Raw genomic sequence first — 72,089 nt, 5'->3', positions numbered from 1 at the left:
TGATAATTTTTTTTTTGTTTGAAAGGTAGTGCTTCCCGTGGGGTCCCATTTTTTTTTTATTTTTTTTCGATGATGGTATCCATATGAAAACGACATAAGTCTTAAATTTGCATTATGTATATGCGCGACAAATAGGTGAATAACTGAAAATCACGTTAACCAATTTTGATAATTCTTTTTTTATTATAAAATATATACTTCAAGGGTAATTTGGTGAAAGTTTGGTAAGGTTCTGAGCACAGGATCCATGACAAAGTAACGGAATGGAAGGGAACGGAACAATTCTGAGGAGCACGTTAGCGATACTCAGTCGAATCTTTTATTTATAGGTTATTTGGATATTTGAGTCACCTTCCGTAATGTGGTTATGTTTATGTAATTATCATAGTCGAATATTATAATCAACTAGCTACCCACCCCGGCTTCGCACGGGTGCAATACTGATACTAAATATACTACAGAATTTGTTTATTTACGACATCACATCGCAAACTTCTAAAATTATCAGTGTTTCTTCACTATATTGTTCATGTATTATATACACAAACCTTCCCCTTGAATCATACTATCTTTTAAAAAAAACCGCATCAAAATCCGTTGCGTAGATTTAAAGATATAGGGACAGAGAAAGCGACTTTGTTTTATACTATGTAGTGATGGAACTCCTATACGGCACGCAGTTAGGGTGCGATATGGGGCAGAATTTCTTACTATCTTTAATCAAATTTTGTGTATGTGATGTGATGTCATATGATGTACGAAATATAGTTAGTCTTTTTCAAAATTTTTTTGCTGAGTTCGATTACAGCTCTTTCGAAGGATCCTTGTAGTTTACGCCGCGTGACGTATTAAATCCGCATTTTCGAAAGTCTATTTTTTTTATTCGCAAGTTTCCTTTGAAATTGTCCTCGAAGTAGTTTCTGACTCATATAAACGGAACGCTTAATCTATCCATATTAAAAAAAATTAGTTAGTCAACATCAGCTTCACTTAAAATCAAAAAATAAATAAAAATTTTAACAAAAAGAAAAACCGACTTCAAACAAAACACTATTTTAAAACAAATGAATATGCACGAAAAAGTAATAAAAATAATTGCGTATTCAACATATTTTTTAGAGTCTTCCTAAGTTAAATGAAATGAAAAATATTAGACTACTTAAAAGTCGATTTACGATTATATAATGTAGTTATAGTTATTGTTATATTTGGAGTCGGTGTCATATTCATTTGTTTTAAAATAGTGTTTTGATTGAAGTCGGTTTTTCTTTTTGTTAAAATTTTTATTTATTTAACATTTAAAAAATAAATAGTCATGTTAGTTAAATACAATTATTTAAATTAATATATCCTGTTTGGAGGTCAACAGGCATTAACTTCACGCTTTTTTATCATCTATAAAATCTTGTATCGAATAATATGCTTTTTCTACCAATGTATTTTTTACAAACGATTTGAATTACCGAAACGGCAAAGTTAAAAATGTCTGCGGAATTTTATTATAGAAACGGATACCCAAGATGGTTTTATTGACTTTCATGCATTGTAATGATTCAATGTGTCACATGGTATTGCATTTCGTTTGATTTTTGAAAATCATTACGCAAGTGTTACACTTCCACTGACTTTGACTCAACTGTAATGAAAAATGGCTACGGTATTGAAGGATTAACGAAATATAAATATTTAATATAGTAAGACCACATCCCTTGCATCTTATCTCTAAAATATTAGTCAAAGACTTAAATTCAAATGATAACATTAAAAACTCCTTTGTTTCAAAACTACTTTAACAAAAGGAAGGTCCGGTCCAGCTTATGTACCACAATTTTATGCAATCTAATAACGATTTTAAAAAAGAATATCAGAAATGAGCGTTTACAGAGCAGAATGTACAATAGGACGAAATTACCCGATCTAATTAACCGTTCTCATTTCAAAGTGGTAGTTAAATGTAGTTAAAATGACATTAAAACTAGCAACTAACGTAATAGGTACAGTTAGCCTCAAAATATGCATACATTACATTACAATATTAAAATACAATTTACTGAACATTACTTGTACACATAGGTGTGCATCATAGATGCAAAGTGATTTTAACTTAAATTTTATTTTAAGATTTCATGTATGTTTAAAGAATCATTTACATTGGAAGGCAGTTACATTATGAACAGCATGTTTTATACGGCTCAGTCGGTAATAGAGTTTGTGCAAGTCCGTCTTGGTAGGTACCACCCACTAATCAGGTAGTCTACTGTAAAACAACAATAATTGTTTAAGTATTAAACCATTAATTAAATTAAACCATTAATTTTGACGTTTCACATTTACCGGGCGTATATTTTCATGTAGGTACCCGTAATTTTAGTTTCGTTTGACACTTGATAAACGTATCCATATTTCTGAAGCTGACTGTACCTGTGGAATCAGTAGAGGTGAGATTTCATTATTCGTATTTCACTGTGCATCAAAGTGTTCCTCAGACGTGCAAGCTATCTAGATCGAAGACACGTACGAAAACTTTTGAAATGATCTTTGCTTTGGATGCCATGAAATATATTGAAGTGACTGGCTGGAACGACACACTATACAAGTTGTTTTATTTTCAGTTTCCACGTTCGAAATTCAAATCTACACATTCTTAGGGCTCAATAGCTATGATTTCAGATTTACATTTTCTAAGGAAATACTTTAATTTACATCAAATATTTTTATTCGGATATATGACAATAAAAATTACAATAACTCTGTATTATTGTTATTGTTAGTTCGACCTATTACCGCCAGAAGGTAATAGGTGACTATTTTGATAATTGTGTCACCATTTTGGAGATATAGAGCTGAGATGGCCCAGTGGTTTGAACGTATGCATCTTTACCGATGATTTCGGGTTCAAATCCAGGCAAGCACCACTATACATATATATGTGCTTAATTTGTGTTTATAATTCATCTCGTGCTCGGCGGTGAAGGAAAACATCGTGTGGAAACCTGCTTGTGTCTAATTTCATCGAAATTCTGCCACATATGCATTCCACCAACACGCATTGGAACAGTGACTATGTTCCAAACCCTCTCCTTAATGGAAGAGGGGGCCTTAGCCCAGCTGTGGGAAATTTATAGGCTGTTTCTTTACTTTGGAGATATCACGTTTTTTTTATTTTACAAAGTAAGTCAAATGTTCAACTTCATGAATGTTTTTAAAAAAAAAGTATCATCAGAGATCACGTATTTACTTAGGCTTTTCCTTGTTTTACTGTATTATAAGGCTAGACGTAATTTCTCACTAAAAAATATGATAACGATTAATGAAATTTCGCTAAAAATTCAAGAGATGGTAATTTGTCGCCCAAACGTACAAGACAACGTATTAATTTTATTAATTATCAAAATGCCTCGGCTCGTGTTACGGTGACAGGTGTTTGTGATGACATAACCTTTTGTTTGGCCATTAGCACGATTAAGAGTTTAGGTAATGTGATTATATCAATTACATTTTAATATTACAATAACGTGACAAAATTATCGTTTATGTGGTGTGAATTATCGTTAGGGCTCTTTCTTGGAAGATTACAATTAATCAATCAAAATATTATTTACTAGCTGTTAAACGCGGATTTACTCGCGTAGAATGTCATGATATGATATTTGTGTTAGTGTTTTATGCTCTAGAAATGATAATACTTTCATACAACCTTTCATCCCCCTTTTCCACTCTTTTTTTAATGATTTTGAGTTATTCACCTATTTATCGCGCACATACACATAACACATACATAATGCAAATTTAAGACTTATGTCGTTTTCATATGGATACCATCATCAGAACTCGACCAAATTATTGGTACCAAATGGGAAACACTACCATTCAAACAAAAAAAAAACCAAAATCGGTCCACCCAGTGAAAAGTGATGAGGTAACAAATATAAAAAAATACAGACGAATTGATAACCTCCTCCTTTTTGAAGTCGGTTGAAAAGTAGCCTATTTCCTTTGCCAGACTTCAGACTGTTTAAGTACCAATTTTCATTTAAATCGGGTCAGTAGTTTGGACGTAAAATCGAGACAAACAGAGTTACTTTCACATTTATAATATTACTATGGAAGTATGCATTAAAGTAGGTTCATAAAAACATTATCTTTATGGAATAGGTTGGCAAACGAGCATATAGGCCACCTGATGGTATGGTCACCATCACCCATAGACAATTACGTTGTAAGAAATATTAACTATTCCTTACATCGTCAATGCGCCACCAACCTTGGGAACTAAGATGTTATGTCCCTCTTGCCTGCAGTTACACTGGCTCACTCACCCTTCAAATCCGAACACAACAATACTGTCTCTGTTCGCAATAAATTCCAAAATTACTGAACGGATTCTCATGCGGTTTTCACTAATAGATAGAAGGATTCACAAGGAAGGTTCAAGTATATAATTCATTAAGGTTTTTGTTGAAATAAGTTGAACCAGAGCGAAAATTGTCAAACATGTCGAAAAAAACAACAAAAAAATATATAAATATAAGCTAAAAATATATAAAGGTCCAATCGCGCAAAGCCGGGACGGACCACGGCTAGTTATAAATAAAACGGGTTTTTTAGAACTTATTTCTATTAAGGAGTCCCCACTTGTGGCAGAGGCACCGTCACACGCTTCCCTTGAGTCCAGTTCAGTTAGAATAACAGTAGAACAAGGTTACACAAAAAAGTAAAGAATTCAAGTGACTGATACGAAAAAGTAATTCGAAAAAACAATTATATTGACTTTTGACTTTTCCAGAATTTTTAGTTATATGTTTCCTTAAACATATAAAATGTAGCATGAAATGTAACTCATCATAAGATACTTTTCTAAGAAGCTATGAGTAACTTGGGATTATTTTCCAAGGTTCGTTTAAATTTGAAGTTCCCATTGTTACAGAATGTATATTCTACCGAGAAGAACCGCAAAGAAAAACAGTTACTCATTTCCGACAGTTAAAATTCATAGATAACAAAATTAAATGGAATTTAATTAATCTTCATGGAACACAACGAAAACTAATTCCACGCGTTATTGTCGACATGTTGCACATCGCCTTGTTTTATATTTTTCAAAGACTTTTAAATAAAAGTTTTATTATTCGCAATAAATTCCAAAATTAGTAAACGAATTCTCATGCGATTTTCACTAATAGATAGAAGGATACATAAGGAAGGAAAAAAAGAGTATCTTATAATACGAGGATCTGTTTATTTAGATTGAACTAGAAACATAAGTTAAGAAGGACACAACTGGATGACCCAAAAAACAAATCGAAATCTATGAACTTAATCAAATCTATTTTATTATAGTACAAAAGTAAAATTGTTTAAAGTTAAACTAATTAATATTAAAGTGCATAATGCAACGTGATGTTAAAGCTGAAGCAAAAAAAAAGAACTAAATATTCGTGTATTACATCTAATTACTTTTTTGTTGCTTTTGCTGTCGAAACGCTTGGCCCTTGGAGTAATGGTGCAAAAAGCTTCACAAAATATAACACCTCGCCTCATTGTCTCCACTGGTAACAGGAGAGCTGGTTTGTTTTTCATTCATGGTTTGGTTGCATTCCACGCGGTCAAGATTTATACAGTAAATAGTTTTAGGTCATATTTGTATATATTTAAGCATTTAATGTTATTAATTCTAATGTTAATCATCATTTATTACATAGCATCAAATAAAGTCAGTTACCACTGTTTGTATGTATGCCTAAATCTTTCAAATTACACAACTGATTTTGATGCAGTTTTTTAATTATTATTTATTTTTGAATAGGTTAGCGGAAGATCATATGGGCCACCTGATGGTAAGTAGACAGCATCATCCATAGACAATGACGCTGTTAGAAATATTAACTATTATTTACATCGTCAAAGCGCCACCAAACTTAAGAACGAAGAGATGCTATGTCCCTTGTGCATGTAGTTACACTGGCTCACTCACCCTTCAAACTAGAACACAACAATACTGCGTACTGTTGTTTAGCTGTAAAATATCTGATGAGTGGGTGGTAGCTACCCGGGCTGGCTTGCACAAAGGCCTTCCACCAAGGAGTTAAGTTGCAAACGCTGACTGAACCCGACGAGACAGATCAAAATATTACATTCTATATTGTACACCTTAAAAAGGTTTTCCAAAAAGTCGCATACCGTAACAAGCGTGACATAATTCTTCAAATACTTAATCAATCTCAATAGCAAGGACACGAAATTTTATACGTAAAAATGATCTTATACTATTAAACTTGAGGTATAATTGTAATTGACAACGCTATATTACGTATATGCACGGCTCATTAGGCTTGGTGCTTCCCGCTAATTAGACATTATGTTGTTGATATACCGAGCGTAATATTCTTGTGCTCTGATGTGATCATTGATTATCAACATTCCCTGTGTTGATGCTGTCATTACAGACAGCTGAGTCTAATGTGGTCTTAGCGGTCGGTAGCATATTGACAATGTGTGTCTCGCAACTAATTGAGATATTTCATCTTAAGCTGGACATCTCAACTGGACACAATATTTAAACAAGAAAAAAATCATGTGCAGTAATTGAAAATGTCTAACTTTTTTTAAAAGTTTTAACTTAAAATATGTTCGGATTTCTTTGCTGCATTCTCATATGTATTTACATATATAATAAAATTGGGATGTTTTGTTCGTAATATTGAAAAATAAGAGCTTTATACTAAATGCATGTATATGTATGTATACAATTTTAGTTGTCTGTCTGGCTAATCTCTGGAACAGCTGGATCAATTTTGACGGGATTTTGACTGGCAAACAGTTGATGCAATATACAATAACTTATATAGGCTACAACAATAACTTCATTGTTAAATAAAATGCGCACAAAGTCTCATTTTTTTTAACAGACTTCGTGAATTCTTAAAATTCGCCTTATTTTTGATAAGCTTTTTAAATATATTACGAAACGGAATCTCTCAGCTTGATTTTATTAATTTTCAAGACGCTTAATCAAGTTGTAAATATTCACTAATGAACGACGACAATGATGTAACTTAATAATTTTCTCTTACTATAGTTGAGCTCGTCAGGATAATAAAATCAAAACAAAAAACAAATATTAAAGATTCATATCGTTCTGCTAATGTAAGTAAATATTATTCTTTTCGTGTTGTTTTAGTTTATTCAAACTGTTATATCCATTTATTTACTTATCTTTACTATTGCAAAGAGGAAAAATTTTTAATTTTTCGTGTGTATTTGTAATGAATAAACTCAAAAACTACTGTGCCAATTTCAAAAACTATTTCACAATTGGAAAGCTGAATTTACCTTGAGTTCAATAACAACAGTCTGTAAATTTTCCACTGCTGGGCAAAGGCCTACTCTCCCTTAGAGGAGATGGTTCGGAACATATTCCACCACGCTGTTTCAACGCTGGTTGTTGGAATACAAATGTGGTAAAATTTCTATGAAATTAGACACATGCAGGTTTCATAATTAAATAACAATAAATTTTAAATCGTTGCAATTTTTTTCTCCAAATCGATTTTTAAATAAAATATTAATTTAGCGTATCTTTTTTCTGAGACATGATATCTCTTAAGCTGCAGTGTGTTGGATAAGAACTCATACAATTGTAACAAAATATATACATCACACAGATGGTCTTATGTGTTCTTTGAATTGTCAATTTACAAGTTTGCTACCGGTCCACAGTAGATGAAGTCTTTGCAAGGCTTTTCACAACTTTGTTTCTGTACCGTAAATCACTTTATCAAATACCAATATCTCTCAAAAGAGCATGATTGGTCCCCAAAGCCTGTAGATATAGGTAGTGTACGTAATATTGATCATGCCGTACATTGTTAATGCGCCTTGGGAACGAAGATGTTATGTGTAATCACACTAACTCAATTATCCTTCAAATTAGTACACAACAATACGATTTACAACTGTTTCATTTTAGAATAGAAGTGATTAATTCAAAAATTGACTTGGTGGTAGGGCTTTGTGCAAGCCCGTCTGGGTAGGTACCACCCACTTATCAGTTATTCTACCGCCAAACAACAGTACTTTCGTATCAGTCACTTTTTTTCGACATGTTTGACAATTTTCGCTCTGGTTCAACTTATTTCAACAAAAACCTTAATGAATTATATACTTGAACCTTCCTTGTGAATCCTTCTATCTATTAGTGAAAACCGCATGAGAATCCGTTCAGTAATTTTGGAATTTATTGCGAACAGAGACAGACAGTCGCGGTGGGGGTCTCTATTTTATATTAACAACATGCAGCGATAGTGATTATTTTTATTTATTGCTTCTTATATTATACTCGCAAATTTCTTGAACGTTTATTTATTATATTTATATATAATTTAAAAAGTAACATGAAAGAGTTAAAAGAATTTGGACAATAATTAGAGATCCTTTGTTGCTAGGGCCTCAAGGCCTCAAAATCAAGTCCTACTCATTATGTAATGAATATTTAGGTAATTAATAATTAGGTAACAAGTACCAAGACGGCACAGTAGCTAGAAATCTGAATCTAACCAGTTAATTTTTATTCATAATTCATTCTCTATTTAAATATGTAACTCAGAAATATACTGACATTCTTTAAATATGATGATTAAAGTCTTGCATCTATTTTAAAATCTAATGCATAATTTCCAGCATTAATTAGAGCTAGCCACGTTGCAGTACGTGGGCATTTGGCACGGAACAGTTCTCACTCGCCGACCTCATTTGGTTCAACGGTAATCGTGACAGGACCATTTCGATTCTAAATTTGTTACTGCAAATTAAGTATTAGTTGGATAATTGTCATTTACGTTTGTAACCTGATTTTACCTTCACTTCAGATTTGTTCTGGGAATTTGCTGCGTGAACGTTAAAGTTCACGTTCATCGTTACTACATACTACTTCTGTGTCCAAAATTTCATAACAGTGCGATTTTTAAGACATTTTGTTCCTCGTACAACCACTCTGTGGAACCAGCATTCGCCGGCGGTTTTTCACCTTCAGTAACCACAGGCATAAGAGATATACCATTTCGTTTTAGCATCAGGTGGCTCATATGCTCATCCGCAAATCTATAAATAAAAGCGTGAACATCTAAATTACGTAGATTGGCGTTTATAATATTAGCGGGAATTAATTGAAAATACGTTCATAGCATAACACAATTAGTGCATCATCGTTAATAATTAATTATCTCAAATACAGTTAACCTGATGGTATGATAGCTTTCAATTACTTGTCTAAGCAAGGTTGGTGTAAATTTACTCCAAATCGTACACCGTTATGTGTTATGGTAACCTTAAGTACTTATGACTTATAAAGATGGGTATGCTTACGTAGGTAAGGTATTTCCCTATTATTTTATTTAACATATGATGTTAATTAAAACAACAATTTTAAAACTTTCAAAACCCAGTCTCTCACAATTTATATTAATTAATATATACTACGAATCTAGAGAAAATACTTTTCTTATAAAAACTAATGTTAGCCAATTACAAAAACAAAACATGCTATAGAAGGATTTTACAAGTACGTTTAATTGTTATTTTACAGGAATAAATAAAATCATACACCATTTTCTTATGGGTACTAAATACCTACTAAGATTTTTTTTATGGTATAGGTCGGCGGACGAGCATGTAGGCCACCCGATGGTAAGTGGTCACCATCACCCATAGACAATGACGCTGTAAGAAATATTAACTATTCCTTAGATCGTCAATGTGCCACCAACTTTGGGAACTAAGATGTTATGTCCCTTGTGCCAGTAAGTTACACTGGCTCCCTCACCCTCAAACCGAAACACAACAATACTGAGTACCGTTATTTGGCGGTAGAATAACGTGCTAAATTGAATGTATACCAATCATATATAACAATCTTCTCTAATAACCAAATGTAGCTTCAAAAGTATTTTTTTAAAAGAGAACGTCGCCTACTCCGTATTCAAATATTTATCATCGCTTTATTAAGTCAATCGGTATTTTGTACATGAAAGAATATTCTATCATCCAAAGCTTGTAGCCACAGAAATCGCTAACGCCGCATAAACACGCGATTGTAGGATGCATGAATCAAGCAAAATTGCGATGTACTATTTCTGCATTTGACATATTGCGGCTACGAGCGAAACGCTCTAAGACGCTGTGAATCATAAAATTGGGAATGCATCTAAATGGTTCCCTTTGAATCTAAAGAGCAACTTTTTCAAAGGCCTCGCAATATTACATCAACTTTTATTCATTTATATCGTATAGTTTCACAGATAATATTGCAGCTCTAAAATCGCTTATTAAATCCTCCTTGCATCGAAATTTTAATTAAATTCTAAAGTGGTTTTATTTGAATACTGCTCGTTTTCCATAATAACTAATTATAATATAAATTATACGCTCTATCCTTTGAAGAGTACGGCTTACTCTGAAAATATTATTGATGTAATAAGCAGTCCCCTATAATTTAAAATAAAAAGGTATGGTTTTCGTTATTGTCGTTTTAGAAATTAGGGTTGCGATTCTGATTTTGTGTGGACGAGAAGTGCTGCGTATTTTTATGGATTTTATGCATATTTTGTTACATGCAGAAAATAAAGTTGATGTATATGCATAGCTGGCGTACTCATATATGGCTTTTACAAATGTTTGAATCTTAATATCTTAACAACAGTGGCTCGTAGGAAGAAAGTATTGATACATTTTTGAGGATAATTTTATAATCTACTATTTTTTTACCTTTGACCTCGAATAATTTTTCTTCCATACACAGGAATGAAAACTTAACATTTTGTTTTTAATTATATTTTGAACAATTTTATCAATTATCAGCTTGTAAATTTAATGAATCGCTATATGTCTAGGTTGACCGGAGTATAATATATCTAGTGTCTGTAAATCCACATATTCTTGATCCATGCTTTTTTATTATTAAATTATATTTAATCTGTAATATAATTCTTTTTTTTTGTTTATACATTAAATAAAAAAAAAACAATTGAATAATTTAATTATCTATTGTTATTTTTACCTTACTAGTGAATTAATTATTCCTCAGATGCAGACATGCTTCCTCACAATGTCACTCAAAACTAACCACGAGATAGGTTGTGACCACATATAAGTCATATTCGAAAACGCTATATCCGGACTCGATCTCTCTTATACAATCCTTTGTCTTAAATATTGAAAAGTGAAGTAAAAGTAAAGAAACAGCCTGTAAATTTCCCACTGCTGAGATTAGGAGAGGAGGCTCTTCCATTAAGGAGAGGGATTGAAACATATTCCACCACGCTGTTCCAATGCGGGTTGGTGAAATGCACATGTGGCAGAATGTCGATGACATTAGACACATGCAGGTTTCCTCACGATGTTTTCCTTCACCACCCAGATAAACACAAATTAAGCACATATATATAGTGGTGCTTGCCTGGGTTTGAAACCGCAATCATCAGTTAAGATGCACGCGTTCTAACCACTGGGCCATCTCAGCTCCTTAAACATTGAAATGACATTTATGATAACAATTTTAATATCATCATTGAGGAAGTATCGAAACGTTATTTGAAACACATTTAAAGATTACTCATAATTACGAAGTTTTTATTATGGATGAGCAATAATGTTCAAGATTGTTTTAAGTGATTCGATCGCTATGGAATAAAAAGTTTCGAATCGTTAATTTTAACTTCGGTCATAAAGGAGGGAAAGAAGTTAGGAGTCAATAATGAAGATAACGAGGACAATACAACTGTTAATGTGTATTTAAAAGCATTATTTACTTGAGTGCTCAGAAGTTAGTCATGCCTGAATGTAACACTAAGATTGCAGGTTCAACATTACTGAATTTTATTTTTAAGTTAAAATCATTACGAAATGCTGAATACTGTGGTGCTTTGGAGCTCGGAATAATCAAACTTCTATTAGTATATGGAATCAAAAGCTATGACCATTTATTTCGTATTTTCCATACATTCGCAAAGGAAATTAAAACCTAGAATCTAGAATCGTGAAACTTGGCTAGAAGCAATATCTTGGAGCATATTTACAGGAAGAAATCGAGACACCGGTAACTTTTTTAGAGTTGTTTGGAAGTACGGAAATCTCATCGTTTTTTTTTAATAGATTGACTGAAGTGAAATTTTACACATCCGTAAATAGATTTTTTTGAAAAAATACTAGCAATGCCCCAAATTGATTAAGAAATTACTAATATTACTATTGACACATATTTTTAAGCTTAACAGTTAAGTGTGTTAAGAGTGGGCACGACAATCGCTCAAGGAATCAGGATTGATCAGGAACAGATTACCATGCTAAAAAATTTCCAAAACTGTTTAAAATTGTGTTAAAAAATTTGACACACCTGTTATTTTACGATGTTTATGTTAAATGTATGCTCTTGTCCGGATTTGAACTTGTGACCTTCGGTTAACATCCAATGTATCGTCTCAATATTAATATTACGGCATATGCAAGGAATGTGAAATATTTGATTACCTATTTAACCGTTCATTACTCAGCATTATGTTTCCGTTGTTTTGACAATCGCGCTGTTGTAAATTAAAAGTTTAACTACTACAATTCTCGAGTCTATGTCTATACTATCATAAAAAAAAAACTTGCGTGATTTTTTTTTATTAGACCAGTGACTTTGATTCAATCCAGATGTGATTTTGAATTTGGAAACAAATTTTAATTTAAATTTCGTTTTAATTTAATTAAATTAATATACCTACTACATAAAAACCATTTTATTAATCAAAATAAATATTTTAATCTAAATGAAAAGAATAAATTGAAATACTACAATATTTTAGAATATAGTTTTTACTTAATTGAAGTATTGTATTTTAGCGTAATGTAAATATATAAAGTCTGTTACAAGTCAAAAATTGAAAAAAAATTCATAACTCTAAAGATTGGTAAAATAAACATATATATACTTTTATATCAAGAGGTTTTGCGGTGTGGCAATCCAGTAAAAAAAATTGAGACACCCTAATATATCACATATATATATTTATTTCTATACCAATTGGTACGTGACTTTGCAGAGGTCTGCTGGACACCTTAATTAATCCAATTTATCCGTTTGGTAATGTATCCGATAATGTGTCTGACGTCGTTGACCATCGATGTACAATTATAGGCGGCGTGGGATTCGGATAAATGTCTAATCACACATTACTCTGTATTTTCTTCATAAAAGACATATTCTTTCCATTTGATTAGTTCAAATATTTCATAGAAACTAAAGACTAAAATTTTTAGTTAGCATAGTCCATTTTATAGTTTTTGTAGTAGTCTTGAGCCTAATGTCATAAAAAACTTCTCTCAACAAATAAAAATTATTATTTTATTATAAAAAATAACTGTATTAGCTTTAATTTTGTATTTATATCAAGTTATTAATGTAATATATAAAAAGTATATTAATATACTGAGTGTCGTTCGTTAATGTGCAGTGTTTTCTTGTGTTGTGTTCGTCAGCTGACATTACGCAGGTAACGAACTCAATTTTAAAAAGTTTTCTTGTTCAACTTCTTGTTATCCCTCTAACTTACTATAGAAACCCTATTTCACAATTTATAAGTCAAATATTATAGCAACTGTTTGATCACACTGACGCCGTCTGTATTATTTTATCTAATAACTTCTATTTTTATAAAACATGATGACTCGTAGCACCAAGGCGCGTCAGGCCGAGGAACAACTCCAGCTGACGCTCCAGGAACTAAAAGCATCCAGGACTCAGTGTGATCTACTGTTAAAAGAAAGGGATGATAATGAACAAGAATTCTTGCAAATTCTTAATAAAAACAACGCATTAAAATCTGAGCTTTCGCAGTTACATTTACGATATTATGTAGAAATGGAAGAACAAAATAATAATTTGCAAGAAATAGTCAGTGGGTTTGATAATTGCAGAGATGAGTATGAGCAAGCTCTTATGCTCACCAATGACTTAAAAGCTAAATTACATAAGGCCCAACTATATATATCAGAATTAGAAAACAATAACCTCAACTTGAAGGCCTCTCAAACCCAGTGTCTATATGATGAACTGGTTGGATATAAAGCCACATTAGTGTCCCCACTCACCAGTAACAATGACATTTCGACAATTGATTTGACTGGTGATGACATGAGTTCTTCCAGTCTAGTATTAAGTAATAATAAATTCAAGAAATATATTAAAATTAATAATATAATAATAATATTAAGAAAACACAAAAATTGATAAAATCTAGAAATAATTGCCTTAATTATGAAAAAATCTGTAAGGAAAGAAATACACTCAAATTAAAAATGATTGAGTATAATAAGAATGTGAAAGATATGAGACAAGGTTATGAGGCTGATGTGACTGCTCTTCAGGCTGAGATATCATATTTAAAAAGCTCCTTAGACACCATATCAAAAAAATATGAATTGTCCCAAAATGAAATTACTGGTCATATCGCAGCCATGAACAATCTACTAGACTTAAGTAAGTATAATTCGGAGCGCTTTGACTCTCTCATAAACCACTATGCTTGTGATTGTCGGGGCGCTTCTGACTCTGGGGATCGTTCTGGGCTGTGCTCTGGTATGGTGCCTCCATCTCAGTCAACAGCTCATGTCAACGCCATACCAAGCAAAACACATCATGTTCCTCCCAAAAAATGTACTAAAATTTATAGTGATGGAATGGGAAGAGATATGGGTGTTTTGCTCAATGACATGTGTAGGGGACAATTAGTAACAAATTATTGTATGCCAGGTGCAAGTTACTCACATATAATGAATAGTATTTTGAATTGTACTCATTGTCCTTCTACTACACTAATCATACTAGTTGGGAGAAGGGGAAATGTGTACAAAAAAATTCTTGATAATTATTACACTAAATTATTAAATTTAAATGTAGAAAGAATATTAATGTTCACATTTCCTCATATTAAAGATATGCCACAGGAAAAATACAGACGAATTGATAACCTCCTCCTTTTGGAAGTCGGTTGAAAATGCAATTAGGTTTAAATTAAATAATAGGTTACATATAATGACAAATAGTTATTATGTATCAAAAAATGACATCAATAATAAAATTGAATTAATTGATATTAATAATATAATTAATAATAGTTCATGTTTATTGACATGTGATAGGTGTCACCTATCAAATTTTTATAAGAGACAGATAGCAAGCACGCTATGTTAGATGACGAATGAAAGTACTATTGATCCAGGAAACTCAAATTTTATTTGGAACATTGCTTTACATATTGTAACAAAAAGAAAACATCTATAGCGCGATTTAAAATCCTACTAATGCCATCTATTAATGACAACTAATAAAATAAGTTGATAAATTTAAACATGAACATGCTATCATATTTTATTGTTACAAAATCAACCAACTGTTTGGTTGACCAGACAACTGCTTCTATTGAGCAGTATCATAATACAAGACCATATATTTTGGAACATGTTCCAAGTAATTTAAATTAAACTCTAAGACAATAGAGGTAGTCTCTGGCACCAATAGTATAGTTACCATAGAAGCCAATAAAAAGAAAAGGAAAATAACTAATAATAAAATTGTAAACCTGGTGCACCAAAATATTCAAGGAATGTTAGGGAAGGACCTAGATATTGAATTATTTTTGACCTGTAATGATATTGATATTTTGTGTTTAACTGAACATTGGCTTCTGAATTATCAGGTCATGTTTAACTTTAGTGGGCACCAGTTGGCTAGTTTGTTCAGTAGGAATAAAGCTATTCGCGGTGGCTCTTTAATACTTATGAGTAAACACTTTAAATTTAAGGAACGTAAAGATATTGTGAGTCTTTCTATTGAGCAAACTATAGAAATAGCCTGCGCAGAGCTTGAGCGTGTCATTGTTGTATGCGTATACAGGCCCCCTAGTGGATTATATGAATTGTTTGAAAATGTATTGGAAAATGTTTTATCAAAATTATCTGAATGTAATAAAGAAATTATTGTTTGTGGAGATTTTAATATAAATTTACTGCATAATACAACCACAAGTATTAGATTCAGATCATTGTTAAATTCATATAATCTGGTAAATCTGTTCTTAGAACCAACTAGAATAACAGATTCCACAGCAACTTGCATAGACAATATATTTGCAACCCATATTCCACAAAATAAAATGATTATTAATAAACTAAATTCAGATCACTGTGGACAACAGGCTTTATTTAACTTTCATATTAATAAAATAAGCAATTGTGAAAAAATAATGTTTGTTCCTTTGACCAGAAGTCGTATTGAGAAGTTTAGAAGTAATATTATGGCCAATCTCCTTCACCTAACTCTTGGTGATAATCCCAACGTTTTGTATAATAACCTATTTAAATTAATTAGAAACAAGTTTAATGCAATATTCACTTCTAAAACAGTTAATACAAAAAACTTTTTGAAATTCAATGATTGGGCTACTATTGGAATTCATAAAAGTAGGCAACGAATGTACGAGCTTTATAATGAACGGACGTACAATCATAGTGCCACTTTTGCCAACTATGTAAGTAACTATTCAAAATTATTTAGAAAAGTGTGCTTTCTGGCTAAGTCTTTAACTATAAAAAATAGAATTAAGAATGCACATAACAAAATAAAAATGACCTGGAAAATTATAAATTGTGAAACTGGTAGAAGTGGTAATCGGAGCTCCGAATTAAACTTAAATTATAATAATAAAGTCATAAATAGTGAACGGGAAGTTGCTTCAGTTTTTGAACAATTTTTTGCTGACATACCAGTTTCTACAACTAGGTTACTTATTTCTTCTCCAGCTGTTGCCGAATCATTGATGAAAGAAAATGTACGAGAATGCAAATCAAAATTTAATTTTACCCCTGTAAACACCAATATCATAATTTGTGCATTTAAATCATTAGACATTAAGAAAACTGCTGATCTATGGGGTATTTCTGTAAAGGTGATAAACTCAATTATTGATGTGATTGCACCTTATCTTGCAATAATATTCAATGATTGTGTTCAACGTGGTATATTTCCTGACCTGATGAAATATAGTAAAGTCATTCCAATATTTAAATCTGGTAGCACTTCAGATCCTAATAACTATAGGCCTATCTCAATATTACCTACCCTCAGCAAAATATTCGAAAAAATTATTTTAAATCAATTATTAGCATATTTCAATAGACACAATCTGCTTCACAGAAAACAATTTGGATTCATGAGGGGTCGCTCGACTACCGACGCAGGTATCGAACTTATAAAAAATATCTATGAGCCCTGGGAGGGGTCGCAGGATGCCTTGGGGATCTTCTGCGACTTATCCAAAGCCTTTGATTGTGTTCATCATGAAACTCTGGTCAGGAAACTATATCACTATGGAATTAGAGAAGGTGCACTCGACCTTCTGACTTCCTATCTTAACAATAGAATTCAGAGGGTTGACGTTAAAGGGACAAGGTCTCCTGGGGTCTCAGTTGGTATGGGGGTCCCACAAGGATCAATTCTTGGACCTTTTCTATTCCTCATATACATAAATGACTTGCCCTTTCTTGTTGGGAACAAACATGATATAGTATTGTTTGCTGATGATACCTCTTTGGTTTTTAAAATTAATAGGAAACAGGTTCAGTATGACGATGTAAACAATGCTATGTCCGATATAGTACATTGGTTTAGCGTAAATAATCTTAGACTGAATAATAAAAAAACTAAAATTGTAAAATTTAGCACACCAAATGTGCAAAATGTAAAACCCGATGTACTTATCAATGGGGAATCGATGGATCCAGTTGAAACAACTGAATTTCTTGGCCTTACTCTTGATGCCAAGTTACAGTGGCTCCCCCACATAAACGGATTGGCGGGTAGACTGAGTTCTGCGGCATTTGCTGTCAAAAAAATTAGATTATTTACTGATGTTGATACGGCTCGACTAGTATATTTTAGTTACTTTCACAGTATAATGTCCTACGGTATTATGCTTTGGGGTAACGCAGCCGCTATCCAAACTATATTTGTGCTGCAGAAGAGGGCTATTCGCGCAATCTATAACCTAGGAGCCAAGGAATCATTAAGGTATAGATTTAAAGAAATTAAGATATTGACTGTTGCTTCTCAATACATATTTTGTAATGTTTTGTATGTACGGAAAAATATTAATGTTTTTATGAGAAAATGTGATTCTCATAACATTGGTACAAGGAACAAACACAATCTTGTTACTCCTGTTACTCGACTGCATAGAGTCAGTAACTCTTTTGTGGGGCAATGTATACGCTTCTACAACAGGATCCCAGAAAGCGTTCAAAATGCTTCTGTTGCCAAATTTAAAAAAATTGTTAAGGAACGCTTGTGTGCAAAAGGTTACTATACAATTAGCGAGTTTATGTTTGATAGCACACCTTGGGAATGAAACGATCGCCTCCTGGCTATTTCTAATCATATACTACTATGTACCTTATAAATTTGACAAAAAAAAAAAAAAAAAATAATAACAGAAAAAGAAAGACCCGCTGAGTTTCTTTCGCCGGTTCTTCTCAGGTCAGGGTGTCCTTTTTCCGGAACCGGTGGTAGTGTTTATTTGACAATCAATAAGTAAGTGTAATGCTTTTATATTGAATAAAGGAATTTGAGTTTGAGTTTGAGTTTGAGTCGTCCGCGGCTGCGCTCACTTTGTAAGGTGTTAGTTGAAGGTAAAAAAGTAGCGAATGTCTTATCTAAAAATATAAATTTCATCAAATTCGGTTTATCTATTTTGTCTTCAAAGAGGAACAGACAAACAAAGCTATTTTTATCTTTATAATATTAATATAGATTAATTGAGCAGAGATGGCCCAGTGGTTAGTGCATCTTAACCGATGATTTCGGGTTCAAGCCCAGGCAAGCACCACTATATATATGTGCTTAATTTGTGTTTATAATTCATCTCGTGCTCGGCGGTGAAGGAAAACATTTTGAGGAAACCTGCATATGTCTAATTTCACTGAAATTCTGCCACATGTATATTTCACCAACCTGCATTGGAACAGCGTGGTGGAATATGTTCCAAGCCCTCTCCAGGCAATTAGCCCAGCAGTGGTAAATTTACAGGCTGTTACTTTACTTTACTTTTATAGATTAATTAAAATAGGACTAATTTCAAAATAAATAAATATTCTGAACGTTAAAAAATATTCACAATTATAGAATATAATATTTCAATGAAATTGTGTGGGTGGGTTTTGAACAGAGAAGTATACGAGTGCGATGTGCTTTGTGAAAAATTATATCAACGATTTTCATGCTGAATTTAAAAATGGAATGGAAAGCGAATGTTCCATTTTTAAATTAATGAGTAAAATTGATATTAAAAGCCATTGGTACTTTCTCATTTAATTGACGTTAAAAACTTATATAATGACGCTTCAAATGCTTGTAAGAGGTATTTGAGTGAATTATTATAATTGATTTTAATAACAGCGTTGAACGCCGTACCAAAGTTATGCTAGATTCAATTACCGATTAATCTGGAAAGCGAGGGTACTGTATTTTTATTTTGCATTGTAAAGTTTAAATAACTGTATTGTCGGAAGAAAACTTGCATAAATCAGGAGAGTATTTCTATAAGGAGAACTCTTTACTGACGCTGAAACGCTAAACCAAGAAACGTCAGGGAAATACATAATCTGTTTCGTAGAATTATAATTATTTATTAACATAAGAATTAACAACATTAAATATATACAAATATGAACTAAAAATAGTTACTGTATTAATCTTGACCGCGTGGAATGGTGGCAAGAATGCTAGCAGCATTTCCCCGTTGAATCGCAATTCCGATCCTCTGGGCAAAAAACGAACCAGCCCTCCTGTCACCAGTGGAGGCAATGAGGCGAGGTGTTATACTTTTGATGAACCACTACTCCAAGGGCCAAGCGTTTCGACAGCAATACAATTCATAGAATACAATTATGAAACTTTGGGAGAGGACAAGGAGATTGAACTTTTGACCTCTTATCTTAGCAATAATTGAAAGACTTCACGTTATAAGAAACAGATCTCCTATGGTCCTTTGTGTGGCAATCCCTCAAGGATTCTTATATATTTTCTATTCCTCATATACATAAATGACTTCCCATTCTGCCTGGGAACAAACATGATATATTATTGTTAAATGGTACTTCCTTAGTTCCATTGAATATTTGTTAAAATCACAAATTGATAAAAAGAGACCAGCTGAGTTTCTCCAGCTCTTCTCAGATCAGGATATTCTTGTTTTGTTAGGGGTTTGGTAATGTTTAATTAGACAATCAATAAGTATAATGTTTCTATATTCAATAAAGGAATTTGATTTAATTTGAACTATGATACTCCTATTTATATAATAGAGCACTCTTCACCCATCTGTTTAATGGATGAAAAGAATTTTATATCAAACTAAATATGCCAAATAGTCGTAAATAGGTTGACTGAAATACGATAAGATCTTTCTTTGAAATATTTAAAAGATAAAGTAAAGTAAAGAAACAGCCTGTAAATTTCCCACTGCTGGGATAGGGCCTCCTCCTCCATTAAGGAGACGGTTTGAAACATATTCCATCACGCTGTTCCGATGCGGGTTGGTGGAATGCACATGTGGCAGAATTTCGATGAAATTAGACACATGCAGGTTTCCTCACGATGTTTTCCTTCACTGCCGAGCACGAGATGAATTATAAACCCAAATTAAGCACATATATATAGTGGTGTTTGCCTGGGCTTGAACCCGCAATCATCGGTTAAGATGCACGCGTTCTAAACACAGGGCCATCTCATCATTTAAAAGTTAATCATATCAAAATATTCGATGGACATTCGTCAACTTTTAACACTTACAATTTCTAAGAGAATGTTGCATCTGTTACAAAATACTACAACATGTAATGTGCTATTTCAACTAGTTTTCCGGAGGTAGGAAACCTATAAACTTGTAATGGAACGAAGCAAGTTCAGAACTTAATCGAATCGAACTCGGAAAATGTGACAAGCTGACTCGAAAGACGGTCTGTGTATGACGCTTTATCGAGATACAATATACAATCATTTTAACTGATATCTTCTTTTAAAGGATAAATCATTGATACTGTTAAGTTTCAATATTGTATCTGTATTATTTTTTTTAAATAAGATATTAATCATTCTTCACATCCTTGGAAACTATGGTTTTATCAACCGACTTCAAAAAGGAGAAAGTTATTAATTCATCTGTATTTTTTTATATTTGTTACCTCATAACTTTTAACTGGGTGAACCGATTTTGATAATATTTTTTTTTGTTTGAAAGGTAGTGCTTCCCGTGTGGTCCCATACTAATTTTATCCAGTTCTGATGATGGTATGCATATGAAAATGATATAAGTCTTAAATTTACATTATGTATGTGCGCCATAAATAGGCGAATAACTCAAAATTGTGCCAACCAATTTTGATAATTCTTTTTTATTATAAAGTATATACTTCAAGGATAGTTTGCTGAAAGTTTGGTAAGGTTCGGAGCATAGGGTCCATGACAAAGTAACGGAAAGGAAGGAAACGGAACAATTCTGAAGCGCGTGTTAAAATTAAAAAAAAAAAAAACTTAACAAAAAGAAAAACCGACTTCAAACAGAACACTGTATTCAACATATTTTTAGACTCCTCCTAAGTAAGATCAAATGAAAAATATTAGACTAATTAAAAGACGATTTACGATTATATAACGTAGTTATAGTTATTGTTATATTTTTATTAAAAAACATGTTGAATACACAATTATTTTTATTACTTTTTAGTGCACATTATTTTTTTTAAAACAGTGTTCTGTTTGAAGTCAGTTTTTCTTATTGTTAAAATTTTTATTTATATTGATGATATTATGATGACTCTGACTTATTCACTCTTCCAACAGGAAACCAACAATACTAAGTATCGCTGTCTGGTATTAAAAAGAACGACGAGAATGCTACCCAAGTCTTTCCCAGGCGATCGTGCACAGTTGCATTTTTAGTTCAATTATACATGCATCTTCATATTCCGCTTTGTTTTGTTCAAATACAAAACACATTTTAATAACAATTTCCTTTAAATCAAGGCCTTGAAATTGATTTATACACACACGCACTCACACACACAAACACGTCGAAGTAAAAATCAACGACACATAAGTTGAGTAAAATATAATAACAGAACCTTTTAAATCATATTACTAACATAGTTGAAACAATGTAATTATTATAACATACTGAAGAGCACATTAATATATACGGAAGTGTGTCACACAGTTTGTTTTACACAAAAGTTTATCAACACTCCGTTCCAGATGTTTCTAGGCTAAACTTGAACTTTCTGGAGAGTAGAAGTACTTGTACATAGACGTTTTGTTTATTTCAAAGCGTAGTTTAGATAAAACCTATTTATAGTTTGTGGTGGTAAGTTTTGTTCAAACGTTTAGTTTAGTATTTATAAGTGGTACAGGAGTACCACTTCTGATTACTCCTGAACTATTGCTATGTTCTAGTTTGTAGAGTGAATGAGCCAGAATAATTGTAGTTACGAGGTTTTTTCCAGTTGATTTGTTCCTTTATCATTATTATTACATTGTCTAAAACAAAGTCACTTACAGCTGTCTGTCGCTATGCATGCTTAGATCTTCAATAGTACGCAACGGATTTGATTTCGGTTGTTTTTAATAGATAGAGTGATTCTTGAGAGAGAGAAAGATTTTTATGTATAATACATGCACATTATATTTATTGCCAGAGAACCAAAGTCATCGACATAGCCCACCGGATTAGTAAGCTGAAGTGGCAGTGGGCTGGCCATATTTGTCGCAGAACCGACAACCGTTGGTGAAAACGTTTAGAGTGAAGACCGCGTCACGGCAAACGTAGTGTAAGACAGGCACGGTGGAGTGACGATTTACGCAAGACGGCTGGCAGGAGCTAGATGCGCGTAGCCCAAGAACAATGTCAGTGGGGTGCAATCGAAGAGGCCTATGTCCAGCAGTGGAAGGAAATGGGCTGATTGATTAATTGATTGACATGCACATTACAATTCCTGGACAAACATTGTTTATTTTAGAGGTTTCTATAGTGATGTCGTACATTTTTTGCGCTTACATTACAAACGCTGGTTGAATCCTTCGAGATATATCAATCCAATACTGTATTCTACACCTAAAAAGATATTTAAAAAAGCATGGTATAAGTCTATCCCTGAGGGAACACATTCTGCAGTATATTTAGAATTACCAAATATATTTTAAACCCGTGCGAAGCCGGAGCGAGTTGCTAGATAAATATATAAATATCTTCTAATTCTCAATATATTCTTAAGCAAAGATCTAAGAAAATGAGGATCGCGTTGAATCCAAAATCTTTGTCTTTAGGAAGCGATACTTTTCTAAACTTAGAATATTCAAATTGTATTACTAATTACTTCAAATCAAAAACTCTATATTGTACACCAATAAAAACATACATACATTAGTAATGTTCAAGAATGATACACAACAGGCGGTCTTATTGCTAAAACAGCGACCTCTTCTAGAAGACCTTAAAAAATTATATCTTAGTAGAAAAAGAAACAGACATATAAAGAGGTAGGTGGTATGTACATAGCAAAAATGGACATAATATATAAATACATTTCAGTGGAATAATAATATATTTAAAATAAAATAAGGTACAGTACTTGATATATATGTATATTTGGATATAAGTTATATTTAGTATTGGCTTTATTCATGTAATACATAATGCTCTTCTTTAACCGCTATATTGTATATCATTGGAAGCATATAAGGCGGGTACTCATTTATATTTATAGTATATATGTCGATCGAAAATAATGATTCTAGGTAACGTATTAATCATCGCACGATATATTAAATATTTCTACTGATCTCGACGATAGGTATTTATTATATGAACTGAGATATTTTTTTTAATGTTTGTTACCTCATAACTTTTAACTGGGTGGACCGATTTTGATAATTTTTTTTTTGTTCGAATGCTAGTGCTTGCCGTGTGGTCCTCGTAAATCGACTTCTAAGTGGTATATTAGTAGAGTATATTTTTCATTTCATTTTACTTAGGGGGACTCTAAAAAGTATGTTGAATATGCAATTATTGTTATTACTTTTTAGTGCATATTTATTTGTTTTAAAATAGTATTTTGATTTAAGTCGGTTGTTCTTTTTGTTAAAATTTTTATTTATTTATACTATCGTGTTTTCTGGGTTAATAATATAACCCACGGCGGGCCTAGCGACAGTGGAGGCGATCCGTCCCCACTTGAGTCGCTGGGTCGAGAGGAAGTACGGCACACTGTCGTACAGAATGACGCAGGTACTTACTGGACACGGATGCTTCGGTAAGTACCTGCACGGGATAGCGCGGCGGGAGGAGTCACCCTGCTGCCACGAGTGTGGTGCGCCAGTGGATTCGGCGTACCACACCCTGTACGAGTGTGCTGCGTGGGGGCCCCAGAGGCACACCCTTGCGGCGACTATGGGCGGAGACCTTTCGCTGCCGAGCATCATCAACGCCATGCTCGGTAGCGAGATGTGCTGGTCAGAGATGCGCTCCTTCTGCGAAAGTGTCATGTCGCAGAAGGAAGCCGCGGAGCGGGAGCGGGAAGAGAGTGCCGCCGCTGACTTGAAGACGATCGGGGAGGAGGAAAAGGCGCTACGCGCACCTTCTCCCACCGCCTCAATAGGCGCCGCAGGCACTAGGGGGTCCCAGTACCCCGGGAATCACCCCTAGGTGTTAGAGGCCCGCATAGGTGGGCCGACCGTCAGGGCGTCACGGTAGCATGCGTAAGCGATCCCGTGGCGTCCATCGAAAGACGGAGAGGGTACCGCTGGTTTTTTAGTGGGTAAACCCGGCGTACTTGGGCGCACTCGGCGTCCAGGGCTCCGGGGAGTCCCACACACCCCCCCACTTTCCATCACGTGGGGGAAGCGCGTAATGCGTTTTTCCAGCGAGAAAAAAAAGGGTTAATAATATAAGTAAAGAAATATATAAAGTATTGTTTTATTACCATTCTTATTATTGTATTATTGGTAATGTGATGTAATGGTAACAGCCAGTATAATGCTCACTGCTGGTGTAAGGTTTCCTCTCCCTTTGAGGACAAGATTAGGGGCATATTCCACCACGCTGCTCCAATGTGGGTTAGTGTATTCACATGTGGAATAATTTATATGCAATTAGAGACATGCATATGTCCTCGAGATATTTTCCTTCACCACCGAGCTCGAGATGAATAGTTAACACAAATTAAGAGCATGAAAAACCAGTGGTGCTTGCTTGGTTTTACTAGCAATCATGGGTTATAATATACTCGTTATACCATTTGGCTATCTGGCCTATTAAGCGGACTAGCAAATATGGAAATAGTCATTGATCATTAATGACCATAGACATTGGGGTTGTAAGAAATATTAATCATTCATAGTTATATGAATTAATGTATTATAAATGAATGAATTATATTACCCGCGACTCCGTATGCATTTGGCTTTAACAAAAAAGTAAGTTACTCCTTATTACATCAGCTTTTGCCAATGAAAGTTTGGTCAAAATCGGTCTAGTTGTTCCAGATATAAGCCGGAATAAATAGACAGACAGATAGAAAAAAAATTTGAAAAAACCGGTTATTTTAATATTACAAACAGATACTCTCATTTTATTACTTATAAACATAAGATTAATATTTATATTACTATTAATCATTAAAATAGATAGATAGCCATGCGCTACGAACGTTGGGAGCTAAGGTGTTAAGATACTCGTACTATGCTGGCTCACTCTCTCATCAAACACCAACACAACAATAGTACTTACTGTTTGGTAGTAGAACATCTTATGAGGAGATGGTAGCTCAGACAAGCTTGTACGAAGCCACCATTTGCTTCCTTACATTATAAGTTACTTAACCATTTCACAAAAATACCTATTATGATTTTTACTCGTTTAAAAGTACGTGGTTATCTAAAATTTAAAAAGCCTCTTATATTCTCTCTATTAAACGAAAATTAGTTCGGAAACTTTCTTCTGTTGAAATTTTTAACTTTCATACATTTAAGCGGCTGATAAAACTTTCTGTTTCCGCCTATAGGTCCCGGGGGAACACTGAATATAATACTTATACGATTTTGAACGATATTGCATACCGTTTAAAGTTGACAAGAGTGAAAACATTATGCGTGGTTTTATTAAGAAGAATTTTGTCGATTCGAGTAAAAGGAACTTTTTAGTGGATAACAAAAACTATTCCAATAATTCTTTCACAATTTAAATACCCATTAATGTTCGTCATCTTTTTTTATTTTGTACTTATGTCGCACTACCACATTGGTGTGTATTTCACCTCTTAGGGTAAAACATCGACTCATTTTTTATCAGTATCCCAAAATTAACTTTCAAGTCTCTAACTTAAAATATGACGAACTTCCATACACCTTCAACCTCTATTTCACCCCTAACCGAACCTAGGTTAGCTAGTCAGTCATGATATGTTATTTTATATATAGTATAGATGTCACTACTTTGTGGTCTTATAATTCTAATTTGAGTTCTTAATTTATGTAACGATTTTTGTCCTGGTTATAAAGGTCCTGACTTTTCGCTGATAAAAACGCTAATTAAACATTTCTCCCGCATGAAGTGGGGATATGGGAATCCCTGCGTCGACTAACCAGCGGCATACATTCCGTTTCTTAGGACGGAAACGAGGTCGCTCGCATATGAAGCCTAAGAATCAACTAAAATCAACGCTGTTTCCTTTCAAAATCACAATCAGTATTCAGCGTAGAAACACTTATTGGATGTCAAAAACCTAACCCCACTTCTGAACTCAGTGAGACTTTAGAAATATAGATTATATAAATATGTCGACTTGTTATAGTAATATTCGAAACATTAATGTTTGGTAATCATAATAAATCGGATAAAAATCCATGATCGAGTAGTGTGCACACCGGTTTTAATGGGTACGCCAATCCGAGGTCCCGGGTTCGATTCCCGGCCGAGTCGATGTTGTAATAGTTCATTAGTTTTCTATGTTATCTTGGGTCTGCGTGTTTGTGGTACTTACTTCTGATTTTACATAACACAAGTGCTTTAGCTACTAACATCGGGATCAGAGTAATGTATGTGATATTGTGCAATATTAATATTTTTTATTTCGTAAAGCGTGCTTCAAGTGAAGTAGCGTATCCGTGTTGATGATAAAGTAAATTTTGGAACGGATAACTTTTGACCTGTTAAGGTCGAAGAGAAGGTCAATCAACATCAAGCATTGGCGCTCATCCATCATATTAACTGATGGAGCTAAATATAGGGAAAGTAAATGTTGTATACTTTGCTCGAAGAAAAGACGCGTGACAAGTATTTTTTACTCAAACTGTAACACCGGAATTTGCCGTAAATATACTATAGAATATAGCGGAATTTGCGCTGCTTCAAATTCAGTGATTTTTTCTTGAGTCGTGATAATTTCATGAGTAGGTTTCCCCAGAAGAAAAGGTTATGTTCTGACTATTTTTTTGCATGCATTTTAGATCTCAAAATACTAAACACATCTTATTTATTTACAATAATAATTTATTTATTTAAACATTGAACGATAATAACTGCGATGGTATAAAGTGTGGTGCAGTTATTAACGCCCGCCAACAAAACGACATTGCTCTATTAAATATTAAATTTTTACATATATACACATATATTTTACTTTCAATGGAAAATTAATCGTCCACAAATTCAGCTCTGTTCAAGTTCACATACGACATTTGAATTTAAAAGTATCAACAATTGTTATGTTAATAGATCAATATTGGATCTTGTGTCAGTTATAAGATAAATTAACCCAAGACAATACGTAATTTGTAGCCATTGATCGTAGGTTGAATTTCGAATGAACACTGAATTTGTTTACGCTGAACTTTTGTACAGGCAGAGTAAGAAAACCTTCGCCAGTTTTCAAATTTTCATTCCTTTATCAAGTCTTAAACTCTTAGTACCTTATGAATCTAAACATTAAAATATTGCAACGCAATATGTCATTCTCAATCGGTAAAGCATTATCGCTTATACTGAGCACATGAAAATAGATCTTAAGATGACGAACCTTTTCTTACACCGACTATACAGAATTTATGTCATATTAAGGGGCGAAGAAATTGTTTAAGAGAATATTCATAAATAGGATCGATTTCTGATACATATTTATCCGCAGCTTCTAATTAACTGTGGGTCACTGTTTAAACTTAAACTCAATCCTTGGTCTTAATAATAAAGAACCTTTAACGACCTCCGTGATCGAGTGGTGTGTACACCAGTTTTCATGGGTACGCCACGCCGAGGTCCTGGGTTCGATCCTCGGCCGAGTCGATGTAGATTTTAATTCGTTTCCCCAGACAACTCTCGGCTCTGGGTGTTTGTGGTACCTTCGTCACTTCTGATTTTCCTAAATAATATCCCAATGTAAGTAGCTAATGCACTTGGCATTAGCTACTTACATTGGGATCAGAGTTTTGTATGTGATGTTGTCTCATATCACATTAGTACAAATCAAATCAAATCAAATCAAATCAAATCAATTTTATTCAAGTAAACTTCATAATGAAGCGTTTTTGAATCGTCAATAATCAAATACTACCACCGTTTCGGAAAGCAGCTTCTAGCGAGAAGAAACGGCAAGAAACTCGCATAGTTGCTCTTTTCAAATAAACACATTTACAATGCTGTTATTGACAGTAATTAGCGTCCTATGATGGAACCCGAGCCTAACTCCAGGCGTTTCTTTCCAAAAAGTACTCTTTTAATGAATAGTATGATTTATTTATTAATTTAGTCTTAATAATATTTTTAAATTTTGAAAATGGTAAATTGATTATATTTTCCGGTATCTTATTATATATGCGTATACCATTGCCCAAAAACGTTCTATTTACCGTATGCAAACGGAAACTGGGGGTTACAAGTTTATTCTTATTTCTTGTATTAATAGTATGTACATCAGCATTGATAGAATAATTTTTAATATTCTTTTGTATAAAGATTATATTATCATAAATATATTGTGAAACAGCCGTTAATACACCTATTTCTTTAAATTTTTCGCGTAATGATGTCCTGGAGCTAATATTGTAAATAGATCGGATAGCTCTTTTCTGTAGAATAAAAACAACTTCAATCTCTGCTGCATTACCCCATAACAACATTCCATATGACATAATACTGTGAAAATTACTAAAATAAACTAGTCTAGCAGTACTTATGTCCGTAAGTTTTCTAATTATTTTTATTGCATAAATGGCACTACTTAGTTTTCTTGCCAGGGCATACAAATGGGTGCCCCACTGCAGTTTGGAGTCAAGGGTTATCCCTAAAAAGACCGTCGACTCAACAAACTCAAGCCTTTCATTTTTCAAAGTTATTGCAGAAGGATTTGATTTGACATTTGGCAAGGAAAACAAAACACATTTAGTCTTTTTAGCATTTAGTACTAAATTATTTATGTCAAACCAACCAAGAACCCGCGACAGGGCACTGCTTACAACGTCATAGTTGTTTATTTTTCTATCAAGTTTAAAAATTAGGGATGTATCATCTGCAAACAGTACAATATCGCAAGTATTTTTTACGAAATAAGGTAAATCATTTATATATATTAAGAACAAGAGAGGTCCCAAAATTGAACCCTGTGGTACACCCATTTGCGCCACAGCGCCATTTGATTTTGCACCATTAACCACAACCTTCAAAACTCTTTCACTAAGGTAGGAGGAAATTAATTTCAATGCAGGGCCCCTGATACCATAATATTTAAGCTTTTCTAGGAGAATATCATGCCTAACGCAATCGAAAGCTTTTGATAAATCACAAAAAACTCCAATAGCGTTTTGCGACTTTTCCCATGCATCATAAATGTGATAATTTCAACATATCAGGAAAAATACCAGATTGTACGCATTTATTAAAGATTATAGCTAAATAAGGAGCCAAGTCAACAATTACATTGTTAATAATTGTGACTGATAAATCCCAAAGATCACAGGTTTTTTTCAGATTTAATGTTTTAAATATTTTTAATATTTCGTACGGAGTTATATTCTCAAAAGAAAATTCTAACTCATTCTGGGGAACATAACATTTGAGTAGGTCTAAAGCGTCATTAGGAGACGCATTAAGTCCTTTAGTAATATTCAGAGGAATATTAGAGAAATATTCTTCGAATTCATTGGCCACATCTAGATCTTTGCCTACAATTTTGCCTTTTATACTAAGGGATAACTGCCCTGCATCAAACTTCAACCTACCTGTTTCCGAACTTATAATATCCCAAGTAGTTTTCATTTTATTATTAGATTTTAAGATTTTATTTTTAATATGCAATGAACGAGCTGTTTGACAAACTTGTTTAAATAACTTGGAATATTTTTTAACAAAATTGATAAATTTACAATCACGATTATATTTCTTAAGTTCATATAGCTCATACAATTTATTTCGACTTATATAGATACCGGTAGTGGCCCAGTCTGAGAACTGCATTTCATTGTTTTGATAAAAGGTTTTTAACTGAAATATTTTATTGAATTCGTTATTAATTAGTTGTAAAAGAGAATTATATAAAGAGTTGGGATCATTTGAGCTGAGATTCAATTTTGGAAGGCTACAGTGTAAAGCATTATTGAAGTTGATTAAACCTTTCACAGTAATTGGCCTACAAGTGATTTTTCGTTTCTTTTGATTTTTTTTTTATACCTATTTTCATCACAACATTTGTGGAGTATTATTTTGGTTTTGCATTTTACAACTCTTGAAGTTTTTCGTGTTCTATTTTCAGCAAAAATTTCGAATGAAGTTTTCGACACTAATTGTAAAACTAAAAACATATGGGCAGAACTGTAGCTTTTGGCAGAATGCCGTACTAATTTAGAAACGGAGCACAATACATAGGTAGCCAAAAAACTCCTATACAGAACATTTATCGGATGTCATTTTCGTACCAAAAAAGGCGTGTGTTGTTTGGTTACTGACAGAAAAGAGCAGGAAAGTCGTTTATAAGAAAAAGTTTCGATAAAACTGGTTTGATCCACATTTATTCATATCTCGTGTATAGTGCTCTTCCATTAATCATCGCGTGGGTTTTCATAGAAGCTCTCATAGGTCTAAAAATCCTATTATTGTTGCAAAAAAGACGCAAGTAATGAAAAGATATGGTGAAATGACATATTTTAAATACTGATATGCTTTTGCTACAAATTTTGCCATCTGCCTTGAGGATTAAGATATATTTAACTGATTAGCAATATAAAGTATTTAATTTGATTTTCATTAGGAACAACAGTAGATGCAATATCACATCCAAAATAAAAAAATATAATAATATATAATAAATAAAAAAATAAATTACATTTCAAATGCATCTACGCAAAAGTTCTATTACTGACAGGAAGTCTCACCATGCCCTATCGTATTATAGAATGGAATGGATTGGAAAATATAAATTAAACATAAACAATAATTAAAAACAAGAAGTATAATACATTTCTCAACTATTATATAATAAATAAAACCAATAAGTTGAACCATACAATTAGAATTGAGCACAAATATAATTCTTTTTTTTTTCGCTTGAACTAAGGGCGACTATCGTGATATATTATGTCTAAATATTTTATTTGAATACTGATGTATAACAATGATAATGTAATACAAGTATTTAATATAATCATGTCTTGACTAATTATTGAATTATTAACCACTGAATCACTTTTGAACATTGAAATTTTGTTAAGCATTATAATATGACTAGTCAAAAGTACAACCGTCTTAATGCATTGTAACTTTATTAATACTATTACCTCTAATGAAATTTATGCATATATTTCGCATATCACTTTACATACTTTATATACTTATTCTAAACTAGCTTTTGCCCGCGACTTCGTCCGCGTGGAATAGTGACTTCCGGCAGAAAAGTATAGATAGCTGTGCCTGTGACTTCGTCAACGTGTAACTCCTTGTGTGTTATTAAATTAAAATGTATTGGTAATATTATTTTCATCACGTTCACATGGGGCTTAAGTACCTATAGAACCAAAATACTTTAGCGCAAAGCTTCCGGGTAAACTATATTGAAAGTTGACCCGTCCGGCACGTGAACATAAAGATTTCTAGAACTGCTAACACGGGAAAGAGCAACGTATAACTGACCATGAGAGAAACAACTGACACCGAGATCTACTCCGGCAACATGAAAAGTCTGCCCTTGAGCCTTGTTAATTGTCATTGCATAACACACCGAAACTGGGAATTGCGTCCTTTTAAATTGGAATGGAAAATTATTTGGTATTAAGGGTATTCTGGGAATAAAGACGGTTTCTCCTGCACCGCAACCTGTTAAAATTTGAGCCTCGATTATATTTTGTTGCAACTGGGTTACTTTTAGTCGAGTTCCATTGCAAAGTTTTGGTGGTCTTAAATTTCGGAGTAGAATAATCGGAATGCCAATTTTTAAACAAATTTCGTAAGAAGGAAGTCCGGGCATATTTAAAGAATTTAAAAATTCTATCGGGTAATTAATAGTTTCTTGTTCATCGACCATTCTATTTATTGATCTATAAACTTTGCTTTCCCCCTGTATGTTCGACAGTATTTTGTTATTAATCTTTCGCATAGCCAAGAATTGTCCCTATTCAATATATTTGTTACGTCACCGTAAACTGACGATATAAAATGTGATTGAGATTGCACTATACAACATAATTCAGGCGTCAGAATAAGTTTTCCTTGGTGTAGTTGTGGATAGGTACCTTCACCAATCTTTAATAATGTATCAGAAAATTGACTATCATCCGGGTTATCTCCAGTTCTCACTCGCATGCTTATAGTCAAATGCACCGACTGTATATCACGCCACAAATAAGAGCTTTTCAAGCAAGCCCTAACCTCATCAGCTCGGGTTCCCCGTGGTATTACCGGTAAGGTTTGTCGGAAATCACCACAAAATAAAACCGTGATACCGCCCATTGGTCGATCATTTTGTCTTATATCCCTTAAAGTTCTATCTACTGCTTCTACTGCTTTTCGATGGGCCATCGTACATTCATCCCATATGAATAAATTACACTCGCGTAATACCTTAGCTTTGTCACTATTTCTTGAAATACTACAGGTTGGACTTTCCGTGCAATCTAAATCAATTGGTATTTTGAACATTGTGTGAGCCGTTTTACCTCCTGGTAGCAATGTTGCAGCTATCCCGGATGAAGCTACGGCAAGAGCTATTTTACGTTGATTTCGAACATAAGCCAATATTAATTTAGTCAAAAAGGTCTTTCCAGTTCCTCCAGGTGCATCTAAAAACCATATTGTTCCCAAATTATTTTGGACACTTCTGCACACGCGATCATAAACTGAACGTTGTTCTGCAGTCATTATTGGGATACCGTTTTCTAATGTTGTCAGCAGTTCCATTAAGTTGTAGCTAATCTCTGCGGAATATTCCCTATTAGTTACTTCTCCGACTGAGGTTGGTGTTGGCAAACCATATTCACATAGTGATTTACCGCCAACTGCTTTTAACTCATCCTGAAGAGCTAATAAGCACTGATTTATGGCAAGATCACGGAAATTATCATTAGTTGTGCCTTCATCGTTGTTAGATATATTTCTAAGAAAGTCTTCTGAAAATTTGTTTTTATATTTTTCCCATAATTGTACAGCATCTGACAAATTACAAAATGTGAGTAATGTTACAAATAAATTACGTAACCGTCTTGGATTATCACTAACACAGGATTCTGCTAAAGCGTCATCCCAATGCTGATCATTTTCTAGCAAATGACGCGCTTGGCAAGCTGCATGATAAGTGGGAAAAACAACATCGTCTACTTTTCTCAAATCTATAAATGAGGTTGGTCCTCGCACAGTATGTAATAATAATCGCAAATAGAAACACTCAGCGTTGTTAGGATGAACGGCGTATACTCTGCCAAGAACATGTTCTTTGAAAATACCTGACTCACCATCTACAGGCCTGCCACGGCGTCTTCGATTAAAGTCACCTCGTTGCTTATCGTAGGTATAATACGATGGAACTTCCTCATATAAAAGAGATTTTGCAAAATCATCAGTTTGGCAAAGTCGAAAGAATGCTAATAAAGTTGTTTGTCTAGGGTTCTCTAACCGTTCTGTGACATTTTCGGCGTTGAAATATATACGTTGACCACCTTCAAGATGAACATCCAGATGAGTCACAGGTGGAAATCTTTCATGAATGTTGAAACTTAAGATCCGCCACACAGCTTCTGAAGAACTTATATATCTGCCTGACTGATATCTTGTAACTTCATCATGTTCATTTCTCAAAGCAAATGTAGCTTGGTCACTGCCCTTATTAATGTACTTACAAATATATTTTATTGACTCTACACTATTACACATTTCAACATTTATGTGAGCTTGAAATGCTCTGGACAACACAGGAGAATACGGAACGACCCACCTATTGTCTAAAATAACCTGTTGTCCAGATACTCGCTTTTCAACAGTGAAACCACCAGTATCTCTTGAACGGCGACGATATAATGGGTATCCATCATGTCCTGTTACAGTTTCATCCACTAAGGCTTTTGGATATCTTTTAGTGCAACGACCGTCTTGCATGCAAGGAGAATTTCCGTTAAATACACCACATGGACCATGTATCATATGAGATTTAACAATGTCGTATAACTCAGGATCTGCAATCGGACTTGGAATTTCAGCACTGATTAAACTGTCTACATCATTAGGTCGACCCCTAATCTTTTAACCAAACCAGGATATGTGCGTGGGGTAAGCCGCGTTTTTGCCATTCAACACTATACATGTAACATAATACTTCTCCAAAAATGTTATCTTTGGCACTGAACTGGCATGTGCTTGATTACAATTAAATTGAAATGATTAGTCTCCAAACCTTATCTTCAAAAGAGAGGGGGCTAGGGCTATGTCTTAGCTCCCTTCTGCCTAGCAGAATATTTACAAACTATTTATTTTAATGTCCTATATACATAGATATACGCACAAGAATAAAAGTTTCGAACAAGTTTTAACAGAGAATGCCACCCAGCAGACAACTTGCTTATATCAATAGGAAAAAAACATAGACGGTATTTGTAAATCTTGAAACTTTGTCTTTCTGTTTTCTTTATCTTATACAACAAACAACAACTGCAGCCTGTAAATTCCCACTGCTGGGCTAAAGGCCTCCTCTCCCTTTGAGGAGAAGGTTTGGAACATATTCCACCACGCTGTTCCAATGCGGGTTGGTGGAATACACATGTGGCAGAATTTCTATGAAATTTGTCACATGCAGGTTTCCTCACGATGTTTTCCTTCAAGGTTGAGCACGAGATGAATTATAAAGACAAATTAAGCACATGAATCAGCGGTGCTTACCTGGGTTTGAACCCGCAATCATCGGTTAAGATGCACGAGTTTTTTAAGCCTGAACGCTTTGAAAAATTGTAGCTGGTAAATGCACGCTGCTAAAGTGGTATATATCCCTGGCAAGTGTGGCTGTCCCTCACACCAAGATACTAAATACTCGTTTGTTATAGTTCCTTTGCAGCGCGATAATCTGTTTATATTCTAGTCTTTATATAAACACAATAAATGAGCGATATTAACCGACAGGGCTGATTTTTGAATTCAACTCCTTCATTAAATACTTAGCAGAACCATCTCACAGCTGTGAGCATCATTGAACGCATGATCGCACCTGCGTTTTGTACAACTGGAGCAATGTTGTGATGAAACACCACACCTTGTTCAGGACTCCGAGTTTCCGTGAGGCTGTTTTAATAACAGTCTTCACATGAATTCTTGGGTTAAGATTAGATAAGAGAAGGAGCGAACGTCAATAAACATTTAGGCAATTTTGTACTGAGCTACAAGCCTTGAGTGAAATTGGTGAATTTCTCGTTATGAAAGCGGATACCTATGTTTTTTTGAGAGAGAGAGAGAGAGAATGAGTTCTTAAGTCTCATCAAGTTTTATAAATTAAAACCGTTTATTCGCGTCTCCTGTTCGGCAGGTCAATATATTTTCTACTAGCGTTCAACAGTCTGTCCTACTGGACCAACATCTAGCTCGCTCAGGTACTGCCACTGTACGCTGGGTGACCTTGAACACGAGTACATTGGTACTATCATGTAACTTTTTATAATTTTTCTTCTTCGTTTAGATGGTCTTCTTATTCAGCACAACATGCAACGTTGTTTTGTGTTCTCCGGCCTTCCTACTTCAAGTGAGTGAGGAAAACTTCGAGTATTAGGGATAAGAAGGAACAAAAGTTCTATTGCAAATTATAATTTATCTATGTACCAAATTGCATTCAAGTCAATTGTTTTGCCGTAATTGAACAAACTTCCATGCATCACTAATTTAAGTAACGCTTTTATAATATTATATGCATACATACATATATTATTAACATGACAATATGTGTTCCTCTATATTAAAAATAACTCAGTGTTTCTCTGAAAAGTTTGTACATAGCCCACTGATTTTATTTCAGCTTTGTCAGTTAATCAATTTCATATTAAAAAGCACGCGATATTAGTACGCGATAAAATAATACATTGATAAAATAGGATGTATTTGGTTGTTGAATTCGCATGATACAGCTTTATAAATAGTGATTTTATATTTAATCTATGTAAGTTATTATATTGTTAAAAAGGATAACTGTTGAATTTGTTGTCGGTTCTTCTCGGAAATTCGAAATATAGATATTGTCTTTATTTCGTAACAGTCTTCACTTTTTAATTTTCTTTTCCATCTGTATCATTCGATTTTATTAAATGAGGTTTTAATACTGCTTGGTTGGTTTTAATCTCACAAGATTTATTTATCAGATAGATGAACGGGCAAATAGGCCTGCTGGTAAGTGGTCACCACCGCCCATAGATTTTGAAATTGGGGTAAGTTTAATAATTTCTCACAAATCCAATAATAAATAAAATAAAAATAAAAAAGCCTTTTATTTCTTACTTAACTACAATGTTAGTTTTACTGTTTACATTTTTTTTGTTGTTTACGGTATCTTTTCTATTATAGTTGATTTAATTTACTTTACTTATCTAATTTTATCGCTAATTAACCTATTTAATTAAAATTTTACTAATTTATGATATCTTAAATTTAAGCAACCCCTATTAGGGGTTACCCCTGTTAGGGTAAAGGCCTCCTCCAAGGATTGCCATTGTTCCCTGTTGAGTGCTATTTGGCCCCATTTTGGGCCAGCAATTTTTCTGATATCGTCTTCCCATCGTGTCAGTGGTCTTCCTCTACTCCGATTTCCTAGAGGGCCTTCCCAGAATGTTGCCTTCACGGTCCATCTTTGATCTGTAAGCCGCGCTACGTGACCTGCCCATTTCCATTTTAGTTTTCGAGCGTAGATCAGGGCATCAGTAGCTTTAGTAATGGATCTTATTTTTGTGTGACGTATCTTGTCAAGTTTCTTTACCTTGAGCATGCTTCTCTCCATTCCTCGCTGACAGGTGGTAATTTTGTGCCGAGCTTTGACTGTGAATTTCCACGTCTGGCATGCGTATGTCAAACACGGTAGGAGGCTAGAGTTCATGATCTTAGTTTTCAAACTTGTGTGCATGTTACTTTTGAAAATTTCTTTTAGACTCCAATATTTATTCCATATTTGTTGAATTCTTCTTTCTATTTCTTTGTCGTTGTTTTCTTTATGAAAACTTACTGTTTTTCCCAGGTATATATATGCGTCTGTATATTTTAGTGGATTTCCGTTAACTTGTATTAGTTTTTTACAGCTATTTGTCATTGTCATGGTCTTAGTGAAATTGATTTCTAAACCTACGTCGGAGCTTACTGCCTGTAAAAATTCAACCATGTACTGCAGTTGTGAGCTTGTCTCAGACAGTATCACTATGTCATCAGCGAATCTAAGGTGACTTAAAAACGCGCCTTGTATGTATATTCCCTTTTTATTCCAGTTCAGCTTGCTGATGATGGATTCTAATATGGCAATAAATATTTTCGGAGAGAGCGGATCGCCTTGTCTCACACCTCTCTTTATGGGGAAGCTTGGTGATTCTAACTTTATTTTGCCGACGTTGTTGTTGTATATATTCCTGATAACATTTATATATACTTGGTTAACTCCCTGCTCTTCCATGCTTTCCCATACGCTGTCATGTGATACCCTGTCGAAAGCTTTTTGGTAATCAATAAATGCGAGATATAGAGGTCTCTGTTGTTCACGGTACTTCTCTATGATTAGCTCTAAGGTGTGTATATGGTCCACAGTAGAGAACCCCTTTCTGAAACCTGCCTGCTCTACCGGTTGTCTGGCGTCGATCACGGGACTGATTCTTGAGTTTATGATGGCAGTGAAGACTTTATACAAACTCGGTAATAGACTTATCGGTCTATAGTTTCCTATATCTTTTGGGTCACCCTTTTTGTATATTAGAATTATACTAGATTCGGACCATTGTGTGGGAGTTTTAGATGTCTGTAGTATTAAATTGAATAGATGAGATAGTGGTAAGACCAATATTTCACGTGCGGCCTTTAATGCTTCGTTCGTGATGTTATCTGAACCTGGGGATTTTTCTATTTTTAACTTTTGTATTGTCTCTATAATTTCATATTCAGTAATTGCTTCAATATTATCTCCGCTTACGTGTCGCGTAGTTGTGTTAGTGCTCTTGTAAGGTGAATTTTTGGTTTGAGTACTACCATTATATAGGTTTTTATAAAAGTCGGTTGCTATAGTGATAATATCATTACGGTTACTTACTTCTTTGTCAGCCTTCTTTAGCCCCTCTATCCAAGTTTTATATAGTTTGAGGTCTTTGTGAGCCTTTTTTGTATTACCGGTGAGGTGTATATGTCTTTCTATGATGTAGTTTTTGTGTTTCCCGTAGTCGTATTTTATATATTTGTTTACTAATTTGTAGAGTGCCGCTAGTTCATTTTTCATCGAAAGAAATTTGTTTTTGATTTGCTGTAACAATTTTCTTCTTTGTAGTAGTTCCAATGTTCGAGCCGACAATATCTTATGACGATTATGTTCCTTTCCTGTTACTTGGGCTGATTTTAGACTACACTTGATGGCGTTAGTGATGTTGTCATAAAGGGTTTGTACTTTAGTACTTTTCTGGAGATAAGATGTTTTTGATAGCAATGTTGACAAAGTTTGCTTGTAATTTGAGATTTCTAGTTCTGTTTTTAGTTGGTTTGTTTGTCTGCTAATAAATTTGACTCTACTTTTCTTTTGACTTGATAGTTTCACTATTGCTCTGATTATCCTTTGGTCTGACGGATAGTTCAAGTTCAAAGTAAGAATGTCATGAAATATTCTGGGTTGGTTTGATAGTATGAAATCTATTTCATTTTTATTTTTCCCATTTGGAGATTTCCATGTCCACCTTTTGTTTGGCTTCTTTTTGAAACATGTATTTATTATAGTTAATTTATGTTCTAATGTAAAATCAACAAGCCTCTGTCCTCTTTCGTTTCTCTTACCGAAACCGAATAGTTTTAATACTATATGTTCACCCCTCTTGGGCACACCAATTTTTGCATTAAAGTCTCCCATTAGTATAACGATGTTGTGTGCTGTGTCCAATGCAGAGTCGACTGTTTTGTAGAATTCATCAATTTCGTGCTCGCTTGCCGCTTCTGTTGGTGCATATACTTGTATTATGGTGGCCATATAGCCTTGAAAGTTCATATTTAGTACTGCTACCCGCTCCGTTAGACCAGTGAAACTTACTATATTGTTTTTATGCGCTTTTTGTATTATAAAACCAACCCCGTATTTGCCGGGTGTACAGCCTACATAATAGAGTATAAAGCTCTCGTGTTCCTCTATTTTAGAACCTAGTCGCCTCACTTCAGATATTCCTATGACATCGTACTTAATATCTTTTATTGCTTCTTCCAGTTCTATTAAACGTTCGTATGACGATAATGTTCTGACATTGTATGTTGCAATATGTACTTGTAAGGACTTTTTATAGTTTTTGCACACTGTAGCAGTGGTAACTTCCTTTGGAGGGTTATGGTCGTGATCTTCCACGGTGACCAGCCGGCTTGGAAGATGTTGTTTATGTTTTGTTTTCGATTTGTTATTGGAGAGTCCTGCGTAGGAGGAGGCGCTTGACTGCTATGTTTGCTTACTTTGAGCACTGCTCGCATGTGTTGTCTTTTTGACTACGTAGTTTAGTATTCCCGGCTTTATGACTCCCTCAGATATACTATTTGACCTCTTGACATCTGATTGGGATACTTTATTTTTTTTATTTATTTGCGTGTTTTTTTCAGCATTTGATAAAGTGATATTTTCAGGGGAAGGAGGAAGTCTGCGTTTGTTGTTATTTTTACCACTAGATACTATTAGCTTATCATATATTATTTTCGCTGTATTTCCCTTTTCTCTTTCTAAAAGTAGCTGTTCTTGTAGTTCTTTTCTCTTCTCCAGTACGTGCTTCGGATAATCCTCTTTAATATAGTACTGTGTATTTTTTAAACTTTTTTTTTGTTTCAATATTTTAATTTTTGTTCCTAGGGTTGAGAAGGAAACTACTATTGGCCGTGGTCAGTGTTCCTTTTTTGCTACTCTTTTTATTTCTTTAATGTCGTAACAGTTTAACTGCACTGAGAGATATTTTTGTACCCATTGGATAATGCTATTTTCTAAACCTTCGTATGACGATTCTTGCTCCTCGATGCCGAAAAATAACAGATTATTTTTTCTAGCCTGTTTTTCCAAAAAGTTAATTCTTTTCTCCTGATTTTCCACTATTTCTTTCAGGTAATCATGCTTTTTTTCCATTTCTATAAATTTTTCTTCAAACATCCTGCCTATATTTAGTGTGACTTGTTCTGTAACATTCTTTCCAGTTTCCCGGATTTCTAATCTTTGATCTTCCAATTCTTTTGTTATTTTCTTTAGCGTATTCAGAATTTCCTCCATGACTTATGATTCAAGTTGTTTGTTTTAATACAGGTGATGCCCTCTATTAGTGAGCCTTGAAACTAAATAATCACTTTACTGATTTAGATTGTTCGTTTTTATTCTTATAATTGTTAATTACGTTGTAGCACATCCACAGTTCCTCAGATGTCGTTAGCCATAAGTATCGCACAGGTGCTGCAGTCTATTGGTACTCCTCAATATTAATTAGTTGTTATTGATTTACTCGAACCTCTGGTGTTGTTATTGAGGTACAAGTTGATGTATGCAATGATGTTATGTTTATGATAGCAATATGGAAGTCATCACTTTGGGTTTTATTTTATTTAGTTTTCTTTTTTTTTCACTTTGTTTCTGTAGCACTTTATTGCACATTTATTGACTTTTAGTACACAGGAAATAGTCCAGCTTGAAATGGAATGTCTTGAAAAAACACAGTAATGTTCACAGTGTTAAAAATACGTATTGATGTACACTTTGTCTTCTTCCAGTAATTGCTTGCTTCTATAGTTTTAATAGTCTGACTTTTATTTATCACAAGATCACTTATCACGTTGACTTTGTATACGTTTAATATTTACCGATCAAATATCACTTTTTGTATATTTTTTTTAATAATTTTTACGGAGCCTATGTTTACCGTGGCACAGTAACGCCCTCTTTCACGCAATACATATCCAATACGCCACCAATATTAAGATCTGAGATGTTATATCCCCTGTATTATTTAAATATTGCTGCTCGAAGAAATAATATGATGAATGAGTGGTACCAACATGGCCCTACCAACAAATGTACTTGATAAAATATTTTGGTATATAAAATAGTTTTTAATGCTTTATATGATAAATACTAAGTACGATGACGTATAAAAAATAATAATATAACTATGTATACCATACCATTTAACACAATATGAAAAAGACACTAATCCTGTTCCCGCTTACAACTTCAAAGGACATAATGCCAGTAAAAAAGGTCGTATATTGTTCAATACAAAAATATCATCCCGCAATGAAGCCGGGATCATGTTTATTTTACATGAATTATTTGTATTGGAAATTCGTAGCTTACTTTTTATGATGGAAATCTGAAATCTAACGATATTTATGATGATAGAAGGAACTATTGGTAATCTACCAGAATCATATTTTAGTGGAGTCTGGTGAGGTTTTTTAGTGTAATATGACATGAAGATGGCCCAGTGGTCAGAACGCGTGCATCTTAACCGATGATTGCGGGTTCAAACCCAGGCAAGCACCGCTGTTTCATCTGCTTAATTTGTCTTTATAATTCATCTCGTGCTCAGCGGTGAAGGAAAACATCGTGAGGAAACCTGCACGTGACAAATTTCATAGAAATTCTGCCACATGTGCATTCCACCAACCCACTTTGGAAAAGTGTGGTGGAATATGTTCCTAACCTTCTCCTCAAAGAGAGAGGAGGCCTTTAGCCCAACAGTGGGAATTTACAGGCTGTTGTTGTTATTGTTGTTATGACATGAAGCCTCCATACTCAAATTTTCTTAAATATGGTCAATCTTTAAAATTAGACAATTTTGAGATAGTACACAATTGTGTGTGCAGGGACCTTTATATTGTATCTATATCAATATTATAAACGTTAAAGAAACTCTATCTGTCTGCCTGTCACTCTTTTACGACCAAATAATTTAAATAATTGTATTAACTAACATGACTTTGTATTTTTTAAATGTTGAAAAAGAGTAACTACTGAATTTCTTGTCGGTTCTTCTCGGTAGAATCTGCTTTCCGAACCGGTGATAGCTTCACTTAATTGTTAAATGACGATTCAAAAGTTCTTTTAAAAGCCCACATGAATAAAGTTTATTTTGATTATGATTTTGAACCGTATTTGATACTACAGGCACAAGGGACATGACATCTTAGTTCCCAAGGTTGGTGGCACATTGACGATGTAAGGAATTGTAATATTTCTTACAGCGTCATTGTGTGTGGGCCATATGCTCGTCCGCCAAACGATGTATGTCATAAAAATAAAATGATGAAGTTAGGTATGAAGCAAACTTGGGCTCCAAGAAAGGACATTGACTTTTTTTGCTGACACATGGTAACCAGCACCCCAAAATGCAAGCGAAATCACGGGCAACTGCTAAAAATTCTATAAAACTGTATTAAAATACAACCAGGTACCAGGTACGGTAATGCAGAACTGTGATCGTACTAACTCTTAGCAACTACTAAAATTCTTGACAGAAAGTCTTAAGAACTTTTTGCAAACTTTTCTCCTGGATTTTAGCTTAGCCTTAACAACTGCAAGTTTGTCGGTTACGGACGAGACAGGTTTTCGTTTACTTTATGCATTTTTTTTCAATGAAAATAAATACACAGTGTATTTATTTTCATTGAAATAATTAATTTAGATGGTAAAAAAATTTGTATAAACCCCACTTAATTAAATTTCTGCGGTCAAATTGCATACTTGCTCCTCATTTAAAAAACAACTGCTTAGTGACAAGATTACTATAAGATTGAGTGAAGATTATTGATTCAATCTTAAGCTTATGTATAGAACTGTTCACACACAATACGTCCATGAAGCGTTATCTGTGTGCATTAACAAATATAATCTAACACAGCCATATCACGTACACCAAAAGAGTATAAGTATCAATCTGTAATCATAACGTAAAAAGCTGATGATCGTAAGGCCCTGACTTCAAATTCCTCTTTGCGGTAAAAGTAAAACGTTGTTTGGTTTTTCAGGCAAGAACTACTGGATACCCTTAACATTGGAGGTTGACAGTATTAACAATACCTTTCACAGAAAATCCCTGAATTCCTCTTAGTCATTTTCGCAGGTAAAAATGAGGTTTTCTTTAAATCAAATCAAATCAATTAATTTTACTTAAGTAAACTTCACAATGAAGCGTTTTTGAATCGTCAACAATTAAATACTACCACCGTTTCGGAAAGCAGCTTTTAGTGAGAAGAAACGGCAAGAAACTCGCATAGTTGGTCTTTTCAAATAAACAGATTTACAATGCTATTACTTACAGTAATTAGTGTCCTATGATGGTACTTGAGCCTAACTCCAGGCGTTTCTTTCTAAAAAGTGCTCTTTTAATGAATGATATGATTTATTTATTAATTTAGTCTTAATAATCTTTTTATATTTTGAGAATGCTAAATTGATTATATTTTTCGGTATCTTAATAATAAGAAATGTTTTTGGGCAATGGTATACGCATATATAAATATGCGTATACCATTGCCCAAAAACATTCTATGTACCGTATGCAAACGGAAACTGGGGGTTACAAGTTTATTCTTATTTCTTGTATTAATAGTATGCTAACATTTAACAGTACTTTAAAATACTAATAATTGTTACATAATTTGCATATTAAGTTTAACTGGTGCGTGTAGCACCTACTTTTTGGTTACATTATATAAAAAACTACGGAGCATTGAAAAAGAAGTGGGTCAAGAAATTTGCTCCCAAATTATTTATATTAACATAGATGATCGTTTTATCGATTCTGGTCGTTATTTGGCTCCTTGGGGGCCCTGGCTCCCTGATGTACCGTAATTTTTCTTATAACTAGGCCAATACTAGTGTAAGTCTTCTGGATAATGGTTCTGAATTACAGATTTTTCAGTTATACAATAAAAACGTCTCTACAATTATTAAATTGTATAATTTTGTTTGTTGTAATTATTATTATTAAAAATTCCATATAAATTAAAATAAGTTATTTAATGTGTAAAATAAAATTCCCACTTATAGTCTCAAAAATGAAACATCGTGAGGAAAACCTGCATGCCTAATTTCATAGAAATTCTGCCACATGTAATATTCCACCAACCCGCATTGGAAAAGCGTGGTGGAATATGTTCAAAACCTCAAACCTCAAAGGGAGAGGACGCCTTAGCCCATCTGTAGGAAATTTACAGGCTGCTGTTTATTGTTAGTCTCAAAATTTTATCAGCTCGTTGACCTACAGAACACTCAAGGTCGTTTCTTTAATAAGTTCATATTAAAGTCGTTACATGCAATTCTTATTTATTACAATATTATTATATATTAAGAGACTCCATAGTAGTCTAATCCAATTAAAAGTTCAATGATTAGTGTTTGTTTACAAATTATTATAAATATCTATCTAATTAAAACAATACATACAATTTAATTGTTTTAAATTGTTCCTCAAGAATATTAAATTTCGAATACATTAAGAATGTAATTAGTTTAAAAACATCTTAATATCATATTGCATGAATATAATAGCAACAATTCGTAAATAAAAGATTTTAGTGCGTAAAATACACGATCCTTAATAGGAGCTTTTTGCACACAAATTTACGAGTTACAATAGATCTTTGAAGTACCGTTACAGCTTTTAAGAATCATTAAAAAAGAAAAATGAATGAAGTATCTACAATGCAGACTAGATTTTCCCGCCTCGTTAACACTGAATTATACCAGTGTTTTGAAACCGCGGATGAAGAAGCGGCGTTCAAGAACAGTCGAAAGCGAGCTACCGTCAGCATAGGGCGGGCGCCGGCTGACGTCTGAGCGATCCGCGCAAAACCGCGTTCCATTTTCGAAATACGAATGAAACTATTTTGTGACATTAACTTTTTTAATTTATGCCTGATTTAAGTAGTGTTCGATTCAGTGGATTCTGAGTTTTGTGATTTGTGTACTTATTTGAAACTTTTTTAAATAGATTCGAGTTTTAAAATCGGAGGTTTTGTGATTATAACTGGAATCATAAATCGTAAGTAGTAAATGTTTTTTTTTTTTTTTATAGTAGGGTAGGTATTTAATTTACAAAAAATGTGTTTATTTTTTTCAGAATAATAAAAAAAATATAGAGTTTTATACGTAAAAATATAAAAATTATACATCACGTGCGTGACTTTCTTCACAGTGAATTATTTCAGATTGAATAGTTAAAATAAAACTTTGTTTTTTTATGAGTCGTAAAATGATTTTTTTTTGACATTTAATCAACAGAGTTAGTAGTTTAAAAATTTGAAAATATCTTATCCGTGAAAAACTTTACAATATATCTCAATATGTAAGAACATATTTTTTTATATTCACATTTATCGTGATTTAATCAAATATGAAAACTAAGAGTTATATGTGTTACAAAGTGAATGTGAGTATCTTCTATCCCTACATTCTAGTTGAACAACTTTAGATTTTTATCTTATTTTAAAATGACAGAAATATTTTCGCTTTTAATTTAGTTTTAATTAAAAACGAACTATGAAATATATTTGTAATTTCTAAATAAATACCATGTTTTAAAATTTAAAACAAGTCTCGTAAACAGTTTATTCTTGTTTTTAAAATTTCGTTAAATTTACATAATAAAATGTATTGTTTTAATTATTCTTCCTTGGTAACCGGCGAAGAAAATGCATACCGTGTTATGTTAATTTTTGCATTTATTTCCACAAAACATCAAACATCAGCTAAACTATTATTACTATGGAGTTGCTATAAATATAGCTTTTACCGTTATCCAAAAATAAAGATAGCAAATAAATTGAGTATATATATAGCTTGTGTTATAAATGGACATTGAAATTGTCAAAAGAGTGTGAATTAAAACTGCGTCTTTTTCAATGCTAAACTATCAACCATTAAAAAATTGAAGCTTCGTTGTAAATTGTCAAAATAAAAAAAAAAATAGATATATAAAAACTCCTTGTACTGTAACCAACATCAAAAATGAGTGCAAAGTCTTTGCTTAATCTTTGGATATAACTGGCTTCAAATTAATTCTCAAGTTCCATTAAACAAACTAATTACAGAAGTAAATTAAAAAAAACTTATATATTTAATTTCATCTATACATATAATAAAAATGTTTGTAACGTTAAAATAGCCCTTTTTTCTACTCAATGCATATGAATGTATACACGGTACACATCCCAAAATAACATTTTATACAATTTTTGTCTCCCTGTCTGTCTGTTTGTTTCGGCTAATCTCTAGGACGGCTGGACCGATTTTGACGAAACTTTCACTGACAGATAACTGATATAATAAGGAGTAAATTAAATTAGCCTACAATAATATTTTGTTTTTACAAGGTCGCGGGCAGAGCTATATATAAATGTAAAATTGTAGTTCTATGTGTGTATATTTTGATACATATATGTACTGCTTGATAGATAAAGTTGATACAAGGCATTTTTAGCTTCCATACGAAACTATTATAACAATTCCATATTTATTTTGTGTGTGTGTGATATATATTTGTTTTGATGTTTATTGATGTCTTTGTTAATTTGCGTGTGTATCCAGTGCGTAATATTACACGGAAACCTGAACATTTTTTTTTATATAAGATTACGCTGTATTTATTTATAATTTAAATATGCATTGAATGTTTACTTTTCTTTTTCATTTTCTTTTCAAATGTGTTAACTTTATATTTTTTTAATATAATTACATAAAAGTGTACATTAAATATTCTGTGAATATAAAATATTATATATAAGTCAAATTTATATAGCTTTTATGTTTATTAAGGTTCGTTGAACTTCCCTTTCTTAAAAAAAAAGTGGGTAGTGGAGACTACTGACCATGTTCATCAGATGATTTAAAAAATAAAATTAAAAACTTGAGTGAAATAAACAGAAATAATTAAATATCGAATTGTATGTACATATGATCCGGAAGCTTATATGTCGACTGTGTAAAATCGATGTCATATCTCACTAGGAAAAGCTAGACAGAAGCTATGATCATAGCGTAAGCATATATTATGCGATTGATAAAAAAAGTATTTCAAGATATATACGACCTTTTACACACTAAATAATATCATCATCATCCATATATTAAGACCCTACACATAATAACTCAAAACAATTCACTTGGTGTTAGAGCTTTGTGCAAGCCCGTCTGGGTAGGTACCACACACTCATCAGTTATTCTACCGCCAAATAACAGTACTTAGTACTGTTGTGTGCTGGTTTGAACTGTGAGGGAGCCAGTGTAACTACAGGCACAAGGGACATAACATCTTAGTTCCCAAGGTTGGTGGCACATTGACGATGTATGGAATAGTAATATTTCTTACAGCGTCATTGTCTATGGGTGATAGTGACCACTTACCATCAGGTGGCCTATATGATGGTCCGCCAACCTATACCATAAAAAAAAAAAAAACAAAAAACAAATGAAACCTTTAACCAAAGCACAGTACAGGTAACAGTAATATAATCATAACATAGTATAAAACAAAGTCGCTTTCTCTGCCCCTATATTCCTATATATGCTTAAATCTTTAAAACTATGCAACGGACTTTGATACGTTTTTTTTTAATACATATAGTGATTCGAGAAGGTTTGTATATATAATACATTGACAATTTAGTAAAGAAACACTGATAATTTTAAAAGTTTCTACTGTGATGTCATATCATTGCACTCGTGCGAAGCCGGGGCGGGTCGTTAGTTAAATAAATAAAAAAATGTCAATGCATAACTAACTCCGATCATTATTTGTTTAAAACAAAATCGTATTGTCTGGTCCTTAATTTAACACTATAATCAGACTTCATTGATATGTAGTCGACATATTGACATAAACTAAACTATCCAGTTATTACAGTTAAAATGGCTCTACTATTATCTATCTATCTGTTGGAAAACGTGGAAGTTAATTTCTTTTTTTTTATTGAATAATTCTTAGCAACGAAATTACTTAAATTGCATTAAATATTGTTGTATAACTTAAAGACAAGTATTATATGGGTATGTACACATTTTGAAGGTTTAAATATTATTATTATTATTTTTATGAAAAAGGTAGAGTAAACAGTGACTAAAGCCTAAAATATCATTCCTTACTTCACCAATGCGCCACCAACTCACTCACACTCACTCACCCTTCAACCCGACAAATCAATGCACACAAATAGCAAGTGTTGCTTCTTGGCATTATTAGATGAATAACTGGTACCTCCCCAAAAGGGCTTCCAAAAAGCCCTACCACTAAGTACATTAGCACAGATCCTTTGATCGTGATAATTTAATATTGACGTGCTTTTTTTGAATTTGAAATATATATCATTCTCGGTGAAGACGAAATATCGTAACCCAGTCTATTTCTATCTATTAAAGTCTACCAAAGGTAAAACCTACATCGACTAGAGACATATAATAAGCTCCTTATACAGCTGACTAGTTTAATATGACTTTCAATTTAGCATACGAATTTACTTCATTTTAAAATATTCAATTGAAGTTTTTTTAATTATGTTTTTAAATAATATCGCACACCTCGAATGAGAAGCGTATTCAAGTATTATTTATTTATTGGCAGAACATATTAATCATAATTCACTGAATTTATTTGAAGAAAAAACGAAAACATTTTAATAATTTCGTAAATCATCTGAAAGAATTCGTTCGAATTTTATGGTTGGCGGACGAGCGTATGGGCCATCTGATGGGAAGTAGTCACCATCACCCATAGACAATGACGCTGTAAGAAAAATTAACTATTCCTTACATCGTCAATGTGCCACCAACCTTAGGAACTAAGATGTTATGTCCCTTATGCCTGTAGTTACACTGGCTCACTCACCCTTCAAACCGGAAAACAACAATAATGAGTACTGTTATTTGGCGGTAGAATAACTCATGAGTGGGTGGTACCTACCCAGACGGGCTGACACAAAGCCCTACCACCAAGAAATCATTATTCGAATTTCAAAATATCCTTAATTTTATTTTTATAAGGTATGAATATGAGTATTGATAGATAAAGTTAAGTGAGTGTATAATGTTTTAAATTTTAACATATATATTTATTTCCTTTTACTTGTATATTGTTACCAATATATTAAGGTTATGTTTTGCAAAATATATATGCAAATATTTAATATTTTGGGTGCCACTATCAATAAGCGCCAGTCGCTTATTACAACACCCTACCCACACAAATAGGTGGTACCACCCTGTCAATGGTAAAATATCGAAATAAAAAAAAATGCGTTATCAACTTGCCAAACAGAGTTGCATTACAAGGCACTTAGGCACATATTTAATATATAGTCAATAATCAAGAGCTTAGATGGCCCAGTGGTTAGAACGTACATCTTAGCCGATGATTGCAGGTTCAAACCCTGGCAATCACCACTAAATTTTCATGTGCTTAGTTTGTGTTTATAATTAATTTTGTACTCGGTGTAGGAAAACATCGTGAGGAAACCTGCATGTGACTAATTTCAACGAAATTCTGCCATGTATGTATGCACCAATCCGCATTGTAGCAGCGTAGTGGAATATGTTCCTCTTGAAGGGAGCCTTGGCCTTAGTTTTCCTTAGCCCAGCTGTGGGAAATTTACATGCCGTTACTGTAATAAATAAAATATACTGAGAGAAACTTCGAGTTTATTCAAAATATATTTTAAGAAATTTTAAAACCTCTGACAATTTTTTATTTAGATTTAATTTAATTGTAAACTGCAAGTCACTCATCTAAATTTACGCGAAAATTATAAAATTTATTTAAATGAGAATTTACTTTAATTTTATTTACACTTTTATTTTTATTTTTTTCTTATCCAGACGTAGTAGCGCTTTAACCAACCAGTAATTTTTTTCTGCTCTCTAAAATTATTTCTTTGTTAAATACCTACATTTTTTGGTAAATTCAAACGCGCATGAAGGCGCGGGCACGTCTGCTTGTGGAAGTTAATAAGAATATTACTGATACTTTGAAAACTTGTATCTGTGATCATGTCTCTTCCATTGTTTAAATAATTCAGCATCAGCAGTGTGATTACGTAATCAATCACTCCGTAACTCATTCGTGTTGTATTATCATTTCAATGGTAGCAATTTTGACACGTGTATTCTGTAAATTTTATAATTAACATAGTCTGATCACTCTCTGACATTTAAAGCTCGTATTCTGTGGTAAGTTTCGAGTGTCTTATTTCAGAACAGCTTAACTGTTTCAGTTTATCGATAAAATTTTCAGTATGTAATATATACTCCATTGTAATACTAAAAAGTAAATATACAATTATAAAATTAACATTAAGACTTACGTATAATGATGTAAGTCTACAATTTGCTCGTCGGCCAGCCAACCTATACCATAAAAAAAAAATTGTGTCGGTTTATTCACCACATCCAAATTGGAGCAAAATGATCCAAAATAATCCAAAAAAATGATGTTCCAAAATAATCACTTCAAAGGTACAGGAGGCTTTACCCCAGCAGTGGGAAAATTACAGGATGTTACAGATACACAGCAGCGATTTGTAGTAATACAATGTAGTCTACTAACGATGTTGGATGTTGTTAGAGCCGGCTCGCATCCTGCAGACCATATACGCGCACCTTAATAAGTATTATTACGTGAAAACGGTATTCGCTTCAGCAACCGAACTATATAGACATGTATATTGGATATATTCCTTATCTTTTGGGAATACTGAGTTATTTATTTATTAATAAATTTTTAATTAACTCCATACTGACGTCCCGTGACGTCAATTAAGTTAAATCCGGGGAGTATATTTTTATTTTAAAAATTTTCCGAGCTACCACAAAATAAGTTTATCTCGGCTTGCTCGGTGTAAATCTTCTCTTACTATTAGACAAGAGTGACTTATTTATTGCTTTCATTTTCCTTCACGATCGTTATGGATTATAAGTTTCAACAAAGTGGAACACTTGCTTATAGTAATTTAATCTATATTAATTAATTTACTCAGCAAAATACTAATGTTCATACACATTCTGCTGATCCTGAAAATACATTGTCTTTTCAGTCCAATTTAATCTAAGCCTATTAATACTTGATCATTTCTTTGTATGAAAGTGTTAACAATTACGAGAATCAACAGCCTTAAGCAGATGATACCGGTGGTATAGCTTTGCAAGCTCATCTGTAATTTCCTCGAATCAGTTATGATGCTGCTTCACACCAAAGAGGACGCATTGAACATGTTGCTGGAATATATACCTAAGTAGTAGGCGCAAGCTTCGAATTGAAATCTCGATAAACATAAAGTTTAAAAGCCAGTAATTTTTTTTAGGATAAGTCCTCCTCTTCCATTACGGAGAGGGTTTGGAACATATTCCACCACGCTGTTCCAATGCGGGTTGGCGGAATGCACATGTGGCAGAATTTCGATGAAATTAGACGGTCACAATGTTTTCCTTCAGCGCCGAGTACGAGATGAATTATAAACACAAATTAAGCACGAATATGTATAGTGGTGCCTGCCTGGGTTTGAACTCGTTGCTATTTGAGTTTTAATGAGCCCAATTTGTGTTTATAATGAATATCTTTATCAGTAAAGTAGGTCGGATGCAGTTCAATTACACGTGCTTTCTTCTCTAAATATATGAATATTAATCTGAATTGAAATATTGACAACTTAAACCATAACTCTAATTAGACATTGGTAATATCGCGTCATTAGGTTTGTCTGCGTCAAAAACGTATTATATCTTTTCCAAATAAGGATTATCTTATCCAATTTTTGGGATTTTGAAGCCTTAAAAGCTGAACATTGATTAAGAATTTCTGTGAGTCTAATTAAGCTGAACATTCAGCTCAGTCTGTCAATAAATCTTTTGAATATTTTCGGTCCTTCTGAAAGATATATTAAACCCTGACGCCTTGATAATTATTATATTCATTCCTAATACAAGATTTTTACTTAATAGGGTTTTTTTCAACTCACGTAGACTTGGTGGTGTTTGGTGGCCAACGTTTGTAGCCAATTTCGCTGCAAGAAATATTAATAATTTCTTACATCACCAATGCGCTACCAACCTTGGGAACGAAGATGCTGGCCTACATGCCTATAGTTACACGGTTTCACTAGTCCTTCAAATCGGCATACTACAATACTAAGTACAAGAATGTATGAAGTAAAAAATGTATAAGAATATTTTGCTAATTCCTTAAAATTAGCAATAGCATCATTTTAGCAGTTTCAGTAAAATGATCAATAGAATTATTAATCCATATGTATATATATTAAGTATTTGAAAGATAAGCGTAAAATTCCATAACAATATAATAGATTGATGGTGGTTTATTCATTTCAGTTTTCATTATCTTTGATAATAATACATATCGTGTGATTGATAATGAAATTGATAAATTTGATTTGTTTTATGATAAGATTTTCATTTACTAAAGCGTAATATTTTTTCAAATACATAATATACATCTATACTAATTTTCAATATCGTTTGATAGTTTGAATCCCTGGAATAGCATAGGCTAATGTAATTCGTACCGCGAGGGGCTAAAATGAAGTATGCTATTGGTAAAGTTTACATATTTCGCGAGGGAAAGTTGCTGGTTCAGCTTTGAATGGAATGTATGTGAAATAACGTTCTTAAACCGAAAATTCATTCGATTTCATGGAAACTTACTTCATTCGATGTTAACCATTACGTAACAGTACCTCGATTCCTCGATGTACGATCGTACCGTTGAAATAAAACAACAAATGAATCGATAAAAATACAACACTAAAATATTTTAAAGATCAACGTAATATTTATCATACTGCTTTCTTAAGAAGAGCTGAGATAGCCCAGTGGTTAGAACGCGTGCATTTAAGATGCAAACCCGATGATTTCGGGTTCAAAGGCAATGTAATATGTTCTTCATTTGTGTTTTTAATTCATCTCGTGCTCGGCGGTGAAGGAAAACATCGTGAGGTTGCATGTGCCTAATTTCATTGAAATTCTGCCACATGTGCATTCCACCAACCCGCTTTTGAACAGCGTGGTGGTTTATCTAAACCTTCTTTTCGAAAAGGAGAGGAGGCCTTAGCCCAGCAGTGGGAAATTTATAGGCTGTTACTGTTTAATGTACTGTAATTTCTTAATGATTTTCGGATCTGAAATAGAAATTCTTATTCAAGTATTATTACTGATAGTAGTTTATATAATGTGCAGATACATAATGGTCACCATACCGAATAATTATTGACTCCATAGAAAGCTCATGTTTATCAGGGCCTGACGTATACTGTCAGATACAAAACGCTACTTTAATTAATTTGCCTATATTTACACTTGTTCACCCTTCAAAACACAATGATCATGGCTACTTGGCGGTAGAATATTTGTTAGGTTGATGGTATATATGGATTGGTAATTTATTATAAGAATTATTCATTAAGAAGTAAGAAGAATAACCATAATAGCCAAGAATGGCTTGGAAATTATTATATTATAGTTTAGGAGTGTGTACGTAAATCCAAATTTTCTAATTCCTCTTTCATACCGGGATGACAGACAACTACTCGGCAAAACCTGAATGGTCATAATAATACTAGCTGAAACTGCGGAAATATACAATACACAAACTTCAAAGCCCTGTTTAACCCATTTAATTATGGAGTTTCGTAAAATCCGTTCAAAGCGAATGCGTACACCTTATAAGGAACCTACCTGACAAATTTCTAATTTGCAGATGTTATAGTTTTTATGAATTCGTGATAAATTAGATTGTGTTATCACTTTTATATACCTATATAGACGCACCTACTTGCTAACTTCAAGCTGCCTATACAACCTTTTTATGCAAATATCTATTTTTTGTAATGCGAAACCATATTCAAAAAATGTAATCTCATGATAAGGGACCGTTTAAACTACAGATCTGGTAAACGCACACTTTAGCGATACATTCTTAGCGTTCTTAACAAATATATTAAATTGTAATGTTTGATTTCTCTGTGATGACGTTAATTATTTCACGCACACTATGACATCATAGCATACATCACGCACGAGCGTCACCAAGGCGCGTCTGTGTGAGTGAATAGGGACACAACCACACAAATATAAGTTAGTAAAAGCTTCTAAAATCCACTAAGTTGTATTGAAGTCTAATCTCTTAAGCTTATTACTCACACGCCCTCGCGTTTTTTCACTGACATTTATTTTTAACCCCAAAAATGATAAAACTAATTCAGTAAAAGGTGTTACTCGTAATTTTATATGACCTCTATAATTACTGTCTAGAATTATATATTTTAGGCTTTAACTGTTTGTGTATTCTTCTTTATCTTTTGTAAATATTTCGCTTTTAAATGAAATATTCAACCAAGTAGGGAAAAATCAGGACTTAGTATTCACTAACAAATGATTAAAATGAAAGCCAAAATATAATAATCATATATGAAAATATAGCACTAATACTTTACATCGATCCTTTAAAAACGTGTTATGTTTTAAACTTTTTTATGGTATAGGTTGGCGGACGAGCATATGGGCCACCGGATAGTAAGTGGTTACCATCACCCATAGACAATGACGCTGTAAGAAATATTAACTATTATTTACATCATATGTGCCATCAACCTTGGGAACTGAGATGTTATGTCCCTTGTGCCTATAGTTACAGTCAAAGTCCAAATAATAAGTGACAACGTGTAAAAGATCGACTGCTGGTTTCTCCTTCCTGGTGAGAGTAAGATGTGTAGTTTACTTCACAACCCTCATATTTCAAACATTTTCATTTGGCACGTGCAGGAAACCTAACAATGTATTGCAACCGCACGCAAGAACAATCTGAACCGGAATTAATTGAAAACACAAATAAGAATAAACTAGCTGTCTTATATTGGATCAAAACAGCAATTCAATTTAGAATTTAAGCTGTTTGAATAAAGTACATTTTTAATTGGCAAATTACTTCTTTTATAACATGATTTAAATCCACTAAGCTATCTTAGCCCTAAAATGATTACAGACACATAATTCACTGAACTGAGCATGCAAATAACAAAGTACTCTCGTAATTAATCTCTTACCTTCGCTACTCTCAAATTAAATGAGAACATTAAAATAAACAACAAACTATAAATAACTATGTTAAGTGAAGCTATTGTCGTTTTAATTAAAGTGCTTGGAATTGTGCTTTGCAAATTTGACAAATTTGTGATATCTCGTTGATTGTTAAAGTTGTAAGCGTTGTTGTGGGAAAAATAACGAAATAAAACTCTTCAATTCCGATGGTTATTGGGGAATATAAGGGTACACTTCATAGAAACCATTTTACTTGAATAAAAAGGGCTTATATAATAGTTAGAATTGGATCGTATACAGTGTAAGTAAAATAAATTTTGATGGTCTAAAAGCTAATTGCCATAATCGAATTTGATATCGAATACCTAATAATTGAAGATTCACTGAGATAAAAATATTTACAGTCGAATATCCGTAAAAAATAATAACCGATTCACAAGTAAAACTAATGTTTTCATAATTGAATAATTATAACCTCAAGTTGATTTTGACGTGTCTTACCAAGCTGACCTAGTGTGACTTGCTAAGTGAAAGACTCACCAATAAGGTAAGGTATGTCTGCACCTGAGGTTGAGTTCTGTACAAATCCTACACGAAAATTACAGGCACCTAACATTGCTATCACTGTTGCACGCTTTACGTAGCACAGGATCTAAAATTCGAATATACCTTTGGAATAATCTGATTCATTTAAAACTCTGGAAACGAAGATTGACTATGAAGTCTTAATATCACGTATAAGAACTGGCAAAAAGTGATCGAACCTTAGCGGTCTTTGTTACAGTAGGCATCAGTTTTGGGGGCATGCGAAACAATCATAGTTAGACCCCAGTTGAGACTTGAGGAATATATAGAATATTACTCCCTTCCTAAATGGTTCATCGTTTATTTTTTCAATGTATTTAAGCATGATACAGCCATGTTACTTGTATTATTAGGATTCCTCATTGTTATGAAAGTCACTCGAGATTTTATGGCATATTTGTAACGCAGTTAGAGTTGATAACTGCGACAGGAAGTTTGGAGTTAAAAATGCGCATTCTAAGCTGTATTATCATTTTATAATCATATATTTTACTGTTTTGGAGGGTAGTAGAAATTGCAAAATGTAAACGAGACGTTTTATTTTCAGATGGCTCTTATTATACACGTAGGTGGGAATTAGTTCGCTTGAAAGTAAGCTGCTTTACAATATAATTTGAAACGAAACTGCTGAGCTAATTACGATTAAGAAATGCTTGATCTTTCCCAAATATATATCAATATAACATTGATGGCTGTTTGGTGGACACTTTTAATAAGATGTTCTATGACAAAAATTGGACCGCTTGACAATCGAAGGGTAAAGTTTATAAGCACAAAAAACATAAAAGTAGAACCTTTTTTTTGAAAAAGAACAATTTGACGTAATTAAATTTGTTTCAGTGAAATATTTTACAGATCAGTATATTTTCGCTTTTACCTGATTTTAGCCAGAGAACTATCTAGATAAAGTAATTTAGGCGCGGGCTACTGTTCCGAGAGATTTATTAGATCTTTAACATAAAGGGAAATTCAACAGACTTTTATTCATTACGGCAGTCAGATTAAATCTTTTTCACTATAAAGATATATTACAATTCTTAGTGGCTAAATTAAAATATGATTTATTTCTATAAACTAACAATAAAATACAGCATATTAACGTCCGTGACACAAATAGCAATAATAAAGGCAATAAGAATTATTCTATCCGATAAAAAAGTATAATATCTTAAATGTGTAAAGTCGTTTTTTAAAGATTAGAAGCAATGCCAAGTTGTAAAGAATTGCTAATATTTCTATTTACCCCTCTATTTATGCTTGTCTTAGGGGTGGGGACGGCTATAGTCCAAGGAGTCAGAATCGCTACGCTCGCTCGCTATAAATCATTACTCTCTTAACGATTGAAGTATTCTGATGGTTATGAAATCAAAATAAACTTTATTCAAGTAAACTTTTACAAGCGCTTTTGAATCGTCATTTTACAATTAAGTCAAGCTACCACCGGTTCCGAAAGTAGATTCTACCTAGAAGAACCGACAAGGAACTCAGTCGTTACTCTTTTTCAAAATTTAAAAAATACAAAGTCAAGTTAGTTAAATACATTTTTTTACATTAATATATCCTGCTTGGAAGTCAACAGGTATTAACTCCACGCTTTTTTATGGTCTATAAAATTTTGTGTCGAATAATATGCCTATTTTTTATAAACGATTTGAATTTACGAAACGGCAAAGTTAAAAATATCTGCGGAATTTTATTTTAGTTCGTGTAACTCCTCAACTATTTTGTGAATTCTGTCTGTGTGGCGTTTCTATATAGTGTGACTTTACAAGTACAACCACCACAGATAAAGCGAGAGAGAGATATATAAAATTTCATTAGTCTAATGATAATTTATCTACGTTTCACGTTTTCCTCACATAACTCGGTGTCTTTCAAATGACTTTCTATAGGTTTTCACTACGTGAAAATATGATATCTATTTTAACTTTGTTTTATGAAAAATTCTTAGTACTAGCTGAAAATTTGATTTTAAAATCCGTACTAAAAATTCTAAAAGCGGTAACCCTGAACATACGAAAAATGTGCTACGAAATCGGTGTAGCAGGATGTGCTGCGCCGTTGTATATTATTCCCGATAACGTGTTTCGTATTTTCTGAAATTTTGAAGCCATTTATTTTACAAATTCTTATTGTATTTTATTAAAAATAATAATAAAACTTTTTATTTCAGGACTAGCCCATATAGTGTTAGTAAAACATGTTTTATTAACTTAACAAATTTTAAAATACAATACAATAATAAATAATTAGATTTTTTTAGATAATATTTATAAATAATAAAATCTTAATAAATGAATCTTAAAAAATATTATATATTTATTATTAATAAGATTAAGCTTATTATATTAAATCTGCATAAACATTATTAATAATATGGGCAAATTTTTTCGTTACATTCTATATCTATAAAACACAATTTATTTATTCATGTCAAATCCTAAACATCCTATAATAATTAAAGTAAGTATACATAATTATCTATAAGAATTTGTAATTTCTTAGGCAAATATAAGATTATGTGTGAGATTCTATGGAAATATTTCTTAATTAATCTTTGCATTGTCAATATATTTATTACTTATATTTAAAGGGACGTTTAATAACAACTTTAATACATAGAAATTATCCTGTATAATAAAGATAGATTAACTCGTATTGAACGCGATCATTTGAATGGACCAACTATTTGTTTAGAGGTAAAAAAGATAACAAAAACACTCTATCGAGTGAAATCCGGATATAACCGGAATTTAAACGTTTTCCGGTGGACCGTGAAATTATTTTACTAAAATAGAATTTATACTATGCCAGTATGTGTACTATGAATTGAAATGATATTTGCTTAAAACTGTCTAGTATTGCCGAACGAAATAAGTATGTCTATATTGTTTTTTCTTTAAGATTTTGAAGTAGTTTAAATATTTTAGAGATTCCATATTATTTGAATATTGTTCCTTACTATTTTACATTGCACACACTAGTCTAGGGTCTATGAAACATAAATACTAAAATACAAAGTATATATTTAATCGTTGAAGTACTTTGTCATGTGATTAATATTAAATTGAGAACTAATATATCAGGTGTGTGGAAGTAGAAATTTCCTAGTAGACAAAATTAGACTATTGAAAACTGTTTTTATAGGAATATGTTTTTTAAGGAATACCGACAACCATAGAGAAATCACGATAAACTTTGTAGGATATGTATATGCATTATTTATATCGTTAGTTCCTGATGGCTTAATCAAAAAGTAAGTAAAATTAAATTGAAGTCATTTATGTATACTAAAAATAAAAGAGGACCTAGTATTGATCCTCGTGGAACTCCAACCTCAAGTAAAATCGCCTTATTTAACTTACAGAAGTTAGTCGAGATATTTGACTTAAGTTTAAAGTAATGAAAGTGAGACTTTTACACTGAAAAAAAAATCAAGCATCATTTGAATTCTCAAGTAAAACAGCTTCCGAGTTAGTCAACCATGGTACACTTGTTATATCGAACCTAAATGAACATGTATAGACGACAGAATGGTGGAAAGAATAGAATGGTTCACGAATTAATGTGGTCAATGGAAAATATGGAAATTATTAAAGGTTTTGAATACACTATATTTCCAATTTTCTATATAAAGTAGTACTTGTCTGGACTTTTACAAAAAAAAATAGTTTAATTAACCACAATATTTGCCGTCAATACATGCCATCAAATATATGTTGGTGATTGTATCGTTATTTTATATTTCTTACCTTGATATGAATTGTATGATCTTCTGCAGTAAACTATAATAATAAACATAACTTATACAAAGACAATACATGCTTAAGATTTGATTTTCATAAGATTTCTTCTCTTGATTTACTTAACGTTTAACATGACGTAGCCAGTGGCAATGTTGTAATTTAAACCGCATTATTTAGATTAATTTTAATTGCGTTATTAAAGCACGTGATTGTGAACATACAAAGAGAAATTTTCTCTTTATAATAATATAATGTGCAACTGAATCATACATAAATGCATCGATGCATAAAACAGTATTTCATACAAAGTTTACTTGGAAACAAACATATTTCACAACTATTATTTTGTAGAATAATACGCGATATTAATGTTTACTAATGAGCTTGTGCAAGCGTGATCAGCTGTTTACTGACTGCCAAATAAGATACAATTGTATAATCCAGCAAATCAGGCGGTATTGATATGGGCATATCCATATAAGGAACATAAAATGTGGTATATCTATCATAGTGGTTACTATCATGTGTCCAGCTTCACTGCTATCTAATGAAAAGGTTTGATGCTAAATCTACTTAAAATATTTACTTCAGGTAGCTGACTTCTATTTTATCAACGTTTATTTAAATTATTATTTTATAAAGCATCAATAAATGTATATTTAATTTTTATTATATAATCATACATATGATTGTTTATTTTCAATAATTAATTATTATGATTAATTTTAAGCACAAATGCTGAATTCAGTACCTGTGATAATTTGTAAAATCACAAACAAAGTGTCAAATTATTTACTACCACCAGTTCGGAAAAGGTAACACCCTGACCTGAGAAGAACTCAGCCGGTTTTCTCTTGTTGTCAAATTAATTAACTACGTTTATTGAATATGAATAGATATACGAGTAGACAGAAGGTAATCGTTTCATTTCTAAGGTGTGCTATCAATCATATACTCACTAATTGTGTAGTAAATTTTACATCTTTACGTAACAAGCGTTCCTTAATTTTGGTAAACAGAAGTATTTTGGGTAAAGTGCTTATAAAACACCCACTTGAATAATATTTATTTTTATTTTCTCAGCGTTGATGTTACTATGTATCTCTTCAAAAATTTTTAATTCATCCTCGATATCACAAATATCATGACCTCGGATTTAAAACGTTTTAACGATACTTTCCGTAACTCGAAAAACAATACTCAGTACAGATGCGATCTTATCAATTGAAACGTCGATATCATTGCCAATGACATATGGCATTTTAATTTTTAGTTTTAGTAAAACATTTAGTAGACGTCAAATATAATGAAATAAGTTCGAAAATGTTTTAACGAAGTTTGTTGGGAATACGAAACGAAATTGCATATCATGTAAGAAGAAATATTTTACTTAGTTATAAACTTTAGTCTGTTCGGTTTATTTGCTTATCCCAGTAATTTATTGTAGTCGGATTACTGGTCTGCTTATTGTACGTCAGTATACTTATTTGAAATATTTTATTACGTCAGAGTTGGAATTATTTAAATAAACATAATAAAACATTTGGATTGCGTAGATTCAACTGGATTATTTCATTTTTGATACGTACGTTGACATTTATTATTATTCTATTAATGGTTTAAATTTAACCATATTAAGTATCAAACAAAATTAATGTAACAAAATAGACTAAAAAGAGTTGGTTGAATCTATAATACGATACAAAGGTTTTTTATTTTTTTTCTGTTTCCAAGCTCGCCTGTATCTAGCAAATAAGAATGAAAAACAATTAGTATCTATATAAATAAAAAAATCATAAACAGTAATATAAGGATTACGTTTGTTTAATAAATTATTACTTTTTATTTTATTTTATGATGATCAAAAGAGTTTCTATTCAGTAATATACACAAAAGTATAATTTATTTTTACAGATTCAAATAATGCTCTAAAAGTTGATTTATAAAAAGTTAAACGTCTGTGTTATTCATATTCAAATGAATATATTTTCCCTGAGGACAGACACTTAAAATGCTTTTATAATAATATACATTTGTATGAAAAACGATTGTTTAAAAGCATGTCAAGATAAATTAGTTAATAATATTGTTGTGACATTAAACATTAGAAATTATTCTTTATAGATAATTGAAATGAAAAAAAAAAACAAACACACACACACACACACATATATAGAACTTCACATAAAAAAAAATTACTATACATTAACCCGGCTTAAAACTAACCTTAAGATCTACAGCATTCTTCAGCATACATTTTAATATCATTTAGAAGAAATTGATAAATCAGGCATATTATTCAAGACAAGATTATTTATTTGTATAAAGAGGTAATTTTTTTTTATATCTATGTCCGTAACATAACTCTAGATCGAATTATCAAGTTCTATTATTTTTCGCCACAAGATAGCTGCATCATTCCTAATTATATTATTATAACACAATTATCTTTATTAAGCATGCAAAGCCGAGGCTAGGAAGTGTGTCAAAATGATATCAGGATGCATTAAAATTTAATTTTACTTAATTGAAAAAACTTCATTGTAGAAGAGAATTTCAGTAAAATGAACTTTCCGAACCAGTGGTAGTTTTAAATTCCATTCAACAATATAACATGACGATTCAAAAGTGCTTTCTAAGCCGATTTGAATAAAGAATATTTTATTGTTTTTTTTTTTATACATGCACCAACGAGGCATTGAAAATGAGTTTTGTTTGTTAACATAACAAAAAACAAAACCAAGCAGACTAAGCACTTATTAATATTCCATTGCATTGGCATTAATCCTAAGTGTTCAACGCGTGTTTCAGTCGTGTCAATGACTTGTCCCAAGCAGGGCTTATTTACGGAGTACATACTATATTTAATTAAATACACTAACGCTGTCTTAAATCAGGCTAAGCGTACCTTTAATAGGAGCTTATGATGCGGAGATCGTATTTAGAATTTGTTTTTGTAATTCTTTTAGAAAGTGCTTATGGAGTTTTAAGGTTAGGTATTGGTAAAACGTTCTTTACCTATAATTAGTGTAATTTTTTTTTGTTTTAAATACAATTAATATATTGTATGTTATTAAGCAACGAAATAAATTGCACTATAGATCGGCTTAAAGCTAGTGTACTGTCTGCAAGCTAATCTCCAAACGTACGCAAAATGTTGTTAATGCACTTACAAGCTAGGCTAGACGTGTAAAATGAAAATAAAATAATAAATATAGTAAGTTTGAGGTATCATAAGTTCTAAATCAGTGTATAAGCTATTCCAGCAACAACAGCCTGTAAATTTCCCACTGCTGAGCTAAGGCCTCCTCTACCTTTTAGGAGAAGGTTTGGAACATATTCCACCACGTTATTCCAATGTGTTTTGGGTGGAATACATATGTGACAGATTTTCTTTGAAATGAGACACTTGTAGATTTCCTCGCGCAGTTTTTCTTCACCGCGGAGCACGAGATGAATTATAAACACAAATTAAGCACATACGGTGCTTGCCTGGGTTTGATACCGCAATCATCGATTAAGATGCACACGTTCTAACCACTGGGCCATCTCAGCACTACAATTACTTATTGATGGTCAAAAACAAAAAGCCTGTAAAATACCCCACAACTGGACTAAGGCCTCCTCGCCCATCATATTCCACCATGTCGCTGAATTTCAATTAAATTAGACACATGCAGGTTTCTTCACGATGTTTTACTTCACCGGCAAGCAGGAGATGAATTATAAATACAAATTAACTAGGTTTGAACCCGAACTCATCGGTTAAGATGCACGCTTTCTAACCACTGGGCCATCTCGCCTCTTTTACTATATAATAATATTATTTCTCTGGTATAATCTAGGCTAGTCTGTTATAAAATTAGCTACCGGGTTCAAAATCACGAGGGCATCATTAGAATATAACGCACGTTGTATTTTATTAACAAAATTGAACTAATATTACAGAAAGTACATATAATTGTAGCAAATTATTTAAATCAGACGCATAAATCAGAACTGTAAACCAGATTACTGTAATTAAAATTGTTGCTTGTTGGCGGAGCAACTGACCCATAATTAATCACCCAATTAAGAATCAATGTGATGATAAACTATTAAAGTGTTAACAGTTGGACACTGTCATTGACCTCGAATAAAATGATTATAAATTTGTTGAAGAGTTCATTGACCTTATACCTAGGATCTATTATAGAGTTTGAAGTAATAATTATGATTGGGCTTAAAATAACATTCGAAAATCGAACGTTTTAATCATTTTCAATTGGCAACTCTTGTTTGAGTAACCAAACGTCGCCCCCGTTCCCTCGTAGTTCATTGATTAATTATGAATTTCAAATTAAGTGACTTATACTGTGGGATTACACAATTGTTAAATTTCATTTTGGACTTTCAGTCTTCTTATAGTAGCTGGAAATTGTATGTGGTCTTTAAGAAGAAAAAGAAACCAGCTGATATTAACTTTTTTTTAAGTTTTTATTAACATAATTTATAATGTTGTCTTAAGTTTACAAGCCTCATAAGAAAGTGAGCCAGTTCTTGAGATCTATCAAGAGTAATATCCCTTTACAAACTGCAGGAGTATATAAACTCGAATGTGAGTGTGGTTTATCTTACATAGGCCAAACAAAGAGAAGCATCGGTACCAGGGTCAAGGAACATATAGGAGATGTCAAAAATAGGCGTTCTTCAAAGTCTGCAGTCTGTAAACATGCTCTGGATAAACCTAACCATTTTATCCGATTTGATAAACCACAGATCCTCGCTAGAGAACACAGATTCATTCCTAGAATGATACGCGAGGCTATTGAAATTCAAAAACATCCGAACTTCAATAGAGAAGATGGTTGGAGACTTTCTAACACCTGTGATCCACTTATTAAAAATTTAAAATCCCAAATCCAACAGACTGCAAGACCTAAAGATACAGTTAGTGCCTTCTGCGTGCAACCGGAACGTTACTCAAGATATCAATTGAGAAATCGTTGGCGGTAGTTGTTAATAATATTTCCTTTGTTCTTCAAATAGACAAATGTCATCTTAGTCTACCCGTGACCACGAACACTGCAAAGTTCTCGAAACGTCGGGATGTTTAAAAATAATTAATATACGCGATTCATCCGTTATAATTAGTTTTATTTAAACATAATTTATTCAGCAAATCCACAACTGGCCATATGAAGAGGCCTGTGGCTAGCAGTGAACTGTGCTGTGCCATGACCTTCGGTAAAACCCAACATATAAAATCCCAGGCTCGCATTTTATCGCATCTAAAGCGGTATTAGCACCTACATCACTTATTTGTTTTTGTTAATTAAAAAATATATCATACCCATCTTTATAAAGTTTAACAAAATAAAAATACAAACAATCAAACTATTTGCAAAATTTAAAAACCTTATACAGATTTGATTATTTCTCATTTTGTGTAAAGTTTAAAGACGTTTTAAGACATTTTATAATGTGTCAAGAAAAATGAAATTTGATATCAATTTATAGATGGCAATACTGTGTAATGTACACAGGACTTCCCGCGCCACTGCTAAAAGCATTTTAATAGACGGTATTGATTACTCATGCCTCATTACACTTACTTATATCCATAAATAAAAGGGAAACTCAATTAATATCGTTAAGTGAAATACGTATAGTTAACAATGAATGCAATCATTTAAAAAAGAAAGCGTTATATTTATTCATATAACATAGAATAAACAGTATCTACCATTTTTGTAGTTTCTATTTTAAGAAAGCGACTTCCGGTGTGATTTTCAGATTAAGGTTTGAGCGACCTAAGTCAAAAATTTAATAATAATAATAAATAATAAATATGAGACAACATCACATACATTACTCTGATCCCAATGTAAGTACTGTCTCGTCCGGAGTACAGTGCCAGTTACACGATACTCACGACCTCGTTTCGAGGGCTGTCGTCGCGTGTGGCACTACAAGTCAGCAGATTGGGATGGGATGCGGTCCTTCTTTGCATCTTACCCATGGGGGCGAGTTTGTTTCTCGATGGATGATCCGAGCGTTGTTGCTGACTCTGTCGGCGATGTGGTGCTTCAGGGTATGGAACTTTTCATTCCATATTCTGCGGTGCCCATTGGTGGCAAGTCCCAGCCCTGGTTTGGTCGCCTCTGTAAGACGGCTTCACGCCGAAAATGGGAACGCTACCAAGACTGGGCTAACGCATCGGCGTCTCGTGATACAAACACCAGCACATTCAGAAAGGAATATAACTCTGCCTCCAGGTCCTTCAAAAACGTGATAGCTGAGGCGAAGTCGAAGTACATTGGCAGAATTGGCGAGAGACTGGTGCGCTTCCCATCAGGAACACGTGCGTTCTGGTCTCTCGCTAAGGCTGTCCTAGGGAATTTCTGTCAGCCTTCTTTTCCATCTTTGCACAGGGACGGTGAGTCATTGGACCATACTGCGAAGGAGAAGGCCGATCTTTTAGGGTCTCTCTTCGCGTCGAACTCGACTCTGGATGACCAAGGAAAGTCACCACCATCAATCCCGCGATGTGATACGACGATGCCGGAGGTTAAATTTCGGCAAAGTGCAGTTCGGAAAGCACTTCTTTCCTTGGACATTCACAAGTCGAGTGGACCCGATGGCATCCCTCCAATCGTGCTACGGACATGTGCTCCCGAGTTGGCACCGGTCTTAACGCGTCTTTTCCGGCAATCCTACGCATTAGGCGTCGTCCCGAACTCCTGGAAGACTGCTTTGGTGCATCCGATCCCTAAAAAAGGCAACCGCTCAGATCCGTCCAATTATAGGCCTATAGCCATCACCTCCTTGCTCTCCAAGATAATGGAGTCCCTTATTAACTGCCAGCTCCTGCGGTACCTAGAGGAGAATCAGCTGATTAGTGACCGCCAGTACGGTTTCCGTGGGGGTCGCTCAGCCGGTGATCTTCTAGTTTACCTTACTCACAGGTGGGCTGAAGCAGTTGAGAGCAAGGGGGAGGCATTAGCAGCCAGCTTGGACATAGCGAAGGCCTTCGATCGTGTATGGCACAAAGCGCTTCTTTCGAAGCTTCCTTCCTATGGGCTTCCCGGGAAATTATGCAATTGGATTACCAGCTTTTTGGCAGATCGGAGCATCAAGATCGTTGTCGACGGTGCATGCTCTGACTTAAAATTCGTCAATGCTGGTGTTCCACAAGGCTGCGTTCTATCACCCACTCTGTTTCTTCTGCATATCAATGATTTGTTGCAAATCGGGAACATTCATTGCTATGCAGACGACAGTACCGTTGACACCTTATACACCGGCCGCGCTAATATTTCTCGGGAAAACGTCGAAGAAAACCGGAACAAACTTGTGTCTGAAATCGAGTCTTCGTTAAACAAAGTCTCGAACTGGGGCCGGCTAAATTTAGTCCATTTCAACCCCAAAAAGACGCAAGTTTGCGCGTTAACCGCTAAAAAAACACCATTTGTCGTATCTCCACGATTTGAGAACATCCCGATAGCCGCTACAGGTAGTATCGGAATACTTGGCGTTGATATTTCGAGCCTCGTTCAGTTCCGCGGTCAATTGGAAGGCAAAGCCAAATTGGCTTCAAAGAAGCTCGGTGTGCTCAGCAAGGCGAGACAGTATTTCACGTCGGCCCATCGCCTACAACTTTACAAGGCGCAAATTCGGCCTCACATGGAGTACTGCTCTCACCTCTGGGCGGGTGCCAACGTAGAGCGGCTCGAGTTATCGACGATCAAGCCCTTTCCGATCTCCTTGATCCTTTGGCTTTGCGTAGAGATGTTGGATCACTCTGCATCTTCTACCGAATTTTTCACGGGGAATGTTCCGAGGAATTGTTCGGATTAATCCCGGCTGCTGAATTTCACCTTCGGACATCTCGTCAAAATTCTAAGTTTCACCCGCACTATCTTGATGTCCGAAAATCCACAACAGCGCGATTTCTTAGACATTTTCTGCCTCGCACAACCACTCAGTGGAACCAGCTTTCGCTGGCGGTTTTTCCGAACCGATACGACATGGGAACCTTCAAGAAAAGAGCCTACTCCTTTCTCAAAGGCCGGCAACGCACCTGCAAGCCCTCTGGTGTTGCAGATGTCCATGGGCGGTGGTAGTCACTTTCCATCAGGTGAGCCCCCTGCTCGTTTGCCACCTATTCCATAAAAAAAAAGTAGCTAAAGCACTTGTGTTATGGAAAATCAGAAGTGACGACGGTACCCCCAGACCCACGACAACATAGAAAACTAATGATAATCTACATTGACTCGGCCGGGAATCGAACCCGGGACCTCGAAAACTGGTGTACACACCACTCTATGGAGGTCGTCAAAAACAAATGAAGAACATCATTTATCGCAACAGCGCTATTTTTAAGGCATCTTCTGACTCGCACAACCACTCTGTGGAAACACTCTCGCGGGCAGATTATCTGAACTGATAAGAGTTGGAACCCTTCAAGTAAATAACCTACACATTTGAAAGCCGGAACCATACAAGCTCCCCAATGTTTCAGATCTCCATGGGCGGTGGTAGTCATATTCCATCAGATGAGCCTCCTGCACGTTTACCACCAATCTTTACATGGTATAAATCAAAGTCGCTTACCGCTGTCTGTCCGTATGTATGTATGCTTAGATCTTTAAAATTACGGAACGGATTTTGATGCGGTTTTTTTAATAGATAGAGTGTTTCGAGTGAAAGCTTTTTGTATTCATTAAATGGACAATATAGTAAAGAAACACAGATCATTTTAGAAGTATCTAATGTGATGTCGTAAATAAACAAATTCTGTAGATTATTTAATATCAGTATTGCTCCGTTAGTAACAAAATAAACAAAAAACTCCTACGCTTAATGTGAATAAGTTATGCTCAAAACATTCGAAATGCAAAAGTAGTCGCAGATATATTAAAAGAGCAAGAGAACAAAAGAAATGGGGGATACATCAAGATTATGGATGTGACACTCGCTGATTGATAACCTACAACAGAGGGCAGTACTTGACGTGGTTTCGTAATGATTGAAGAAAATATTTTAGATTTGTTCACTGTTACTGTTGTTGTTAGCTGATTCATATGCAATTGTCTCTTTTTATCACTAGTAATTTCAGCTTCAAAAGAATGAAACAAAACATTATTGTAAACTAGTGCTTTATAAAATGACCTTATATGTAGCGTAGAAGAGAGACGTCAAGAGAAACTTATCGTTTGCAGAAATTCTGATATATGTATGTATAATATCTAGTGGAGAAACGTAGTAGAATAACTTCTGAAACTTCTTAACGAGTGACAGAGGCCAGAATATTACAGTCGTTATTTACTTCTGTATAAACATATTTACGAACAGTGGGGAGACTATCAAAATAATAAGAACGGGTATAAAGATACTAGACTTTTGGTGGTATATCAATGTTTTGTATTTGGTAGGGCTTTGTGCGAAGCCGTATTGGTAGGCCAGGGGGGTACTTACCCAAACGATATGTTTGACCGAGGGTAAGTGAGCCAGAGTAGCTAGGTTGATGATGAATCGATTATAACCGATTATAAATTATTAGTAATTTATCGTTAGTGTGAGTTTATTTATAAGCGAAATAGTTAAGTTGTAGTAGTGCAATTAATATGAGTAGATTATAATGAAAATATCACAGAGAAAACTAGATTGAAGTGAATAGTATCCGGTTTTTTCCAGTATGAACCGGATTTTATTTTGAGAATAACGATGATAACGCTTGTAATACTTATAAGGCTTATTACTAAAAAGGAGAACTCAGCAATTCTATAACAATGACAATGACATTATATTATTATTAAATGAATAAGAAATCTTTATCATCCCTTCGGTCAGCGAGAACACAAGACATTTGAAATAATTACCCAAGGGAATCGCCTTCGCTTGCTAGACAGAAATGAATAGTAAAAAGTTGTTATATTAATATTATGTCAAAAGCTCGGGATAAAACAAAGTCGCAGCGATTTGTATCAAATAAATAATACGTCATAAGCGTTACGAAAATATAAATGAAAGTTAGAAGACACATAAGTTATATATATTCTTTTCGTTCCATGATTTATTATACAGAGCAGACATTTACTGGTTATACCAGTTATTCTTATACGATGATTGTACGTGAAGAGTTCATCGTCTTCGAACTATTTTTTATGTAACTGCAGTGTGTTATCGTATTTGTTCTGTAATTGGCTATCTATAATTCTTTTATCGATAATTATATTTAATACAAGCTGATTCTGCAGCTATGTAGGGCTGAGATGACGCAGTGGTTTGAGGGTTCAAACTTAAGCAAACACTATTGAATTTTCATGTTTCAATGTCCCAAGGAAACCTGCATGTGCCTAATTTAAACGGCATTCTGCCAGATGTGTGACAACCAGTATTGAAGCAGTGTGGTGAAATATTCTCCAAATCTTCTCCTTAAAAAGATTACGCCTTAGTCGATTAGTGGAAAATTTGGCTTACTGTGATTCTGCGGCTTTACTCGCCTGAAATTTATAAAACTTAAGGTAAAGTTTTAAATAATTCTATTGTATTAGACAAATTCTCACACATAGCTTCACCCTCGAGATATGACTAAAAAAGTCCAGTTGCTTCTGCAAATATTAGTTGAAAATTCAACTGTATATGTATTTGGTATCGATTAATCCTTTTAATACATAAATTAAATAAAAGCTTATTTTTGAAAGGCTTCTTTTAACTTACTCATTCTGTTTGCATTTTGTTCCACAAACATTTTCCGTAAACACGACTTATATAAATAAAATGATTTTTTAGATAAGAATTTAAAGTTTTTAAATGTTGCAGTATGTTATGTTGATAGAGATATATGTATCTATTTGTTCATTTTAGTATCGATAATGTTAACAATATATCTATTTGATTCTAGAACTTACAAAAATGATTTTTGTTGGAATTTTTTCTTGAAAATATTGTCAAAATCGTGTGATCCGATGTAGCGTTTTTACATTGTTTTTAATAAGCTAAATTATTTAGCTTTGAAACGAAAACACGCAAACAAGCAGATCTTTATGCAAAAGCAAATTTATAACAAACTTTTGACGACCTTCTTTGTCATATTTTTATTAATTATTAGTTTCAGTGAAGATGTTAAGGGAAGTTTATCAAAGGAAGTAATATGTCGGTCGTTATAAATTTTTCTTAGTTGGACAGGGTATTGGATAAGAATAAGAGTAAGTTTTATTTTACTGTATTTGGTTAAGTTATTAGGTTAGTTTTTATATTTAAGTAAAGAGGGGTGTAGTTATTATTCGTGTATATTCTTGTAAATATAGTATATGTATCTTAATAAGCATATAAGCCAGCCACCTCCACCACCATAGACAACGATGCTGTAAGAAATATTAGTTGTTCTTTACATCGTCAACGTGCCACCAACCTTGGGAACTAAGATGCTAAGTCTCTTGTGCCTGTAGCTACACTGGCTCACGCACCCTTCAAACCGGAACACAACAATACTGCGTACTGTTGTTTAGCTGTAGTATATTTGATGAGTGGGTGGGTGGTATCTACCCAGGTGGACTTGCACAAAGCCCTACCACCACCAAGTGATATTGTAGCTTATTAACGAATTTAATTTGCTAAAACAAGTGTTTTTGACTCAACTTTTTTACTTTAATAGTAGGTATATGATCTTTTAGATCAATATTTTTAATTAATTATTATTATAATTATATTCATTTTATTGATTACAGTCAACTATAGTAATAATAATTTTATTTATATAAAAGGGTACATACCTACTATTCAAAGCAAAAAATTTGATACAAAAATACTATTTTAGAGTCTACTTGAATTGAGAATATTTTTCTAAAACATAATATTAATGTACTATTAATTACTTTAAGAACTAAGTCCTAAAGTTTAAGAAAGATA

Source organism: Vanessa cardui, chromosome 17 (genome assembly GCF_905220365.1).
Source record: "Vanessa cardui chromosome 17, ilVanCard2.1, whole genome shotgun sequence".
Taxonomy (NCBI): domain Eukaryota; kingdom Metazoa; phylum Arthropoda; class Insecta; order Lepidoptera; family Nymphalidae; genus Vanessa; species Vanessa cardui.
Note: the sequence above shows the minus strand (reverse complement) of the source record.